The sequence below is a fragment of the Pteropus medius genome, unplaced genomic scaffold (genome assembly GCF_902729225.1).
Source record: "Pteropus medius unplaced genomic scaffold, Ma_sr-lr_union100, whole genome shotgun sequence".
Lineage (NCBI taxonomy): Eukaryota > Metazoa > Chordata > Mammalia > Chiroptera > Pteropodidae > Pteropus > Pteropus medius.
In genome coordinates, this window is record NW_024342470.1 from 325336 (window position 1) to 397424 (window position 72089).

Consider the following 72089-nt stretch of genomic DNA (forward strand, 5'->3'; position numbering starts at 1 on the left):
GCCACTCTTTTTTCTGCCACTCCTCCTTCAGCTACAGCTCTCCTCACCCTTGTCCGCTTCTGGCTGGGTGCTCCCGAGGGTCCGTGTCACTTACAGAGCCTCTAAGGTGGACGGAGACACCAAATCACTCCGTGTACACAAACAATGGCCGCAGCCCAGCTAGACCAAAAGAGCCTCAGGCCTTGGAGTAGACACTTCGTTTGTTTCCATGGAGACGTGAGGGGGCGGGAAAAGCGCAGGAAAACGTAGCTCCTGATTGGCCAGAAAGATCGAGAGGCCGTCCGGCGCTGCGCCACCAGCGCTCTAGGGCGGGAGAGTTGTGCACTCGCGCGCTCTGAGCCGAGGTTGGGGCGGTACCTCCGCATACTAAAGAAATAAGATTATTCTAGGTGCTTTACAGCCCTTAAGAAGCGGGCAGAGCTGGGGGTTCAGGAAAATGAGCGGCCGACCTCGGAGAATTCTGGGACCCTCACAACCCGCGAGTGCGGAACCCCTCAATAGGAAGGTGATGAAACCCTTGGTGTCGAGTCCGCTTTGTGGACAAGAGGTGGTTGTTCATGCCGTTTGGCGCCTTGGACAGAATGGGCACCCCATTAACTCTTGCACTACTATCGTCCCTAAACTCGAGATTGGAATCAGAAGAAACCTTTCAAGTTCCAGTTTACGGTTGCGGGGGCCCGCTTTGCTCCTGCTGACTCACTAGTCAGGTCAGGCTTTTCTCCCTCCTCTCTTCCTGCCAATTTCTGGGCTTCTCGGGTGACTCCAAGCAGAGAGGAAACGCAAGGTGGGACTGAGGTGGAGCCAAGAGAAGGAGCCCCTTCTTGGTATCCTGGGAGCAACAGAAAGCCATCCAAACACTTGCTCTTCTCTTAGTCGTTGAGTGTTATCTTGGGAAACTTCATTTCCTTAAGCACTTTCCCTCAAACTCGGGCTGAATCCGTAGTATTCAACAATTTAGTATGCAAGGAGCCTTTCTTAGGGTAGTCTTTAAAAGCAAGGGACTCCTTGGGTTCTAATCTGACTTACTGGTGATGTGGCCTTAGCTAAACGACAACTTTTTGTGTGTGTGTCAGCATCCCAACCTATAATGCTTAGTAGCCATATCACAGGCTTGTTAGAATTAACTGAACTAGTGTAGTCAAACTGCTTAATCTAGTCCCTGGCGCATAGGGAGTGCTCTAAAAATGTTAACTATGTATTTACAGTTCAATGTTTAGCATGAGTGGGTGGTCCAGGGCCTTCCTCCCTCCACCCCTACCGGGAAATGAGCCTCTGAATTTCTTATGACTCCCAAGGCTACATTTTGAAAATCATTGTGTATGGACCCGTCTCGGGTGTAACCGATCAACGATAATATGGCATAGCGTTTTGGGACAGAACTGACTTGAAAACCTGTCATTGTTACTCAGTAGGTGATGTTGGGCAAGTTTTTAAAATTTTTTGCCCTCCGTTTTCTCATCTGTAAGACGATGATTTTAATGTAGTTAAAGTTATAGTTGACAAAATCCTGAATGCATAGGCATTGACCAGTAAGAACAAGCACTGGAGGTGGGCTGCTCTGCCACGTTTCTACCAACTGTAGAATATCAGTCTTGATTGTTAAAGAATAAGAGGGATAATAAATGTAATTTGCTTTTTCAGCATTCCTGGCACAGAAAAACATCAAATGTTAGCTATTGAGGTCATTATTTAACTTATAATCTCATTTTTAAAGTGTGCTTTGAGACTAAACTATTGTGTATCTCAGAGGTGTAACTGAGGCTCTGGGACTTTTGAGATTTTGTGAACTTGGGATGAAAGTGGACTCCAAGGTTTTATTTCAAACAACTGATTGTTTGCTAATTAAGAACATTAATCCTAAAGTCTTTTACCTCAGACACACTATAATGTCCTTTTCGTGCCAAGGTTAGGGTATACTGGGAAAAATTGGGGCTTTTTCATATAAAAGAAAGTAAATGAGTCTCCCATTTCACATGGTCATTCACAGAACAGGGCAGTAGCTCTCTGTTAGATACGGATCATGGGGGAAATTCTCAGAAAAGACTGCCTAAAGAGCTCTTCTATTTCCTGATCCAGCTGTCTGCTTCTCCAGCTGTCTGCTTCTCCTAAACAGAAAACCTGGGGCTTATGGAGAGAAACCTTGACCTTATAGCACTGGTTTAGAGACTTAATTTTGGACCTCTTTCCTTCCCTCTGGGCTGGATAAGAACATGGAGAACAGCATCAGAGCTTGGGTGTAAGGATTTGAAAAGAGCCTGGACCTCAGGTCTGTGGATCTCATAGGAGACCTGTATAAATTTACTGGGATTCTTTGACTCCCAAGAGGCCAAAAAGATGATGAACATGTAGGTTGACAGTCCCCTGTGCTGAGTCTTCCTGTGAGATTATAAGGAGACCTGGAAGCAAGAGGATTTTATTCAGGCGCCTCAGTAGGAATTTGGCAGGTTTTATGCTTCTATTCAATAGCCAGCAGCGGTAAAGACCCCTTGCCTCTTTGTCTTCCCCTAACTGCGGGTCTGCTGCCACTTTAAATATTCCATTAAATAGACCTGAACCTCAACGAACTGACAAAAACAAAACAGAATGAAACAAAACAAAATGAAACAAAACAACTAAGGGATCCGGTTGTCAGACACTGAATGAGTAGATACAAACAATGTGCATTTAGGGATATATAACTGCTAGAATGGCAGATGACAGCATTAATAACAAAAGAGCATCAAATATAACTTATTTAAAGATATATACTTCTGAAAATAAAATTAAAAACTTTTTAAAGATACCTATATTTATATCTATCTATATGTATCTTCCTAAGCAATTTAGCGATGGTATTGGAGATGGTCTTTTGAGACCCAGAACTAGGTGATTTAAAGAATACTCCAAAACACAGAGGAAAAAAGATAGAGATGGAAATCATGAAGGAAAAAAGATAATATACTTAAAGGATAGATCTACAAGACTTAATATGCAGGCACAAAAGTTGCAGAAGGAAAAAACGAAGTGGATAGAAGTGAATAAATAGATTAATAACAAAAAACGGAAAATTTCTTGAGGCTGAAAAATTTTTTAAAGGCCTCAATCTGCAGATCTAAAGAACTCACTACATTTCGGTTTGGATTAATGAGTAAAGACTCACACTATGCATATACAGATATAATTCCTACATATTAAGGACGAAGGAAAACTCATAAGCTTTCAGGCAGAAAGGGCAAGTAATCTAAAAAGAAAAATGACATTATACTTCTCATTTGTAACATTGGAAGCTAGAAAACTGTTAGATTGCAGCTGCAGACCGGTAAAATAAAGGACTGACAATCCATCAACCAAAATATAGTTACTTTCCCTGGTGAAATAAATATTTGAGAATTTTCAAGAATTCAGTCTGTATCACTTAGGTCTCCCCCATCTGAAGAAACAATTCAAGGAAGGACTCTAAACAAATAGCAAATAAACTAAAAACAGAAATAACTCAGAAAAATTATAGAAAAGGAATTAGAGGAAACTATGGTATAAAATAAATAATAAACAAAATAATACGTAAAGAATGCAATTATCAGTCGTGCTAAACGTGAATGGACTGGATGTCCTTATACAAAGGCAGAGACAACTGCCATTTTCAACAACATGGATGAACCTCGAGATAATCATGCTAAGTGAAATAAGCCAGGCTGAAAAAGTTAAAAACCACGTGATATGACTTATAAGTGGTATATAAACCTAAAAGCAACAAATGAACAGGATAAATAAACAGAAACTCGTGGACATGTTCAATAGACTCGTGGTTACCAGAGGGGAAGAGGGAGATAGGGTAAGAGGGGTCAAATGTGTGGTGACATTAAAGAATTAAAATTTAATTTAAAAAATAAAATAAATTTTTTAAAAAGGCATAGACAGGGTCAAGCAGCCAAATCCATCTATATGCTGTTTACAAGAAACACCTGTGAGATTGGTCAAATGGCTACCAGGCAAACAAAAGGAGCAGAAACTTCAATATTGAAGTAAACAAGTTGAAAGTTAAGAAGAATCGAAGAAAGAGATGGACTTTACATATTGATAAAAGACAATTTATGAAATATAATAGTTTCAAACCTGCTAAATACATAGAGTAAAAATGTATAAATCTGAGAATTTGATTAAAAAATACAGTTCTGTAGGAAAATTCAGTACTTTTGAGTCAGAATTAGATCTAGAAGACAAAAAATAAAGCCATACAGAAATCAAATAGTACAATTAAAAATCTTGACTTAAAAGGTTCATAGAAATTTATGTCCTGAGAATAGAGAACATATTTTTGTGTCCATAGACTAGCAACAAAAAAAATAATTAGGAGCTTTGCGTTCCTTGTCTTCATCTGAAGAATGTGCTTCAATTGCTCCCATTAATTTTGCACCCTATTACTTTAGTTTTATGAGGAGACATCTTTAAATTTTTTCTGATGCCTTTTTTGCTAGTAACTTAATTTGAAAGACTTGCATATTCAATTTTATTATATAGCATTTTGAGAAAAAGAAGGCCTGAAAATTTAACGTTTAGCTAAAGTAATAAAGAAGAGACAAAACAATGTTAACAATAATGCAGTTAAGGGGCAAGCAGTCCTCCCATGCTTTCCATGAGAGAGCTAAATAAAAACAGAAAAGAAAAAAAAATTGCAGTAAAATGTATGATATTGTAAAACTTAAATGTCTATGTAAAATTAAATATGGTCAAGTATATGTAAATTGAAATGCAAAGTGTCTAATTCATTTTCATTAAGGTGGTTTGGTATTTTGTGCTTCTAAAATTTAAGTCTTAGTTTTTATTTTTTATGGAGTAAATATGTTCTATTTCATGGTTTTATAAGCATGTTAGAAATGGTTTTAGAACCCAAACCTATAACAGACATAGCTTTCTTAAGATGTATGTATTTGAGAATATAATATTCAGCATATTACTTGAATGGCTATTTAACAATTAACATAGTAGACAGAAGCCCAAACCAAGGGAGTTTACTTGTTTTTCTCTCACCTTTATACCATTGGTTATTCTTTTGAGTTAGTTTTTATATGGATCCTATAATATAGGGCTCCAATTTTCTTATTGTGATTGAGGTTGTTGGCTCCATCTTGCTAACTAGCATGCCTGAGCCCTTAGTATCAGTTGCCTAGAGGGTAGTTGTTTAATGCCAATGGATACTGGCTCCTACTTTGCCAATGAGGTTTAAAGCTCTCCATGAAGCTTCCAGCTGAAGAAATGCTACTTTACACAAGATTATGGACAACTCTGAAATCTCCCAAATCTTGCAGCTATGTCAACTGGAAAAAGTTTTAGAATGGATAATCCTGGGGGTGGGGGAGGGGGGAAGAAGCTATCCTATGAGAACACACATTTGCCCATTTTATCTAGAGTCTGCTCATCTGAGAGACAATGCTAATTCCTGAAGTTGCTGGACCTATTAGGGTCTAAGCCAACTTTGAGACCCCTGTCTTCAAGGGCCAAGACCATAAATTTACAAAAGAGCAGTTCTAGTCATGTCACATTTGGATGAAATTGCACTATTCATATATCACCACAGAGTCATGGTAACCATGATGCTTGATTTACTCAAATGGTCCTCAAGCATAGCAATCAGGCCTTGTCTGAGGGCCCTTGCACTTGCTATTTCCTTCTGGAATGCTCCATTTCCCAGATATCTGCATGGTTCATGCTCTTGCTTCCTGCAAATGTCACCTTAGCACAGTGTCTTCCCTTTCCACTCTAAGTAGGGTCCACCCCCTAGTCCCCAGCCCCGACACGAGGTGTCTTACCCCACTGTTTTTCTTCATAGCAATGATGACTATTTGATACAATTCATTTTTTGCGCGCCTTCAATAAAATGTAAGCTCCATGGGAGGTGGGCAGGGGAAAGGGGAAGCGAAACTTTGGATGTTTTGTTTACTACTAGAGAGGGCCCAGAATATTACCAGGCACGAAGTAGGTGCTCAATAATTATATGGATTGTTGAATGGATGAATAAAGAAATGCTGCTTATCGGGAGTCAGCCAGTCTGGGAAAGGTCATCCAAAGCAAGGGGCCAACTCCCAAACACCCCGCTTCCTCACATTTTATTGGTTATCAGGAAAGGAAGGAGGTTGCGCACCCCCAGGTGTGTTGCACACAGAAGGTCCTATATTTAACAATGTATCTTCTTCCAGGAGCACTGCGCAGTAAGGGGAGTCCGCGATGCAGGTCTGGCGCCGGAGGGTGGGAGCAACCCCTTGTCTGCTCAGCCAATGGGAAGAGAGCCTCGTGGGGCGGGCGGAGAGTGTCCACTCCACTCGCGGCCCACGCAAGGCTCTTTGCGCATTTGTTCTGCCCGCAGCTGAATAGAGAGGCGGAAAGAGTTAAAGAGAGAGTTCCTCTTTGGTATCAACAGGCAGGTGCCTGTTGAGCCGTTCTATTTTACTTTTTACTTTCTTGGGTTCTTGGCTTTCATCGCTGAGATTTAACCTTCCCCACCGACGCCCACTGTGACCCCAGGTATGGAATGACTCTCCTCTGGGTATGTTTTGCGCGTCTCCAAATGGGAAGTTAGATTCCGTTAGCGTCTTTGCAGCGCCCACATTGTGTGTGGAAGGCAAGGAAGTCGGGATGCCTACTCCGGGCGGAGGCCCAAGAGAAGGAGCTGCCAGGACCCCCGGGGTGGAGAAAGCAGCGGGCTTGCGGGCGCGGGCGGAGACCTGGCGGTAAAGACCACTTTCCCGGGGCGAGGCCGCGATCACCTCGTGTGGCGGAGAGCCGGGTACTTGGATGCGCACGTGCGTACGTGCGAGTAAGGAGTCCTTCGAGTGGGGACTTTGTGTGGCCTGAGTTGTAGTGTGATTATCCCCCTTCACCAGTCCTGATGAATTCAGGCATACCTTTTGCTTCTCAGCGGGAAGCAGGTGTTGGTCATTCAGTCGGAGAATATTCCCTCCACCTGTGCTTCGCGGCGATTCCTTCACGCTGTGGCTCCTCCGAGCTCCGCTCCATTTGAAAACAAAACAAAACAGACTGAAACTTTACAGTCCGTGTGTTCCACATTACCAGTTTTTTTCCCCCTTCCTCTCCTCTTCCTAGCAAAGTTCTAGAAAGAATAGCGCTTGCTTGCTTGCTTCACGTACGGGGTCACCCTCTACCCATAGTAGTGAAGCTTTATTACTTCCTTTACCCTCTCCCCCTGCAGTGATCTAAAATTGTTCTTTCTACGGAGGGTACCATGGTTTCCCGCCAAAGTCGAGTGCAATTGGCAGGCATTCATTTCTGTATCTCCTTCGGGAATTTGACAACTTGGTATCGTCTTTCTTTTACCTTTTTATTGTTCCAATTATTTAAGGAATCTATTGTGATTTTTAAAAGTCAGAAATTGTTCTAAGCTTAAAACAACCATGGTTAGTATTTTGGTATATTTGTCCGTTTCGTTAAGAGGTTTCATTTTAATTCCGTGTTTGTAATCCGCATATTCCTACCATATGCTTTTTAACCCTACACATGTTGCATATTGCTGCATGAATAGGTAATTTAAATGATGGAAAAAAGCGTGTGCCATATTTTTAAGCATTTATTTCATTAATCATAATTGAATTTTAATTTGTCGATAGTTATTTACTATTCTAAATAAACACCCCTATTCACAAAACTTTTTTTCTGTATTTGGGATTCTTTCCATTGGATAATTTCCCAGAGAAGAGGTTATGGATTGAAAAGCCATGGATAGATTTAAAGCTCTCCATAGTTGGGGCCATGCAGCCTTCTAAAGGTGTAGCAGTTAACATTTATACTGACAATACCTGCTCCGTTCCATTCTCATTGTCATATGGTATTATTTCTTAAAGCTTATTTTTGCCATTTTGGTAATTGTGAATTGATATCACCTGGTGTGTATTAGTTTTTATAACTGCTTAAGTCTGAGCATTTTCTGAAATATTTGTTAGCTGTTTACCTTTTTTCCCCTATATAAATGAGTTTTTTTGCAATAATTTGCTTTTAGTGCTTTGCTTATCTATTTGTGTATTATGTCTTTCAAGTGATGTGAATCTTTAAAACCATTCAGATTTCACTAGTTTTATCCTAGTTCTTTTTCTATACAGGTATACCTTGTTTCGCACTTTGTTTTACTGTGCTTCACAGCGGTTGTGTTTTTACAAATGAAGGCAAGACCTTCCAACAGCAAAAAGATTGACTCCCTTTATTGTGCTACTAGCTTTGTTGCCATAGTATGGAACCAAACCTCCAATATCTCTAAGGTATGCCTGTACTTAGATCCTTTATAGGATACCATATTACATTTAGTCATCTCTTCTCCTTAGTTTCCCCTGGACTGTGACAGTCTCCTTTCTTTCCATGTTTTTGATGACCTTGATCTGAATACTCATTAGGTATTTTGTAGTATGTCACTTGGGTTTGTCTGATCTTTTCCTCATGGTTGGACTGGTGTTATGGGTTTTCGGAGAGGACTGCCCCAGTGGTGATAATGCTATTCTCAGCATATCTCATCAATGGCACATACTATCAACAATGACTATTGACTAATAATAACCTTGATCACCAGGGAGAGGCAGTGTTTATCAAGTTTCTCCACTTAGTAAATCATTAAGCACAGTCCCCACTTGTGGGTGGGAGTGAGTTAGGGTTATAAATCTTCCTCCTGAAGGAGAAATATCTGCATAAAGTATTTGTAATTCTTCTGTAAGAAATTTGTCTTCCCCCCTCTGTTTATTTATATTTGTTGTCATTTATCTATGTTAGTAAGGACCCATGGATATTTGCTTCATACTTTGGGTTATAATCCAATACTACGTTTTTTTAGCCATTGGGAGCTCTTTTGGGTTGGTGCCTGTCTCTTTTTGACATACTGCATCCTTTTCTTTTTCTTTCTGGCACTACAAGAAGCTCAAGGCTCAGCTTGTATGTTCTCTGCTCCACCCCTAAAATCAGTAATTTCTCCTATGAGCCCTGATTCTTCTTACTGGAGAATGGTATCAGAAACCAAGATCTGGGTCTGGGGTCCTAGCTCCAATTTTAGAAGTTACTGCCAACAGTTCTAAAGTGGTTTTACTTACACTTCAGCTCTTTGTCAAATTTCCAGTAAAAATTTTTGCTGGTCTTGGTTTACCTTTTGCATTAGACAAAAGAGGTTTAATTTCAATATAGTTAATAACATGCTTCCTAATATTCATCCTGATTCTTGATCATTTCTGTTACTGTGCTCAAGCTGGTAAGTCCCTCTTCTCCTAAGTTGTGATGAATTTTCTTGGCTATTTTTCCCTCTCTGCTTTGAGGTATTAACGTTTTACTGCTTTATTATATCTGAGATTTATTCTGTGAGGATACTAATTTTTATCTGAATGGTTTACAGATTGTCCAAATAATTTGTACTGTATCCTCCCCTTCCTAATTGTGGTATTTCTTCTATTATACATTAAAATCTCGTGGGATTGCCTTTTTAAAAGCTACCTACTTTTGTTATTTATTATGGTAATATCATAGAGAAGGAGTGACGAGTTGTGTATTCAACAATAGAGGGTAAGGCTTTGGAAGTGGTTTCAACTGAGGCGGTTTGCTGCCCTGGGGACATGAGGCAATGTCTGAAGACATTTTCTTTGTCACAACTATGGGAAATTGAGGGTTCTAATGGTGTTTCTAGATAGAGGCCAGGAATGCTGCTAAACAGTATGCAGCGAACTTATAGTGTCCCCCAAATAAAGAATTATCTGGACCAAAAAAAAAAATTTAGTAGTGGTGAGATTGAAAAATTCGTATAGGAGAGGCTATTAGACCCAGAAAAGAAATCAAGCAAGGGTATATGAAAGGTTGGGAATATCATGTTTCCTAGGTAAAATATCACTTCCCCAAAACCTTCTCATCTCTCTTCTCTATAGAAAAGAATCCCACCTTCGTGTTCTAGAATTACGAAAACTCAGACAATGGCCACTACATGTAGAGAGGCCTTCCTCTTCCCCTAACCCAGTGCTCAGTAGAGTCAGGCATCACAGAGCATGGCCACACAGATTTCATTTAACTCTGAATTCCCAGTGCCCAGGTACATAAAGCGACATTAAAAGCCAGTGTGAGTGGTACCTAGTAGAAAGAATGAGCTTTGTAGTTTGACAGGCTACTTATCAACTCTGTAACCTGGGCAAGTATCTTAATTTCCAAGTCCTTGTATCTGTAAAATGTAGATAAACTAAACTTTTGGGACTATTTTTAAGACTAGAGAAAATTTTTATAAAGACCTTTTCACAGTATAGCCTCAACGAATATGGTCATTAGTAACATGTGCTGAATGAATAAGTTATTTTGGACAAATAGGCTTTAATTATTACAAATGGTAAAAGTTCACATCAATAAATTTGCAAATTGAAATTGATCCTTTTAGACCATGGGTTCCCATTTGAGAACATTTTGGAATTTATGAATGTCTTCATATAGGAGGAATAACACCAGACATCCATCTGTTTTCCCCTTCCCAAAAATATAAACAAAGGAAGACCACAAAACAAAACAAATTCCTTCAAGTACAGCATAAAACCTTTGTAAAGGAGGCCAGAGTATACTGTACTCTCTATCAGAATTGTAGATACCATGTAGTAGAAACCCAGTAGGATTCAGAACCATGTAAATCTTGGCTCTAAGGGACACCCAGAAAGGCAGGAGAAAAATGAAAAATGCAGGGGATTATGGCAGTCAAGGGAAAAGAGAATATCAAGAATTAAGGCATTGTTAAAATAGTATTATACATGTAGACTCTGTAAATTAGGTGTGAGGATTAGTTTTTAATCCTTGCAGAGGTAGGTAACATTTTTTCTGCTTACAGATATGAAAATTGAATACGAAATGTCTTGGGTTTTGCAACAGGGTGGTAATTGGTATGAGTTATCAGTGGAAATGTGGTTGCAAAAGTTAGATTGCAGTGGATTGAGGAGATAAAATAGGTAAAGTATAAAAGACTGAAAAATTTTGACTATGATGAAGGGGATGCCAAGTAGAGGGAACATTTGTAAAAGATTAGGGTAGACTTGGGCATATTTAAATGGTAATAGGGACTTCGAGGACAGGGAGAGGTGGAAGATAAGAGACATCACTAATGGATTAAGTCCCTTAATAATTGGAACCTGATGAGATTCCGATCACAGGTGGAGGGATGAGCTATACAAAGGGGAATGAGCCCCCTTTTGTTGCAGGAAAGAAGAAAAAGAGGCTCCCACATGGTGATATCTGTAAATTTCTAGGCAGGAAGTTGAGGGTGTTGTGTTCTATGCCTCATTTTCCCTCACTTACCATAATCTGTGTATCTTGGAGAAATTTCAATGTTCCTTTGAAGTTTTCTCAAATTTATTCCTTTTGCTGCTTCTAAAAAAATTACTATGAAGCCTATTTTAGTAAGATCCTAATCTGTGATCTAGAATATTTTTGCAGTGCATTTAAAACACAAACTAACTCCCCCCCCAAAAAAAAAACAGTTGATAATTTACCAATTACTATAGGATATAATACTGATTTATATCTAATTTTGAGATAATCCACTTTGTTTTAGAACAAAAGTCTCCCTTCGGTACATCCAACTTTTCCAGTCTCATTGGCAAGAAGACGGGAGGCATTATGAAAGACTGGAAAGGAGGGAGGTTTAGAGAAAAATCTAAGTTGAGTTCCAGCTGTACCACCTACTAGCTCTGTCTTTTTAGGCAAGTCACTGACAAAGAGATGAGAAATTTGAAGAGATGGTTTAAGTGTTTAATTGGAGTGCCCATGCTGAATAAAAAATAGAAAAAGTCTCTTAAGATGGCTGATAAATAAGAGGAAAACACAGGGATCAAAAGACTAGGATTTGATGATGTTTGAAGAACTGTCACAGTGGGAGTGAGGGCATGAAACTGCTCAATTAACTGGAAAGTATTTGAGAATGAGTTATGAGACATTGGAGTTTGAGTTTGAATAGTCATTGATGATAAAGTGTGGATTGAGAGCATCACAGTGAAATGCTAGAGTGAAATAAGTCATTGGAGTTAAGGTCAAGGATGTGAGAGAGAGGTATTTTGGATGGACTTTAACTCTGAACTTACCCAGAATAATTGTAGTGATGGGGAGTGGATGTGAAAGGAGCTTGGGAGCTAAGAGTGCAGACCCTTAGGGACTACATATGGGTTTGTGGCCATAGGTGACATGACAAGAAGAGGTGGCATAGTCTAGTCGCATGTGCTTCAAGAGTAATATGTTTGGTTGGGGTACAATAACAATGTTTTATAGGTTGAGATATGTGTCGGGTGTTAATGGAAGAGAGACTAGATGAGGAAAGTTGCCAACCCTTAGTAGGAGCCTGTTCTGTGCCAGGTGAAACATGTAGTCTACTTCATTTAATCTATACCACAGTCCTCTGAGGTTGCCTCTGATATCCTTACTTTGCAGAAGAGTAAACTGAGTCTCAGAGAGATGAATTGTCTGTCTTTATTTCTTAAAGCTCATAAATGGTGAGACTGGGAGTAACTCTTAGGAAGGTGGAAGAAATATACCATGGTCTATATTAGAGGAATGTTTTTTATAACAAAGTGCATTACAGAGGACACTAGGTCAGCACTGAGCTGAATTTAGTGGGCTTCAACACATTTTTGTTGAATTAATTATATTTTTATAATTAATATAAATAATTAATATTTCATTTTCTAATCTTTTCCATAGGTCCTGTTTATTCCAATTATTTTTTCCCATTGACCTATGAACAAGATGGCAGATTCATCGTCGTCTTCCTTCTTTTCTGATTTTGGGCTGCTATTATATTTGGAGGAGCTAAACAAAGAGGAATTAAGTAAATTCAAATTACTCCTAAAGAATGAGGCAGTGGAACCTGGGTACTGTCTGATACCCTGGGCTGAAATGAAGAAGGCGAAACGGGAGGATCTGGCTAACTTGATGAACAAGCATTATCCAGGAGAACAGGCCTGGGATGTGGCTCTCAAAATCTTTGGCAAGATGAACCTGAAGGATCTGTGTGAGAGAGCAAAAGCAGAGATCAACTGTGAGTGAATCTAGGGGCACATCTGGGGTAGGGAGAAGGAAGTTCCTCCAGGAGCCCACTGGGATAATTCTATGAAAGGATTTAGAGATTAATTGATGCTGTGGGGCACAAGCTCTGTGATGGTCAAGTACATTGGGAGCTTGTTGGATCATTGGAGGAACACTGAAGAGGCAGGAGAGTTTTGAGTACTGTTACTCAGCCTGACTCCTTAATTGTTAAAACATCCATTTTGTACCAGTTAAAATGCTGAAAGGAACTGAGTGATAAGAATTGTCTCATCTAATATTCTTTTGCTTAAACTAAAAACAAAATCATAGGTTAGGCTAAATTTTAAGGAATCTCAAATATGATTTAAAATCTTTGCCAAAATAGGAAGAATGAGCAAAAAATTATTAAGGGACATGTCAGTAGTTTTAATCATTCCCAAATGTGAAATATTATAGACATCTAAAATTTCTTACTCATATACAAGTCTTTACAGCTTCAAAGTGTATATACATTTCCTTTGAGCCTCACCATATTACTATGAGATCAGTAGGAAGCTTAGGTTTGTATTAGACCACTTGCCTTGTTATAGGGTGAGGAGCATGGCGAGGGAGCCTCATAGTCCATGATGTTCATTCACACTACATCACTTCTCCCTCAGCTAAACTGGTGGAGTCTCTGTTGACTTTTCTTAATCCCGAATGGTCACATAGAAATAGACTACTGAGGAGAATTCTGGCCCCTGTTCTGGCCATTACCAAAGCTCTCCTTGTTTTTGGTAAATCTCATAATCCTTTTGGAACCTGTTGCAGGGGCAGCCCAGGCCATGAGACCAGAGGACACTGGGGCTGGAGAGGCACAAGGTGATCAGGAAGCAGTGCTGGGTGAGTAGATGGCCTTTTGTCAGATTTGGAAGGAGTTTGAACTTCTGAAGCAAGATGGGATTTATCTCCCAGGAAACTTTTTTCACCTCTTGTTAACTTTTTGTAATATCCTACCTGTTTGCTGATTATCATTTAGAAAGAGTCAACAAAACTGGCTTTCTGGCCAAAGTCAGAATCAGGGCCATGTTAATTCAGGGCCTCAAGAGAGCAGTATTTGGAAATGCCCAAAGATGACAATCTAATAAACAAAGGTATATTCATATCTGTGTTTTATGGACTAAAAAGTCCCTGAGTTGGCAAAGACTGTTTTGCTTATCATATCTGTTGCCTTCCTTTAGAAATGATGCTATAATTGAGTTACAGGGATGGTGACCAACTAGTCCATATAAAATGTAATTTTTAGAACCAGGTCTTCTCAGTCTTAGTTCAATACCATTTCCGCTCTCCCTACTTCATTTTGAATTCTATGCAATTAACTTCTAGTTTATACAAGTGGATTTACAGTACAAAGAAAACTGGACCAGATAAGAAACCTCTATTCTTAACTCACCTATGTTGCTTTCTAGCAGGCCTACTATTTCATTCAAGAAATAATTGAGAACCTAATTTATTCCAAGGACTAATAAATGAAAATTGGTTATTGTATTAAATGATCTCGACGACCTCCCACTTTGATTCAATATAAGGAAGCTTATTTTTGTGGTATAATTGGCCATAAATTTAAGAAACCAGGGTTCCATCTCCATAGAAATTTACTGTTAGAAAATTTGGAAGATAAAAGTATAACGAAGAAAGTAAAACTCATTTTTGTAATCTCAATTTTCTTTTAAGTACTGCACTGTACTAGATATAATACCATAAAAAAAGGGGATACCTGCCTTCTGATATCATAATTTCTGGGGAGAACTAAACATAATTTAGTGGGATATGAACTATGCTAGATGTTTGTATTGAAAGCCCTAGTAGAACAAAGAAAAGGCTTACATTTGTCCTTCAGTATCTGAGGGAGATTGGTTCCAGGAACCCCCATGAATAAATCCTTGAATGCTCAAGTTTCTTATATAAAATGGCATAGAACAGTGCCTACATTCAGCCCTCCTCTTCTGCAGATTCCAAACCACAGATCAAAAATAGTATTTCTGACCCTGGTTGGTTGAATCTGTGGATGTGAATCCCGGGCTATGGAGGGCCAACTCTTTATTTACTGAAAAAATCCACGTATAAGTGGACCTGTGCAGTTCAAACCTGTGTTGTTCAATGGTCAGCTGTATTTACTTTAAAAAATGAAATAGAGTAATTACAGCTTGTGATATGTGCTGTGAATGAAAAGTATACTATGTTTTGAGAGTATATGAAAGAACTGTTGAGCATTGGGTTTCAGGGAGGGCTTTCTTCCTGAGATATTAACATTTATATAGAGATCTAAAGCTGGAATCGGACTTACTAGATAACTATTTTCATTCTGCTTGGGCACTTGAGAATTTTTTTCTTCTCTTTCAAATAGTCTTCAGTTTATGCTTCAATATTCATTTCTATTGATGTTTTACCTGTATAAAGTGGATTATTTTGATATGTAGCTTCAGATCTATCTTCAGGTCCTCTCTGGCTATTGTTTATTGTTGCCTGTGTTTCATTTTAATCTGGATGATGACTCTTTTCGACACATCATGTTTTTTTCTCTGTAAAGGAAAAGTACAAAGAACAAAAAATATTTTTAGGACGGATTTAATTTTTATTTTCAATCACAAATTCATTTTTTCAGTTTCTAATGTAGGTATTAAACTAGAGGAATATTTTTGTTTTATTTACATTCCTTTCTTACCTAAACCAGCTGCACTTTGATTTCAGCCTACTTGACTTCTTGTTCCTCACTCCAAGTCCAGTATTCTTAATTTTGTAAATCATAGACTTTGTTTTGATCATGTGTATTTTTGCTTTTTCCCTGCTCCATTCTGACTTAGGCGATGGAACAGAATACAGAATTCAAATACAGGAAAAATTTTTCATAATGCAGGATAAGAAGTGTTTGCTTGGAGAATCTAAAGATTTCCATCATGAAATTGCTGAGGAAGGTCGAGAACTGTTGGAACATTTGTTTGATGTGGATGTCAAAACCGGCGAGCAGCCACAGACAGTGGTGCTTCAGGGGGCTGCTGGAGTTGGGAAAACCACTTTGGTGAGAAAGGCAATGTTAGATTGGGCCCAGGGCAATCTCTATCACCAGAAATTTACCTATATTTTTTATCTCAATGCAAGAGAAATTAACCAGTTGAGAGAAAGAAGCTTTATTCAAATGATATCAAAGGACTGGCCCAGCACAGAAGGCCCCATTGAAAGGATTATGTCCCAGCCAAATAGTCTCCTGTTTATAATTGATTCTTTTGATGAACTGAACTTCGCTTTTGAGGAACCTGAGTTTGCGCTGTGCGAAGACTGGACGCAGGTACACCCAGTGTCCTTCCTCATGAGTAGTTTGCTGAGGAAAGTGATGCTCCCTGAGTCATCCTTATTGGTGACAACAAGACTCACAGCTTGCAAGAAACTGAAGCCCTTGTTGAAGAGTCAGCGTTCTGTAGAGCTATTAGGTATGTCTGAGGATGCGAGAGAGGAGTATATTTACCAGTTTTTTGAAGACAAGAAGTGGGCCTTGAAAGTATTGAGTTTACTAAAAAACAATGAGATGCTTTTTAGCATGTGCAAAGTCCCCTTAGTGTGTTCAATCGTTTGTACTTGTCTGGAACAGCAAATGGAGAAGGGTGGCGATGTCACATTGACCTGCAAAACCACCACGGCTCTATTTACCTCCTATATCTCTAGCTTGTTCACACAGGTAGGTGGAAGCTGTTCTAGTCTACCCAACCAGACCCAACTGAGGAGTCTCTGCCACTTGGCTGCTAATGGTGTATGGACTATGACACATGTGTTTTATAGGGAAAATCTCAGAAAGCATGGGTTAACTAAATCTGATGTCTCAGTTTTCCTGGACATAAATATTCTTCAGAAGGACACAGAATATGAAAACTGCTATGAGTTCGCCCACCTCCACATTCAGGAGTTTTTTGCAGCTATGTTCTATATGTTGAAAGACAGTTGGGGAACCACAGACCGGTCAGCTCAGGCTTTTGAAGACTTGAAGCTGTTACTTGAAAGCAACAGTTATAAAGACCCCCATTTGATGCCCATGAAATGCTTTTTGTTTGGCCTTTTAAATGAAGATCTAGTAAAACAACTGGAGGAAACTTTTAACTGTACTTTGTCACTGGAGATAAAATGGAAGATACTTCAGTGGATGGAAATACTAGGAAACAGTGAATATTTTTCATCACAGCTGGGATGTCTGGAGTGGTTTCACTGTCTGTATGAGACTCAAGATGAAGCATTTATAAGCCAGGCAATGAGATATTTCCAAAAGATCGTCATTAATATTTGTGGGAAAATCCATTTGCTTGTGTCGTCATTCTGCCTTAAGTATTGCCAGTGTTTAAGGACCATTAAACTGTCTGTAACTGTGGTGTTTGAGAAGAAGATGTTAAACTCAAGTCCCCCAGCTGAAACTTGGTAAGTGCATTAGGTCAGTTCCCTGGAAGTGTTCGGGAGTGAAGGAAGTAGATTTTGTCGGAGGAAGGGGAGGATTTGTTTAGCTGAGGCCCCAGAGCCAGGTTAACCTTTCCGAGTTGTTCCACCTTGAGAAAAGGAGGCCAGGCCCTGAAACCCCTTATTGACCAGTCACAGTTACTGGTGAAGAATGGGTGAAAACTTGTCCAATATGGCTCTCTTGGCCTGAAGGTAGTCCCAAGAGAGGGGCTTGGCTGAGAGCTGTCAGCTATCAACACTCCTAGCAACTAGGGAATGAGTGCTTCAGTCCTCAAGGAGGGATGTGGCATAGCCCAAACTTACATCCACTGTTGTATATAATTTAACTTTAAAAAATAATGCCCTCTGGAAGAATAGGGACCAGGAGTTTCTTGCTGAACCTAGTGTACAGAGGTCATCTCTCTGGGCTCTACTGGCCTAGTTCACCTTCCCCACTGCGCAGGTCAGTCTTTGTATGAAAGGTTGCAGCCCTTTAACACTCAATTGGAGAGAGATATGGGCAAGAAATAATAGGTGCTGAATTAATGTTTTGAAAGAATTAAAGAATCTTCAGCATTTTATGCCTATTATTATACCCTCTCCCCTTCCTCAAGTTGCCTTTTCTGACTTTACCCATTTAAGCCTGGAGAGGAATTAAATTAGTTCCAGATTTAACTAAAATTAATTGAGGGCTTACTATGTGGTATACAGTTATAGAGTGCACAGGATATTTAACATATCCAGTGTAATGCTGGTCAAAACCATATCTCAATTTATTTTTAATATTATAAAACTGAGATTCAGAGAAGTTCACCTAGAAAGAAAGTACAGTCATCGATTCAAGCACACATCAAACAGTAGCTAACATTTGCTTTAACACATACCTGACAGCCTTCTAAGTCTCAACTCGTTTAGCCTCCTAAAAATCCTAGGTAGATGCTACTATTTCTGTTTTACTTATTAAAAAGCAGACACTAAGAAGGTGTGTAACTAGACTGAAGTCACATATCTGTTTATAAGACCATGGTTTTCCAAGTTTACTCCGGCTATCTCATGTCTGTTAACATACAATTACAGCAGCATTCCTCTTAACATCTCATTTCTCTCTGAACTGTGGGAGGAGGAATTGTAGCCTGGGATGCTGTGACATTCAATTTACTGTCCTTGAGGAGTTGTAAGTAATCTCCTTCAGTCAGTTTTCTTAATTCTTACATTATAGTTCCATTTAAAGAAGATGTAGTTGATCCTAGGGCATTCGAATATATTTTATGCCTAATAATATTAGGAAGGCATTCTGTCTACTATAAGGGCAGTCTTCATGCTACCTTCACCTCTCCTCTGTTGTAGTGTTATCTAATACTAGAGTTGGCATTGTTGCTAAACTAAAAAAAGACTCAGAACCCAGTGTTTTAAAAGGGATGTTATAGGTGACCTCAGTGTCTTCTACAGTCTAACTGCATTGTAAACTTAAGAGCAGGATTTCTATCTTGTTCACCATTTTATCCATGGTGTTTGTACATAGTAAGCACTTGAATATTTGAGTAATTTATTGCCTAATTTTCTCAAATTTAAGACCTCAGGTGATGTAGAGACTACCACTCTATAATGTCATTCATTCCAATTTAAGGTATGGGGGACCAATATTTATTGAATGGTGACGGGGATCAGGATATGCCACTCCAAACTATGCTGCTTTTACATAAGAATCATTTTGAGCCGAAGGCATTTGAGTCCTTGAAATCCCTTATCTGCCTAAAAGCAGAGCTTTCCAAAAGAACTTAACTGTCATAAATCTCCTCTTGGGGGCAACTGTGATTTCTTTTCGGAGGCAGAAATTGACACTATACCTAGACAGATGTCATAAACTATCGTGTCTCTCATCTATTCTTTTAAGTCCCATTCTTCCAAAAAAAAAAAATCATTTGTTTTTCCATAAGTGCCCTTTCTCTTCCTGCCTTTACCCTACATTAGGTATATAGACCCCAAATTCTAACCAATCCTTTGGTTACTAATAACTGAGTGTCCCCCATGTATATCTGCAATGCACAACTAATAAAATTTGTATGCTTTTCTCATTAATCTGTCTCTTGTTAACCTAATTTACAAATTAGATTGTACTTCCCTAGGGCCCTAGCCAGGGAACCTAGGAGGGCAGAAAGGAAAAAATATATTTTTTCCTGCCCTTCAGTAGCTATTATGTATAAGGCAACATGCTAGACTTCTATATATTTTAATGTAAATAATAGCAGCTACCAATTGTTAGAATTTAAAAGTGAAAAATTTGCAAAGCATTTTCTATAGATTGTCTTACTGAATCTTCACAGATATCCCGAAAAAGATACTATTAACTTAATTTTTTAAGTTGAAGAAGCTGAGGCTCATATAGGTTAGTCGTGTTGCCAGAATCACCCAGTTTAGTGAATGGCAGAGTTGGGACTCAAGACTGTTCCATTCTAGAGCTTACGCTTTTATAATTGCTAGACTGTTCATTATTACCTCTGTTTGTTTATAACGAGTCTATTGATAGTATGTCTAACAATTATATAGCATTTTAAAATTTACAAAGTGCTTTCGTGTACCCACTAAAATTAACTGTTAAATCCTCACAATCCTGTGAAGGGAGATGGCATTTCCATTTTATAGATGAAGATAACTCAGAGCTCAAGGAACTGGTGAGACTTGCCTAAAGTCTCACCAGTTCCTTGAGCTCTGAGTTAGCTAGTAAGTGGTAAAACTGGGGCTCAAACCTGTGGTTCCTAACCTATGCCACAGTCCCCTAATGTCTACAGTTTCTTTCCTAATCTTGCTCTTTGTGGTCATATGTTATTTTTCTTCTTGATATTCGCTCTTCAGGTATTTGAAGACTCCTTTCTTGTCCTTCCTGAGTCTCTTCCTCCCAAGTGAAGTCTCTCTAGTTTTTATTCTGTGTTTTGAAGGAATATGTTGGGGGTTGGTAGAGCTATTGGGCAAATAAAGCTTCTGGAGGGCCATGGACTGTGCCTACACAGAACCTGCACTGCTGCTCTTGGTGTTTTCAAAGTCCACTTACTTTCACCTTGTACCATTTTCTGACAGTGGTCTGGGCTGAAATATATTTATTGGTCTTGTCTTTTCCCAATTATTTAGGCAAAGGGATAGTGTTTGCATTACGCATTGCTGGCAAGATCTCTGTTCTCTGCTTCATACAAATGAACACTTGAGAGAATTGGACCTGCATCATAGCAACCTTGATGAGTTAGCAATGAAGACTTTTTATCAAGAACTAAGGCACCCAAACTGTAAACTACAAAAACTACTGTAAGTCTGGCATGAGAAAATTTAATGAAGTTATTGGAATTTCTTTGTCACACCTCCCATTCCTACTTATTAGGGGAAACCAACAGTAGACAAATACTTAAAATCTGTGTAAAATACTCTAAACACGAACAGCAGAAACCTCTGGGGACATGAAGGCATAACTAATTTATTTTGGGAAAGATTGCACAGAGCACAGTATCTGTCGACATGGGGTTTTGAGGCTTGATTAGGAATTTTCTAGATGAAAACATAGCCAAGGCATTCTAGGCAGGCCAACAAAGCATTTTCAAAAATAAGTTTCAGAACACACTTCTTTTTTATTTTCTTTCTATTGAGGAATAATTTATCACCAATAAAATGCACAGATATTAAGTGTTTGCTGAGTTTTGATAATTGTACATACCTATGTAACCAATATCCAAAACAAGACAAAATAATCAATGGTATGTTTCCTTATACCATTTTCTATTCAGTCTTCTCACCCTGTCCAGTCCCAAAGGCAACCACTTTCTAACCTCTGTCACTATAAATTAGCTTTTTCTGTTCTTGGAAATCATTTAAGTTAATTCATACGATATGTATTTTTTTTTGTTCATCTTTTGCTCAAAATGTTTTTAAAAAGTTATCCATGCTCTTGCATGTTTCAGTAGTTTATTTTTTTTATTACTGATTAGCCTTCCATTATATGATGTACCATAACTTGCTTATTCACTTTCTTGGGAATAGACCACTGGGTTGTTTCCAGTTTGGGGGTATTATGAATAAGGCTGCTATGAATATTCTTGTACAAATCTATTTTTTGTGACATATGTTTTCCTCTCTTGGGCAAATACCTAGCAATGGAATTGCTAGTTCATAGGTATGTGTTTAACTTTTTAAGAAATTGCCAACCAGTTCTCCAGAGTGGTTGTACCATTTTATTGTCCCACCAGCAATATGTAAAAGTTCCAGCTGCTTCTCATTCTTTGCCATTTCAGTCTTTATCTCCTAATTTGTTTCTAGATACCCTGTCACTTTTTTTACATTTGGTCGTTCACATGTCCCTTTCCCTCTTGTCCATTGGCTCTACTGGGAGCTGGAACTGATCCTACTTTCTTCTGTATTCAGTGCTCATCTATGTGCTCCAGGCCTAACTGGTGCTCAGTAATGTGCTAAGTGCTGAACAGATGATAGAGACAGGCTTCCACCTAAATATTTCTCTTAGAAAGTCAATGTTTTTAGTGAGAAATGACCTTAGATTTCAAATAACTACTAGATTATGTCTGGATTTGCATATAGATGTGGTAGGCAATTGCATATATGTTATGATTAAGAAGTTCCTGAAAGTTCTTTTCACTCACCCCCAGGTCTCTTCCCCCATATTGTCCCTTCACCGAATGTCACCAATACAAAAGCTAATGTCTTCTTTTGGATTAAATGGGTTCCTTTTTTAGAATGCAAGGGGTGACACCATGAAGATAGCTTTTGACCTTTCCCCACTTTAGTGTGGCCTTAACTTAAGTCTCATTTCCCTAACGAGAATGTATTTTTGATTTATGTTTAGTGAGTGCATTAGGCATTTTTACTAGATGATGATGGGTAATGCTCTAAATAGGTAAAAGTTTTATTTTCTTGTACTTGGCTGGAAGAGGGATGAAGGTAAAGGGTAAGTGGTGGGTGAAAGGGAGGGGAGACAGTATTGTAAGGGAGGTTTTGAACAGTGAGCCATGCAAATATGCTGGGCATTGGGCACTACAGAAGAATCAGATATAGCTAACAATGACTGAGTTAGGAGATGGGAAATCAGAAGAAAAATGGGTGGATTCAGCTTCCCTCATATTTTGCTTTAGGCTGTCTCTGTACACCTTAACAAAATCCCTGAAATGACAGGACATTTTTTGCAATAATGTGTTTTGCTAATGATACACCTCAGACAGTTTATATTAACCATGAACTCACCTTGGGTTATTTAATGAATTAAATAATGTCAATTAATGCTGTAATTGGAGTATTTGGAATAGTCCCAGTGATTTTTGGTAGTCATTTTTGGGATTAAGAATTTAAAAACTCTTTTTCTATTTTTCCTGTTGTTATCTCCTTTTCCTTTAAAGTCAGAAAAAGTTGAGAGTATCAGCTGTCAGTTGTTTTTCTAAGCAACATCCTGAGACAAATTTATGACCTGACCTGGAATATGAGAAACCCTGAGTAAGATAGATGGCAGGAGTATTTAGAAAATATCTAAGAGTTGGGATTTGAAAAGAAAGGTGTGCTGTAACAACGGACAGAGATGAGTTTGTAAATCTCTCCTGCATATTTTTCTTCTAAAGGTTGAGATTTCTTTCTTTCCCTGATGGTTGTCAGAATATCTCTAGTTCTTTGACTCACAACCAGAATCTCATGCATCTTGACCTGAAAGGGAGTGATATAGGGGACAATGGAGTAAAGTCATTATGTGAAGCCTTGAAACATCCAGACTGTAAACTACAGAATCTGAGGTAAGCTGTTTTTTATTACAATTGAGACTTCTATGTGTCCAAATAGACTCTTCCAGCTTGAGATTGCTGTTCATATGGCTATCTTATATCTGCTTTTATGATATGAAATAGTGGGGATCAGTAGATTCAGGCTGATTTCCTCCTGACAAGACTTCTAACTCCTCCCATTTCCCCACTGGAGATCCCTCATTGTACAGTTCTCTGTGTCTCCATCTCCTAAATCTGGGGGGCAAGAAGCAGATCCAGAATTCATAAAAGTTTAAGTTTTTCATATTTAAATGCAGGAATATGTATATTCATTGTATCTTTAAATTCTCATAGAGGAGAATGCACTAATGATAACTGGGGCAGGCTCACTTTTATTTAATTTTGATAGTGCCTCCCCCTTGCCTTATAACTGCAACTCAGTGACCAGTACAGAAAGTTGAGGAACAGTGTAACAACTCTCAAGGCACTCACTGGCTGTCACATGCTGTTGATTTCAGTGGTGGGCCTGATTTTCCTTATCTATGAAAGTGAGAGGATTAGTAATCATACTTGGTCTCCACATGTGTGACTGATTTCAAGAAAGATCTTATTTTCCAGTGGAAGATACGGTTTCTGATAAAACCAAAAACAAATAAAAGCAAAATAAAAAATCATCGCAATTTTACCTTGGAAGTTTTTTGTAATCCCTCAACTTGGGTGGGGGACAAGAATAAACTTTGATGAATGAAAGGCCAAGATAGTTTGTATTTGTGGGAAGCAAATGATAATCTGTGCAGAAAAAAAAAAAGTAAAATCTGAGACAAGACTTTTCTGATAATAGGCATATGAATTCTGTTACCACTGGGTATTTTTATTTTTTTTAAGTGTCATCAGTTTTCACAGGATGAAATTGACTTACAGCATGTCTGGAAAGTTGTTGGATAGTTCTTGAACATGTATTGAGTTCAGTTATCAGCAGGCCAGATGAGGGTGTTGGTTATACCATCTACGAAGTAGTTTTAGGACATATTGAGGCATCTTCTATAACCTGCAGCCCCTGGTCTGGAACCCAGGTGAGAAGTAGGTCATTGGCTTCTCTGTCTAAAAGTAAAATATATTAATAGCAAAAGACTTTTAAATGGAAGAAAAGATGTTTTCTTACAAGGGGAGCCATAGATCCAAGACAAAATGCTTTGGCACTTGACAGATCAGCAGGACTTGATAAGACCTCTTTCATCAGTTGAGGTTTAATAATCCTTGATTTAGACCCAGTTACTAGGCTTTCAGACAGGAAACCGTATCTCTGGGTCAGCTAGTAGGGCTCTTTGCACCAGCAAATAGAATATTTTGGTGGCAGAAGTCATTAGAGTTTTGTAATAATCATGTACTACATCATATAGAACTGGATGTTCTTCCATTGTGGGTGGCCACTGTAGAGTAATCAAGAGTCATGTAGAGCTCCTGTTGACATTTCATGTAGGAAAGTTTCCAGTTTTATGTTCATTTTAGACCTCAAGTTTTAAGACCTATGGACAGTTGACTGGCCATGTTACACATGTGCTTATTTTCTGTCCCCATTATGTTTTATGTTAAACTTTAATAATTTACCCATAGGTCCCATAATATTGGATCTTTTTATGTCTAGAAGAGCTCTATCAAAACACAAGGTGTAAGATTTCCTTCATTTTCCTTATCACCTGCTTGGCTGCTGATGTTAGTCTACTCAGGATGCCATAACAAAATACCACAGACAGAGTAGCTTAAACAACAGAAATTTATATCTCACAGTTCTGGAGGCTAGAAGTTCAAAATCAGGGTGCTGGCTGGATTGGTTTCTGGTGAGGTTTCTCTCCTTGGGTTGCAAATGGCCACCTCGCTGTGTCCTCATATGGCCATTTTTGCATGTGAGCATTCCTTTTAAGGACACCAGTCCTTTTGAACTATGGTCCACTCTTGTGACCTCATTTAACCTAGTTACCTCATTAAAGGCCCTGTCTCTAAATACAGTCACATGGGGAATTAGGGCTCCAACCTATGAATTCAGGAGAGTACTATTCAGTTCATAACACCTTTTCAGCTCAAGTTGAGTTTTCCATTGAGGTCTAATTCTGGACTAATGAGAGAGCACCTCCTGTTACTATCTCTGTGTACCCTGGTTTTGATAAAGAGAACCATTTCCTCGAGTTGATAAGTCCTTGATTAAAAGGAATAACTAGAACAACTCCATGCTCTAGGAACGCTGCTGCCACCGGCCTTTCCATACAAGTAGCTGGTGTCAGGCCCAACCACAACCAAAGTCCGAGTTGTCTCTAAATAAGTCTTTAAAAATAAGAGCTCAGCGTGCACTTCTTTTCCTACTTTCCTTATTTTACTTTATAAACTTATTTCTGATTTACTTCTTATTTTTACTCTTAAGAACTGAGTTCCTCAGAAAGCATGGGTTGACTCCCATAAATCAATGAGCTCTTGGCAAACAGTAGAGGGCGTGACAGCATTTGGCCCTGACTTCCTGCCCATCTGTTTCAGAAGTCAGGGAGTGCAAGGATGCAGCCATCTTTCAATCCACTTTCTTTCATGTTGTAGTTGGAGGATATTTCTCCCAGGTTAAAAAAACAAGTATTATTTTAGAATATTTTTTAATGTTTTCACAGGGAATTGGGGAGGTAGGGATGGAAAAGACAAACTTCTCACCACTCTCCCCTTCCTAACTCTCTATCAGAGCCTCGTGCTTGAGTTACATAACTTTCATTCTACGCAAGGGAGCTCGATTTTCAGAAAAGGTTCCAATGACCCAAATCCAAGCGACCACATGTTCTGGCGGGGCGAGTGGTGGTTATAATTCTTCTCTAAGTGGTCATTTCTATTTTTCTGTATTGTTTTCCAGCTTGGAATCCTGCGACCTAACTACACTTTGCTGTCTGAATATCTCCAAGGCTCTTGTCAAAAGCCAAAGCCTGGTATTTCTGAATCTGTCGACCAATAATCTTTTGGATGATGGAGTAGAGCTGCTGTGTGAGGCCTTAAGGCATCCAAAGTGTCACCTAGAGAGACTATCGTGAGTCTTTTTGCTTTGTTTTCTCTAGAGTCATTTTGTTCAGTCTTATGTAGCTTGGTTATGATCTGAATGAGCAAACCGTCTGGGTCTTGACACCAACTAGTTCATTTGTCAGTCCTGGTTGAGCTCTTCATTTACTTCCTCTATTGCCCTTCCTCTTTTACTTGACTTTTATACACTTCTCTTCACGACTGACTTTTTAATTTTTTTCCAGGATTCTCTTCTCCCATGTTTTGTTCCATCGTATTCTGTACATAACTGCAATGGAATTCATAATTTAAGTAGCTTTGATGAGGTTGAGTCTGTAATTGAGATGTAGGAGTTAAGTACCAGCCAACTTCCCTGTGAAGGAGAAGAGAAGCATGAACTTTGGGATTTGACTGACCCCTTACCATCTGTGTTTTTTTCAGCTTAGAAAGCTGTGGCCTCACAGTAGATGGTTGTGAGGATCTCTCTTTGGCTCTTATCAGCAATAAAAGGCTGACACATTTGTGTTTGGCGGATAATGTCCTGGGAGATGGTGGAGTAAAGCTTGTGAGCGATGCCTTGAAACATCCACAGTGCACTTTACAGAGCCTTGTGTAAGTGTCTACTAGATTTCAGCCACCCAATATAATATACATTTTGAACTACATTTAAAATGGGAAAATATTATGAACATATTCTGTTTCTTGTTTTTTCCCTGTCATCCTTAATCATAATGAAGATGATGCATATGATCATACTAATAACTGCCATTTATTGTGTTTTTATATTGTGTTTTTACTGTGTGCTGGGTCCTGTGCTAAATATGTTTAATCTGCACAAAAACGCTTGTTGATGTCAAATTAGACACTTGAGTTCTAAGTGTCTCATTGCACGGGTGAGGAATCTGAGGCTTAGATTATGCAACTTGCCTAATACAAGAAAATGATGGATTCGGGACTAAAGTCCACCTATGCAACTCCATATTCTGGGTCAGAACAGGTTAATAGGAATACCATTAAAAGGAAAGATAGCATTTCATGGTATGGCTGGATCACACTGTGATTATCTGTTAGTTGCTGTTAGATAATTTCCTTGACATGAAATTAATGAGCCAAATTTTTATTTTGTCAGATATGGTTAAATTGCCTCCAGATAGATTGTTATATTCCCTCAGCATTCTAGCATTTTAATATCCTCCCTGGTTATCTACAGTCTTTCTGATCAATATTAATTAAATATTTGAAAATAACTTTAAAAATGATTTGCTACCGAGTATCTTTTCAAATGCTTTTGGCCTTCTAGGAATTGCCTCTTCATGGCTCAGTTTTCTTCTGGATGGTTTATATGTCTTATGGTTATTAATATCACATATATGTTATTACTGTTATTTTTTATATATTGTAAATAATTTACTTAGCCTGTTGCTGTATTTCTTATTTTCTTTATGGTCATTTTTAGAATACAGATGTTTCAAATTTTTGTAAAGTCAAATTTTTCCTCATGACTTCTAGAAGTTTTGTCATAATTGGAAATAACTCTTTTAAAAAATCCCATTTATGTCATCTTTTTTATACTCTTTATGGTTTAGTTTTTAACATTTAAATGTTAAATTATTCCAAATTAATTTTGTTATAGGCTTAAACTTATTTCCCTCCACACGTCAGGTCTGTTGTCCCCAAATCATTTATGATGTAATATAATTCTTTTCTCTGCTGATAAGAATGCCAATTTTATTATGTACAAGAAGTACTTACTTATTATGATTATTCCCATTCTACTCCATATGCCTGCTTCTCTGCTCCATGTAGCTACTTCTGCAACGGGGTACTATATTTATATATGATGTAAAGAGGTCAACCTTTCATGTATAGTAATAAACATTCTGAAGGATAAGAATCAAGTTTGTAGCCCAGTTTGGTACAAACCTATGTTTTCCAAGTGAGACAGCCAAAGAAGCAATGGGGGAAGAGGATATTTGATCTGAGAGGGTGTGTTCGCAAGTGGATAAGGGATCATAACATGAAACCTTTTCAAAGGTAAGTCTCTGGGCTGTAGAGCAATGATTCCATCTTTCTTCACATTGTCCTTCGTGTAGGCTGAGACGCTGCCATTTCACTTCACTTAGCAGTGAACATCTCTCATCTTCTCTCCTGCACAACAAGAGCCTGATACATCTGGATCTGGGGTCTAACTGGCTACAAGATGATGGAGTAAAGCTTCTGTGTGATGTCTTTCGGCATCCAAGCTGTAATCTTCAGGACCTGGAGTAGGTATCCTTTGACCTTACTTTCGTGTAGCTTTAGCTACTACTGTGAGGGCAGGAGCGGTATAGAAGAAAAGGCTGAGAGCTGAGTATCTGTCAGAGAAAAGAATATACAGCTGATTTCCTCTCTTTCATTCTGCTGACACTAGTGGGGAAGTCTGTTCATCAAATTTTTCTTAAACAATTGGTACAGTAATTACAGTTAATTTCCCTCAGATAAGGAGGATCAGAGCCATCAGGCTGAACATTAGTCATTTTATTTTTCCCTTGGTCGTGTCCTGGTAACATTACTGTGTGTCCTCTACCTTACATCCATGAAGCTGAAATTGTGCTCTGCTAATTTTTCTTTCTTAAATTCAGGTTTTGTAATTAGGTCAGCTTTTAAAGAAACTGGGAGGAGAATTTTTAAAAATATCCAACAATGGACTAATTCTTAAACAACAGTTTTTATTCCTGCTATGTTCTCTCTTACTCTGTAAGTGGGTATACATACCTCTGTAGACCTGACTTTGAGGTTTCATTTTTACATGATAATATTTCAGAAATACATTTAAGTACTTATGTACAGTTATCGTTTATTTTAATGGCTGAATATTTAATATTTCATTATATAAATATTGTGGCTAAAGTGAAGCAAGATAGAGGTGTCACTTAGCAATCTCAGCTCACTTCACACTAGAGTCTCCCATGGGACTAGTAGCCTGGGTGAGTCATTAAGGGTCTAACCCCAGCATTGTTTTTTTTTTTTAGTACTATAAATTAAAAATTTTTGGTATATCCAGAGGTGTTTGGTTTGACTGGACTGACTCATGATAACCAGATTTCCAAATGAGTTTAATAGTTGATTGTCACATCTGTAAACACTGAAGTGACTGAACTCTTGGGTTCAGTAAGCACCTGTACTTTAGGAAAATATATATGAGCTACAATGTGGTTCTGTGATGTTTCCTTGATTATTATTCAATTGGAAGATAAAATTTTACTTAATGGAAATTATCATTAAATCCAATGCCTTCATTTCAACTACAGAGTTATAATTTCTCAGTGACCTACCTATACACACAAGATGTTTGCTTAGCCCAGTTTCTCTGCTGTAAACACATAGGCTAATTTATGTTTTTTTAGCTACCTTCATAGTCTCTACGCAGACCATGCCAACTGCTTAAACCAGTGTTTACAACAAATACGAGCTAGATGCTGATGGCATGAAATGTTTTTACTAAGTGATTTTCTTGTCCTCAGGTAACTCACAAAATGCTGACGGTAGAGAAATATAAAGCCAACTGTAATTTATTTCATATGTTATAAGGGTATGACAAAAGTTTGAAGGAGCAAGGAATGGGGCAGAGGAGACTGAGCGACTTTAGGCTTGAAAGATGAAGGTTTTGTTATTGCAGATATTCTAGGCAGAAGGAAGGAAGAGAAAAAAGAGTGGAATGAAGATAATGAGGATAGATGTGGTATATTTGGGGAAAAAAATAGATGTGTATGGTTGGTTGGAGAATTGGGTGGGGACAAAGTATGGAAAGTGAATGCTTGAGGCCAGATTGTGAATGCTCTCGAATGTTCTACAAAGGACATGAAAAATATCTTTTTGTATATAGCTTGCTTCATTTTTTTTGGAGATAACATTTTGAGATAGATTCCTAGAAAGCATTTTTTATTTCAAAAATATGTTAGAAACTGAAAGTATAGAGATCTGGGGGTTCCTTGGGAAAGCTTATAATATTTTTTTAGTATTGGTAGAAATAAGTATTTATACCCTTGATTTGGGGAGCTTGATAGATAATAACCTGTTTGTGGAAGAAAGCCATTTTACCCACTGTTTTTTCCTGCTCATTAAGAAATCCCGTCTGTTTGTACTGGTAATGTTAGATCTTCCTATATGCATCCTGGATTGTAGATAGAAAAGAATCAGAAAAAAGGCTCAAATGCCTAGGCATCTCTCCCAGGTTAAACTAATTAAGCCTCACAAATAAAGGTCTCACTTTTCTTTTGTATTTCTTGCAGATTGATGGGTTGTGTTCTGACTAGTGCGTGTTGTCTGGATCTGGCTTCTGCTATTTTGAACAACCCAAACCTGCGGAGCCTGGACCTTGGGAACAATGACTTGCAGGATGATGGAGTAAAAATTCTGTGTGAGGCTCTGAGACACCCAAACTGTAATATTCAAAGGCTCGGGTGAGTTCAGGTTTTCATTGGGAAAATGATACCTATTTGGTGGCTAGTACAGCTAGAAGAAATTTGGTATATGGAAAGAGGATGGAAAATAATGGAGCTCGATGGTAAGTTACTCTCAGAAATAGAATCTGAATGTCAAATATATGGATCAGTGTGAATTACATGTGGTTAGTATAAAAGCCATAGTTCACATTTCTTTGTGTCTTCCTTAGTGCCTTGGACAGGGTATATATTAAGTAAATGGTACTTGATTTAGGTCTTCCACAGTCTCATCCTTCAGATATCCCATCTGTCCTTGAATTAATTATTCTTATTAAATCAGAGAGTTTACCAATCATTTTCTATCTATAAAAATGCCATTGATGTTCTCAGGGAGCTCACAGTCTAATAAAATCTTATCCTATGTTCTGAGTACTTTTTATGTTTGATCACATATTTAGATTTTTTTTTTAAAAGTCTTGAACTGATATTGGATAGTACATTTTTACTTATACAGGTGAAAAATTTTGCTTCATGTGTAAGAAGCCCAGACGCTATATGTTTCCTTGAATATTCCAAGAAAGTGCTGCTTTTCCTATGTTTTCATTGACTGTTTATATGTTTTTATTACAGCAATGATGATGTTATAACTGTTGGGTCTGAAATTTAATTTTATCCTACTTATCACCTAATAAGTGATCCTATTACTGTCTCATGGATGCTAGCAGTAGACATAGCCCTGCCAGAGACAGAGGGCTTTGTTACTCATAGCATAGCTGCACAGCATTAGGCATGTTTGTGTCAGTTTTCTTTGTGCCCCAGTCCCACAAGGTTGATGTGGAGGGCCCGGGTAGATGGCCTGCACATGCAGTGGGTTGCATTCCAGGAAAGGAACGTTGAGTTTGGGGACCCACCATTTTATAGTAAGCAGTGAGCAAGGCTGCTCTTTGTCCTGGAGGCAGAGACAGTACCTCGTCCCTCAAGGTTGCTTATTGCACTTGCATTCTAGAAAACAGCCCAGATAAAAAGCTGTCAGAGCCTGGCATTTTTGTCAGCAAAAATGTACAATGGTGAAAGACCCATAGAGGGATATCTCCTAATAATATTAACCACTTTTTCTACACATTGTAGTCTTGGCTTCTCGTGAATTGTCACAGGACATGTCACTCCATTGGCCACTCTGATTAATCTGACCAACAGAGGCTGAGACCAAATTTGTTCAATTGATTTCATATACCATTTAATTAAGGCCACTATAACAGGACTCCAAGCACAGGATGAGGCCAAATTGTAGTATTGAGTTTAGAATGACTTGCTAATCTTGGTGCCATTGGCAGTAAATAAAGGGGACAAAAGATAGGTCACAGTGACACCATCCCCAATAAAGATAATCAGTGTGCCACACCTCCCCGCATGCAAACATATAACCCAAAGGAGCACAGGTCACCCCAATGTGGGATTTGTTGTTATATTTGATTTGGGTCCCGATTACATTGATTACTACAAAATGGTGGTCCCCAAACTCAATGTTTCTCTCCTGGAATGCAACCCAGGGCATGTGCAGGCATCTACCTGGGCCCTCCACATCAACCTTGTGGGATTTAGGGCACAAACTGACACAAACATACCTAATGCTGTGTGGCTATGCTAAGAGTAACACAGCTTTCTGTCTCTGGCAGGGCTCTCTATGTCTTCTGCTAGCATCCGTGAGACAATAATAGGATCACTTATTAGGTGTACCTTTTTAATCTGTAGATTGTGCTTTTTTTTTTTCTGTTCAATTTTTTTCAGGGTCACTATGCTTACGTTGGATGTCTTTTGTCAATCTTCCTTATCTATAATTTTCTTTAATCTTTTAAAACTTATTCTTCTTTTGCTTGATTTTTTTCTAGATCATCCTACATATTCCTAAGTGTATTTTTAGCAGTTGTGATCTCATTTTTGCTTCTTCTGTGACCCTCTATAATTTTTATTTTTCTCTTCTGTTATTTTTAAGCTCTGTCAAATTATATTTTAAACATTTTCATTATGAAATATAAAATACAAAAAAGTGAATAAAACTAATATTTAAAAAATAATGTATGTAACCACACTCAGGTCAGGAAGTTGGATTTTCTCAGTTAACTGAATTCCTCTCAGTCATCCATTCTAAATCACAATTCTTCCCTCCTCCTCAACAAGTAACCATTATCCTAACTTTATGGCAGTCATTTATTTGTTTTCCTAGACAATGAATGATGAGTATATATAATCGTAAACAGTATAGTTGAATTTTGCCTGATTTTGAACTTTATATATAGGGGATCATACTTTATGTATTTTGTGTTACAATTTTTTTGCTTAATATTATGATTGTAAGACTCACTCAGTTGCTTCATGTAGATGTAGTTAATTCATTTTTTTTAAATTTTATTATTTTTTAAAATTTTATTAGTTTCAAGTATAGAGTACATTGGTTAGACATTTATGTAGTTTATAAAATGATCTCATTAATTGCTCTTTTCTCTGGCTCTCCAGCTAGTCATTACATTAATGCTAACTGCATTCTCTATCCCTTATCCATTCAGCTACCCTGTGTCTTTTGATTGGAGCATTTAACCTTTTACATTTAAAGTGATTACTGATAGGTACATGGTTACTGACATTTTATTGTTTTTTCTTTTTTATCTCTTCTCTTTTAACAAAAGTCCCTTTAACATTTCTTGTAATACTGGCTTGTTGGTGATGAATTCCTTACACTTTTCTCTGTCTGGGAAGCTCTTCATCTTATCTTCCATTTTAATTGAAAGCCTTGCTGGGTATAGTATTCGTGGTTGTAGATTCTTGTTTTTCATAACTTTGACTATTTCTTGTCAGTCCTTTCTGGCCTGCAAGGTTTCCATTTAAAAATTAACAGACATATTTATGGGAGTACCCTTGTAAGTAACTGGCTGCCTTTCTCTTGCTGCTTTTAAGATTCTCTCTTTGTCTTTGACCTTTAATATTTTAATTATGATGTGTCTTGGCGTGGGTCTGTTTGAATTCCTCTTGTTTGGGACTCTTTGTGCTTCCTGAACTTGTATGACTAATTTCTTTTTCAGGTTAGGAAAGTTTTTGGCATTTCTTCAGACAGATTCTCAATCCCTTGCTCTCTCTCTTCTACTTTGGGTACTCCTATTATGCCTCATGTTGTCCCAGAGGTCTCAAACTATCCTCATTTTTTAAAATTATTATTTTTTTCTTTTTGTTGTTCTGTTTGGGTGTTTCTGCTACCTTGTCTTCCAGTTTGCTGATTCGATCTTCACCTTCGTCCAATCTACTGTTGAATCCTTCTAGTGTATTCTTCATTTCAATTATTATATTCTTCATTTCTGTCTGGTTCTTTTTATGGTTTCTATGTCCTTTTTTATGCTTACTGTCTTTCTGTTGAGGTTCTCATCGTGTTCATCCATTCTTCCCATAAGTTCATTGAGCATTCTTATAACCATTATTTTGAACTCTGTCTCTGGTAGGTTGCTTGCCTTCATTTCATTTAGCTTATTTTCTGGAGTTTTCTTCTGTTGTTTCATTTGTGGCACGTTTCCTTGTTTTCTCATTTTATTAGCCTCTCTGTGTTAGTTTCTAGGTGTTAAGAATATTTGCCTCGTCTCTCAGCCTTTGCCAGATGGTCTTATGTGGAAAGTGTCCTGTATGGCCCAGTGGCACATTCTCCTTGATCCCCTGTGCCAGGGGCTCTGGATGTGATCTTTGTATGGGTTGTGTGTGATTATCTGTTGTTGCTAAGCCTTTGTTGTTGTTAGTAGATCAATGGGTAGGATTAATGCTCAGGCTGACTAATTGTGGGAACTGACTGCACCCACAGGGTAAGAGCTGCTGTGTGGGAACTGACCTCACTGAGCGGGATTTGCCTTAGCAGGCTTGTGTACTTTTTGCAACCACCTTTTGTGTGTACCACTAATGGGAGTAGTCAGGAATTGCTCTGTTGTGGTCTGGTGCTAGCCTCTGGGTGCATTGATTTTGCGGCCAAAGTCAGCCGCTGCCTTTGATTGCTCAGGGCTACCTGATAGGAGCTACAGTGTGATCCACAGATGGTTGTTGCCTATGCTGGATCTATAGGTAAGTAGAAGAAACAATGCTATAGGCAGCTGTCCGGTTATCCCCGTTCCCTGACCTAGGGTGGTTTAGCAGAGGGACCAGTGCTCCTCAAGGCCTGATGCAGCTTGTCAGTTGCCCGTAAGTCTCTGAAACTGGAAGAGCTTCTGGGTGATATGCATGTTGGATGGTGCAGGGACCCTGGAGGTCTCCTGGATCTATTGAGCAAATTTCCTCCTGCCACTGCAGTGTCAGTTTACATACTAGCACTGTCTCTATGGTTCCCTGTACAAGTTTCCAATCGTAGCAAGGTCAGCTACTGCCACCTTAGGCCTAAATGCACCACCCCAAGGCAGGGGCAGCTGCCTATCAATGTATGGCGGGCATTTTGTATGGGGCAGGAGCTCAGAGAGTTGAGGGCCATCAGGCCATTAGCCTCAGTCTTCTGCAGTTTCTGTGTCTGCACAGATCACAGACTACAAGGAGAGAAGCTGCTGTCTGGGGCAGTCCCACAGACCCCTGAGATCCCCTCAAGAGATATTGCAGCTCGTACAGGTGGCAGTGGTCTGTCTACAACTGTTTTCCCCAAAATGTGTTCACTGTGCTAGCCAAGGTTTGTTGCCTGCACAGAATGCACAACCCCAGAGAAAAGCAGGGCAGAGGAGGCTGCCCGTCACTGGGCCGCAGGCACTTTGTGGCTTGGGTGAAGTGGGATTTCAGGGAGACAAGGACTGTCAGGCCAATACAACCTCAGTTTTGCCACAACTTCTGTTCTTGGGCATTCCCACTATAGTCACAGATCATAGTGAGACCAGCTGTCATGTGGGGTGGTCCTACAGACCCCTGCGAACCCCCATGTAACATCGCAGCTCTTGCAGGAAGCAGAGGTCTGCCTTCAACTGATTTCCATGCAGTGGCCACCCTGTGCTACCCAAAGTTTGGATTGGGATACCCAGGGTGAGGAGCAGGGCAGTAGTGGTTGACTGTCAATGGACTACTTGGGGCAATTTGTGGGTTGGGTGGGCGAGGTCTCAGGGAGACAATGGCCATCAAATCAATACAGCTTCAGTCTTGCTGCAACTTTGGTAACCTCGTGTTCCCACAAAAGTCCTAGATCACAGCAAGACCAGATGCCGTCTGGGACTGGCCTGCAGTTCCATGAGATCCACCCAAGTTTGTGCTGGCAGCAGTGATCTGCCTGAAATTCTCCGAAATGCATGCTCACAGCACTGGCTGCCAGCTGCGAGTATTTGGCTCTGATTGGGAGCAGAGCTTGGCATCCATCCAGCAATAAAAGCCCTGGACAATCTGCAGGTTGAGAGGGGCTGCTGATCTCGAGCCAGCGCTTCCTAATGGCCCTGTGGGAGGGATCTGTACTGTCCAGTTGAGCTGGTCTGGTCTATAGATTGCCCTGTAGAGGGGCCCAACTAAGGCACAGTAGTGGCTGCCCATCCAGCCCTCGTTCCGGCGCCAGGTAATGTAGTCTTTCCCTGTATGAATCTTGCTCGAGCCTCTGACCCACCCGCTGGTGTCCTGGATGAGTGTCCGCAAGTCAGAAATCCTGTGCGTGAGTCCTTCAAAAGGGTGTTTAGGGTTTCAGGCTTTTTCTGTCTCGCCCAGACAGAAGCTCCTCTGGTTTTTAGAGTCAGAGTTTTTGGAAACTCTTTTTCCCTGGGCTGTGGAGCCCTCAAATGAGGCCAGGACCCCCCCTCCCTTCAGGGGAGCCTTTGCAGCCTCACTCTCCTTCCCGGTGATCTACCAGTGCTGGTGTGGGTCCAGCCCAATTAGCGATTTTGCCCCTCCTCCTGGCTTCAATGTGGCTCTTTCTTTACATTATCAGATATACATATTATAATCAGCTGGACTTCAGGTGATTCTCCACATTGATTATTTTATAATTTGGTTGTACTTTCAATACAGACCTGGGAGGAGGTGAACCTTGCTTTTACCTAGTCACCATCTTCCTCGGAATCTCTTAATTCATTTTTATTGCTGTAAAAAGATTCTGGTGAAGGACCATACCAAAAACTATAATAACCATTCTATTGTAAGTAGACTTTTCGGTTGTTTTTCTTTCTTTTATGACTTAGTGATGCTATAAATATCTTAATATGTAAATTATGAGGTACCTGCATATACATTTATCTAGTGTAAATAGTTGGAAGTGGACTTGTTATGGGGAATATATGTCTTCAAATTTATCAGATCATGTCAAAAAGACTGCACTAATTTATTCTATCGCTGCCAGTGTGTAAGAGTTCCTATTATTCTTGCCACTTTTGTTAGACTTAATTTAAAAAATTTTAGCTGGTCAGTTGTGTGTTTTAGCATATGATTGCATAAGATTGGAATTATTTCTTTCTTGAGCTTTTTTGAAATTTCTGGTGAAGCTATATGATCTGAAGTTTCCTTTCTGTGACTTTTGATTTCTGATTCAATTTTTAAAATAACTATACATTTATGTAGATTTTATTAATTTTTAGTTAGTATTCTTAGGATTTTACCTCTAAAAACTTATTGGCAAGTGTCTATTAATATTTATCTGCTTAATTTCTGAATTATCTAGTGATTTAGATATCTAGTGATATTTTATTAATTATTGTTTATTTCTTTTCTATTTTTGTTGAGTTTATTTTACCACTCTTTCTAAATTCTTGAGTTGGATGCTTAGCTCATAAATATTTCTTCTTTTCCAAGACAGATTTAAAGTTATGATTTTCATTTAAATCATTGCATTAACTTCATACTACAAGTTTTGATATTATATGCAGTGTTTTTATTTTTAGTCTAAAATATTTAACTGTGCTTATAATTTTTTTCTTCAACCCATGGGTTATTTTAAAGTGTATCCTTTAATTTTCAAACATAAGAGGGGTTTCTTGTTATCTTTTTATTTTTATTATTTTATTTTATTTTTTAATCTTTTTAATTCTTTAATATCGCTACATATTTGATCTCTTCTATCCCATCTTCTTGTTATCTTTTTATATTTACTCTTTAGCTTTTTATATTTACTCTTTAGCATTATATTTACTCTTCAGCATACTGTGCATGATTTCAGTTCTTTTAAATATGTTGACATTTGCTTCACGGCACAGTATATAGTCAATTTTTATGTGTTTGATAGTGCACTTGAAAAGAATATGAAGAGCTGTTGGTTGCAGCATTTCATATCAGTTCAGATTGTTAATCCTGTTGTTCAAATCAGCTATATTTTTAGTGTTTTTTCCCTAGATAATTCAATTATTGTAAAAATGTTAAAAATCTTTATAACTGAAGATCTGTCTTTCATTTTGTGGTTCTGTTAGGTTTTTTGGTATTTTGAGACTTATTAGTGACTGGAAGTTTAGAATGATTGTGTTTCCTGATGAATTCTTGTTACTCTTTTCTTATAATTTTTTTATCCTAAGGTTTATTTAGTGTGATATTTATGTACTTTATGTCATAATTAATGGGATTATTGCTCTACTATGTTAATGTGTGTTCCATGTAGGCAGCAACTTTAAAAAAAGTTTTTTATATTCAGTACGTATATAGGCACTCAGTTGTTGAATGTACAGATAAACATAAGGTGAAAATTAAATTTAAATTAGTTTGTTGGGGGAATCATCAGGTGCAGAAGGTTGAGTTTAACACACTTCCTTAGTTCATGGTATGGTATTATCATTGGTTTATTCCAGAGCCTACAATTGATTGTCAGTTGGTTAGTTGGTTAATTTATCTCCATTAACCATTCTCCTTTCCACTTAGTAGGCAATTGACCTAATGCGTTTGAAATTTGCCATAGGATTATGTGTATCCTTGTAAAAGATGTAATGTTTTTTGGTGTATGCATTTTTATTTACATAAATGGCATGGTACTAAAGACCTCATTATATACCTTGCTATTTAAACACTTGATACCATACTTCTAAAACCTAATTTTGTTTCTGTATTTTTAATGCTGTTCAAGGATTCAACTGCTTTGTAATTTTCCTTAGTGTGCTTCCACATTTTATTCCCTGGACTATAATTACGAATTTGTAATTCATAATATCAGAAGGAATATATTCAGTCTATAAATATCTAGTAATAATGAACAAGTACTCATTCCTCGAATCTACCCTAATTGTGCTCATTTTTTAAGCTTCTGGAGTTACCCTACACACCTAGCTCAACGATCTCTTAAGTTTGCTTGCTTTCTGTCATGGAATAAAGTTAACTTTATCTGAAGTCTCTCTTCCCTGCAGGCTGGAATACTGTGGTTTGACCTCTCTCTGTTGTCAGGATCTCTCCTCTGCTCTTAGCAGCAACCAAAAACTGATAAAAATAAACCTGACACAGAATACCTTAGGTTGTGAAGGAATTATGAAGTTATGTGAAGTCTTGAGGTCTCCTGAATGTAAACTACAAGTTCTAGGGTAAGTCATCATTGGCTTCTTAGGAGGAAAGTTTTTTGGAATGAGAGATTTGGGGAGCCACTCATTTATTGCAGGTCTCAGGAGTAACCTGACTGTGGATCCTTGGGTATTTTCTAGGCTCTTATTTGTTTTCTCCCATAGAACATAGAATTTCAAGAGACATAATGTAGCATAGTGGTTAAGAGCCACAAATTCTAGAGCCAGACTACCTGAGCTTGAATTCTGACCTTGCCACTTACTAGATATTTGAACTTGCACTAGTCCCCAGTGTCTGTGTTTTGGTTTCTTATTGGAAAAATGGGTGAAATGACTTATTGTGAGGATCAATCACCTGAGTCAATACAGGCAGTCTTTAGAATAGTGCCTAACAATAAAATAAACAATGTATGTGTTAGCTGTTTGCATTGTCATCATTAGTAGTACTATTTGACCAGAACAAGGCTCTTGGAGAATCCTTTTAATTTTTAATCTATTATTTCTCTTTCTCTTTTATATTCCATTTTCCTTCAACTGCTGTATCCCCCTCAGTGTATCCCTCAGTTTCCTTTCCCACTCCCCAGCCATGTTAATATTCTCTCCCTACTTCAACAGAACAGTTTTTTAACCCTGAAGTAAATTCTCCAGAAAAAGTAAAGGGCTGTGGGAAAATTAAGTGCAAGAAGAGATGTTCCCTTGTTTTCTCAGGTTGTGCAAAGAGGCATTTGATGAGGAAGCCCAGAAGCTGCTGGAAGCTGTGCGAGTTAGCAATCCACACCTAGTCATTAAGCATGACTGTAATGATCATACTGAAGAAGATGGTTCCTGGTGGCAGTGTTTCTGATTTGAAGAACGTGATATTTAAAAAAGTAAAATAAAGACCTGAGAATGACAAGGCCTTGGGCTATTAGCTTAGCTACTCTATGCCAAGACATATTGCATTTGATATGTTAGAAATAAGTTAATCACTTCCCTGTAAAATGTCTATTCTATTTCACACAGGAGTTTAGAGGCAAAAATAAAATGAAAATCATAAAGCTCTGTGAAAAGTGTACCAAGATGTTTTTAACTGGATGCAGAGCTTAAGAATCCAGATGTGAGAAGCCTTGAAATAAGACCAGAGGATGTGGCCAGGGAAGATTATGTTAAAGCACTTTGTTTTCCTTTCTCTCCATTCTCACTGCCATGGCTTAGTTCACAGCCTTACCATCTCTGGTATGTCTTTGAATGCTTTTCCGTCTGTTCATGGGACCACCAGTGTTAAAATCACTCGGGTGTTACTTAAGATTCCTGAGCTTCATTCTAGACTTACTGAATTAGAATATCTGGGTGAGAGTCCCTAGGAACTGGCATTTTAAATAATTTCCTAGGCAATTCTTTGGTACAGTAATGTTTTAGAACAGCAGTCCCCAACCTTTTTGGCACCAGAGACCAGTGCTCCTATCAGAATGTAATGCCTGATGATCTGAGGTAGAGCTGAGGCAGTGACACTACATTGGGGAATAGCTGCAAATACAGATGAAGCTTCATTCCCTCATACACTGTTCACCTCCTGCTGTGTGGCTCAGTTCCTAACAGGCCACGGACCACTACCAGTCCATAGCTCGGGAGTTGGGGACCTCTGTTTTAGAACACTAGTCTTAATAGATATGGGAGTCCACTTCTGCAATGAACATTATCTATAGCCATTTGTGAAGATATAAGGAGATATAAAGATTATTTTTGGGTTTAAGGCTAGAAACAGGTTCCTTTGACAAACACGGCACAGTGAAATTTTCTGTAAAAGAATATTTTGGTTATTTATTGCTATGTAAGAATCATCCCAAAACTTAGTGGCTTAAAACAATAACCACTTTGCTATACGTCATGACCTGGTGGATTAAAATTCAGAAAGGGCTTAGCTAAGCACTTATGCTACATGTGACATTACCTGGAGTCCCTTGATGGTATTCAGTTGACAGCCAGGTTGCTCTGAAACCCCGAAGCTCACTTTAATCGCATACCTGGTGGCTTGGAGAAGATGGCTAGAAGGCTGGGCTGGGTTGGGCGTCTCTTTCCTCTAGTCTTAGAGCTTCTCCATGTGGTCTCTTTAGCAGAGAACATAAAAGTTCTTTGATGGGAGTTCAGTTTGAAGAGTCCAAGTAGAAGTTACCAGTTCTCTTAAAAGCTAGGCCCAGAACTGTCATAAAGTCACTTCTCTCTTACTCCATTGGTCAAAACATTATAGGCCAGATTCAAGGGCAATCACTTCTTGGAGTAGTGTCAAAAAATCTGTGGCACTGTTTAGTCCACTACAAACTCTTATCATTTATTTTTCTCCCTGTCTGTAGGGGATAAGAAGCCTTTTATCTGATATAATAATAGCGCCTGGGTCAATGTGGTGGGAATAGAAACAAGAGTGGACCATGGCAGGTAGAAGGGGTCAGATGACAATCATAAAAATTTATAGGGAATGTTACTGGAGCTGATATCTATACAGAACAAGGATATGGCTGGCATTTGGCATAGATGATACCTATAAGAGGAGTTGTTACTCAGTGATGATATGATAGTCATGCTGGCTAGAGAAAGCTAGCTTCATGCTGTCAGAACAAACTCAGAAAAGGAAGTACAGTAGTCCCCCCTTATCCTTGGAGGATACTTTCCAAGACCCCTCCAGTGGATGCCTGAAACTGCAGATAGTACCAAACCCTATAATACACTGTTTTTTTCCTATATATACATACCTTTTCACTTAAAGGAAGCACTTCATGGCTTCCCTTTGGCATATGTGAATTGCCAGCATCACAACTCTTGCACTTTGCAGCCATTATTAAGTAAAATAAGAGTTACTTGAACACAAGCACTGCGAAACTGCAACAGTTGATCTGATAACTGAGAGGGCTACTAAGTGACTAAGGGTGGGGAGCATAAACAGCAAAGACAAAGTGTGGACAAGGGGATGATTCATGTTCCGGGCAGGATGGAGCGGGATGGTGTAAGATTTTGTCACTCAGAACAGCGCACAATTTAAGGCTTATGAATTGTTTATTTCTGAAATTTTTTATGTAATATTTTGGGACATGGTTTACTTGAGTAACTGAAACTGCAGAATAAGAGACTGCAGACATGGGGGTGGTGCAGGGAGGCACTGCTAAATGCATCGCGGAAGTGGCATTCCTTTCACATGGCAGCCTTGGGCTGCGGTGAGCATTTTATCCTTCACAGACTACAGGATTTCCAAGCTGCCCAAGTAAAACTCCACGTTGTTGATAAATGCTTCTCATCAAGGTGATTTCTACCAAACTTTCAGAGGAAAATTCTTGTTTTTTTTTTTAAGCCATTTCAGAGCATAATAGAGGATGATAACTTTCCCATTTCATTTTACAAAGCTAGAAAAACTTTGATAATAGAACCTCACCAAGATAGTACTATAGAGAAATTGACAGTTGAATGTCACTTATGAAATGTGTATGCAAAGGCCAAATTGTTAATTCCAACAACTAAAATATGCCATGACTATTACGATTTATAACAAGCGCAAGAGAGGACAAGTATTAGGAGGAATGTTATGATTTATGACATCCGTTGGTTGATGGAGAAAGACCAAATAATCACTCTAATATATACTGAAATGGGTTTTAATACAATTTAGGGATTTTTTTGGTCAGATACTTCCATAACATGATATAGAATATTTACCCTAAATTAACAGTATACTAGAAGCATTACCATTTAAATTTTTGAGAACATGCCTGAGTCACTGCTATCAGGATTAAGGTGAGGCAAGTGAGGCACATATTCTTAGGGTTGTGCCAATTCAGGGTTAGTTACTGTCTTTAAATTTTTATATTTTGTTATCATGGATATTTTTGCATTAATTTTGATTTTAAAAAATATTCCACAAAAATATTTGATTACTGAGGGGTTTTTTTTCGCGGAGGGGGTGGTGCATCTCAAATGTGTGCATCAGGCAAATCCCTCATTCTAAACAGCCCTGGGTTAGGAGGTATTTGCAATTTTAAATAGTGAGTTAAGGAGTCAAATAGGGATAGTCAAAGAATTAAACAGGGTGGTCAAAACAAACTTTAGCTTTGTTGATTCTTTACGTTTTATGTTTTTTTAATATAAATTTATTTTGTAAATTATTTGTTTTCTTTGAATTTATTCTTAGTATGTTAACTTCTTAGATTAGATTCTTACATTGCTGATTTTTAACCTTTTCTCTCATCATAAACATTAAGGCTGTAAATTTCCCTTTGTATACATTTTAGGTGAATTCCCATACTTGAATGTGGAGTATTTTCATTAGCAATCATGTCCAAATATTTTCTAATTTATACTGGAATATTCTTTTTCCTGTGACCCATATGTCACAGGAAATAAGCTTGTAAATTTACACACTTAGGCATTTTTTAAAGTTACCTTTTGTTACCGATTTTAACCTAATTATCAGATATGTTCTGTATGAAAATATTTTTTGAAATTAGTTAAAATAGACTTTATGAAAAGAATGAACTCTCACTGGATTCTGACCCTAAATTTGAAATGCACAATTATAAAAATAACAGAAGGGAGTATAGGAGAATGTCTTTGTGATCTAGGGGTGGGGAAGGACTCTTTAGACAGATATCAAACTCGTAAATGGAAGATTTTTAGAAGCTTGGAAAAAAATTAGGCTTTATGGCCTATATATAATCAATTGCCTAATGTGTTCTTGATGCATTTTTTCATAACTAAAGTACTTACACACACACACATATGTATCGCCAGTAAATCTTTTAAATTATGCACTTCTAATCTTATACTAATTTTTGCTGCATAATTATCAGTTATTGAGAACATTTTCTTTGTTGGAGAGATTTTCTATCTTTTTCCTGTACTTTACATTTCTGCTTTAGATATTTTGAAGCTATGGTATTGGGGGTAAACATGGTAGAAATGTGTCACAAGCAGCTTTGAACTAGTATTCTTTCAGCTTAGCAACCAGAGAGAAAAGATGTCTTCTTTCCCCTGCTTTGGTTTAAAATGCCTTTCAAGACTCTAATTGGCCCATTGTGGATCCAGTGATGCAGTACAATATAATTTTCAAGGATTTTAAATCATGACTCTTAAACATATGCAGAATGAATACTTGTCAAAGATTGTCCTCAATTCATTACTAAGGGAACCAGTGAGATGCTGATTTAAAAATTTGAGAAGGGTTTATATATCCATCATAAAAACGTTAACCTAGAATTAAAAGCCAAGGTAAGAGGCAGCAAGCATTTATTTGAGATCAAAACAAAGAATAGCTATTTGGGAAGTACTGATTCAGGCAGAAGCTCCAGTGTTCTAATTTATGAGAAAGGGAAGAGGAACAATTATATCAATAGAAGCAAGGCATTTCAAATTAATACAGTGATGCTAATTCTAAACAGTGTTTTTAATTTTTAGTCCAGTAGTCATCAGTCCAGTAGTCATACTGTCTGCTTTCTTATTATCTTTACAAACAGTTCTTTGAGACATAATATTGCTTTAGGCCCAGTCCAAAGGTTATTTTTCCGTGTTTTAACATTCCAAAGATTTGAGGAGTAAGATGTCCAAGGTAGTTCTTCTGGGATGGCAGCTCTGACTATTTTAAAGTGGATCTATTTACATTTTCATATTTTCCCTCTTTTAATCAAGTTCTTTCCTTGAAAGCATCATTGATGAATTATCAGAAAGCAACACTGGGGCTATTGTGCTATTGTTAATCCCTCGTCACCAGGAAGCTCATTTGTGGTATGTCATGTCCCACGCAGGAGGAAAAGTGGTTTTCTTTTTCCTTAGGAGCTTTAGGCTATATTTGAGCAGCAAGAGCACCAGAACAGAGGAAGGCTTTATTATGTTTCTTTAAGAGCAAATATCTTCCATAGTTTCTTGAGGTTTTTCATGTGAAATCTCATAGGTCTTAGTGATTGTCTCAAAACGGTGAACAACCATTATCAAAGTGATGTCCTTATAACATCGAGCTATGCAAAACAAAGTTTTATAACAAAAAATTTCTATAATAATTGCTAAGTCCAATTTGAAGAATCTGAACCAAGAGGCAATAGTTGAGGGCAGTCAATGAAAATATTAAACACAGGTGTCAGTAGGCACTACTATATTTAATCATTTGATTTGAGCCTAAATTTTATCTAGTTTCATCTTTATTTCACCAGAGGTGCTTTATCCAAGAACAGGTATTAACAACAGAGCAGACTCCTCCTTGGTTAGTTAGGATGTGGTCAAGAGCAATTCTTTTGTCTAATATAACCTGTGCAAGGGAATTTAAAGATTTTTCTGGTTGGCTATTGCTATCGAAGTTGTAGTACCTGTTCAAGGAAAAGTATTCTTCCAAATCTGGTACCTTTACTAGGGTTGACATCGCCAGGCATTAGACATCCTTGCCTATGTGTGCAACCAGATGCACGTTCTAATCTGTGAAGTAGATTTAAAGATGATGCCCAATGTTGAGTTATCTTTCTAGTTAGAAATTAAGAGGAAAAAGGAAACAATAATAGTGAGTGCTTGGCCTCTCATTATTTGTGGGATAGGAACTGAAGTAAGGAAAAAAGGAAAAATAATGGTCTAGATTATATAGGCCTGGTCCAGAATCTTGGATTAGTAGTCCACAGCAGATGTCATCTGCTTCAATTTCTATTAATTTAAAATTTCAAATCCTCTGTTGGTTGAGCAGCCCAGTTAGGTACAAGACATTTTTTTAAATGGGAAACATGAATGCAAGACTTAACACCTTTAAATCTGGTCACATATGGATTACATAAGAGTACTTTAAATTTTGGAGGGATCAGGTAGGAAGAAAAAGATAAATGTTTTGTTTACAAAGGTATAATTTACCAAATTGCTGTAGGTTTTAGGTAGCTTAGGAGAGAACAGTGTTTTATATCTGGAAAACAAACACCAGTAACATTTTATATAAAAAGTCATAAAAATTATAATCATTTTTATCAATTCATTTAGTCCCATGTTCCTATTGATCTTGATCTTTTTGTTAGCAGTGTTTCCCAAGAATTCTGTAAATCTTTACCCAGTTTAGTGTTGTTTTTAAAGTGATGAGAAACCTGCATTATAGAGTACTTGACAGGGTTTTTTTTTTTTTTTAAATCTTTGAACATGAAATACATTTGTAAGAACGTTTTGTTTTGGTGTTTTTGTTTTTTGTTTTTTGTTTTTTTTTGCCAAAGTACGAGTAAAACAATAGTCTGTAAATGATAAAAAGCTTAAAAATATACATGGTTAATGATCTCGTGAGAGTTCACATACAAATAATGCAACTGACTTAGTTTTCCATTGAAATCTTAGCTTGACTTATTTAAAATTCTTAAGATCTCTCACCCACAAAACTTCTGCAACTTTCATATACCTTTCAGCTTTTGTCCTATCTTTTCCTTATTTTGAAACAATTATTTTACTTTAGGAGAAAATTACTTTTTTTTCCTTCCTTTACCAACCCTGCCCCCATGTTCTTTATCTTTCCTTATCCAGAAAACACATTGTTTTTCTTTCTTTCAATAAAAATGCTTCTCCGTGCTTCATACCTTCTACTGAAGATGTCCTGGCCTAAAAATAATCATTTCTTTTCTTTCGCTAATAGCTCTGTTGCCCCCCACCTTTCCTCCTGTAAATTTTGTGCAGCCCCACAGAGTGCACGTCTAGTTGCTAGGTGGGATGCTGCATGATTCGTGAATCATTTAATATAGACGAGCTCCAAATTTACTGGGTTAAATTTCATTTTTTAAATATCTAACAATAGAATCTTCAGTTACATGAAGTAAAAATGGACATAAAAACAAAGAAATTAACAAATCCATAATTTTAGGAAATTTCAAAACTTCTCATAGATAGGTTTACCTTAGAACTGATGTGATGCATGGTAAAACTTAAAACCTTAATGATGTCCCCATTGAAGTCAGAAACATAAAAATGCCTGCTTTTACTGCTTCTCAATATTATATAGCTATTGCAGTAAGCCAATGTTAACACACATATTTGTACATACCCACATATAGGCTTCTCATGACTATTTGATTTTTCACCACGGAAACGTTTGAAAATTTGTACTAAAAAAAAAGCCTAAACCACAGTAAATATATATTTTTAAGTGTTTTTAGACTTTGCAGTCTCAAAGATAATGTTCACCAAGTTACTCTTCCCATTCACTTCCATTCAAAGAATATTGTAAGGAACCATTTTGAATTGCACTTCTTTTACATGAACCCAAATATTTTGGTTTTCGGAGGAGTGCCTCCTCGTTCAAGATTGCTCAGGTGCTACTTCGATGAGTATCCAAAGTGTTCTCATGTTTTGCCTTTATTTTGTCGTAAGATAACTCCCTGAACAATAGCTTTATTTGAAAGGGCAGTTTCAATGCTACATAACTATGAGCCCTTTGAAGGCTGAAAAACCGAAGAAAATTGTGCATCCAAAGAACGGTTCCCTCTACTTCCCATCCCACCAACAATTCCCTATCAAATCTCTTCCCCTTTGGCAAATGCAAAAGAGCAAATATTTTATGTACAAACTTTTTAAACTTTTTGTTATCACATTTCATTTTTTCGATGAACTTTTTTTTGTTGTTTGAAAATGGTATGGTAACTTGGATAGTAATACATTACAATTCTCAGGAGGTAACCGGCGAGGCGGGGGGATCTTTTTTTTTTTGACCTAAAAGCTTTTCATTTCGCATCAGAGGTTTCAGGAAAGAAAGACTTTAAGCCAGGACCAGATTAGTCGAAGTTTAGAGACTGGAAAGAAAGTCACCAAACTGCCCACCTTCGCGAATGGCGCGACTGCCGTCCTGGGACAACCAACCAATCACAACTAGGAAGAGCCCTGCCAGGCCGCGGGAACCAGACCCAAGCGGCACAAACCGGAGCGTTCCGCCTGCGCAGCAGGGGGCGGTGACTGCGGTCCGCGACGACGCGCCGCCGGACCAGTAGGAGCCGCCCTCGGCGAGCGGGCTCAAAGGCCACGACGGACGCCGCGTCGTCGCCTCCCACCACCACTGACCGCTCGAGCTGCCGACATGGTTGAAGCGGATCGCCCGGGGAAGCTTTTCATCGGCGGGCTCAGCCCCGAAACCGACGAGAAAGCCCTCGACGCCGAGTTTGGCAAGTATGGCCGCATCATCGAGGTGCTCTTGATGAAAGACCGAGAAACCAGCAAGTCCAGGGGCTTCGCGTTCGTCACCTTCGAAAACCCCGCCGACGCCAAGGCCGCCGCCAGAGACATGAATGGCAAGTCCCTGGATGGTAAGGCCATCAAGGTGGCCCAGGCCACCAAGCCGGCGTTTGAGAGCGGCCGGCGCGGCCCACTGCCGCTGTCCCGCAGCCGCGGCCGCCTGAGGGGCCTGCGCGGGAACCGCGGGGGCGGCGGCGGCCCACGGCGATCCCCTTCCCGCGGCGGGACCGCCGACGGCGGCGGCTACTCCGGGGATTTCGACCCGCGCCCCATGAAGCGCGGGCCGCCGCCGCCGCCGCGCAGGGTGGGCCCGCCGCCCAAGAGGGCCGCGCCGTCGGTCCCGGCTCGCAGCGGCGGCGGAATGCGCGGGCGGGCCTCGGCCGCGCGTGGGCGAGACGGCTATGTGGGCCCGCCGCGCCGGGAGCCGCCGGCCCCGCGCCGGGACCCCTACCTGGGCCCCTGGGAGGAGGGCTACTCGCCCAGGGACAGCTACTCGAGCCGAAACTACCCAAGCGCCCGCGACCCTCGAGATTTCGCGCCGTCGCCCCGAGAGTACACCTACCGCGATTACGGCCACTCCAGTGCCCGGGACGACTGTCCATCGAGAGGCTACGGCGACCGAGACGGCTACGGCGGTCGCGACCGTGACTACGCGGATCATCCGAGCGGAGGCTCCTATCGAGACCCCTTTGAGAGCTACGGGGACCCGCGCAGCGTCGCTTCCGCGCGGGGTCCCCCGCCATCTTACGGCAGCGGAGGCCGCTACGACGAGTACCGTGGCTGCTCGCCCGACGCCTACGGCGGCGGCCGCTACAGTTACAGCAGCGGCCGGAGCGACCGCTACTCGAGGGGCCGCGACCGGGTCGACAGAGCCGATCGCGGGGTCCCCCCGTCCATGGAAAGGGGGTGCCCCCCAACTCGCGATTCTTACAGCCGGTCGGGCCGCAGGGTTCCCAGAGGCGGAGGCCGCCTAGGAAGCCGCTCAGAGAGAGGGGGAGGCCGGAGCAGATACTAAGTACCATCAGACTTGGGACCAAAATCTGTGTTCAAAGAAGCTAATGAAAAGAAGAACCTGTTCTGTGGTAACTGCCCAAGGACTAGTATAAGGAAGAGTTGATTTTACGTTTTGAAAATTATTTGTTAACTTCCTCTTCATAATTTTTGTGCTTTGGGAGGAAAAAGTTAAAACTCGTTCAGATTTCGTTTTGGAATTGTTAACGTTTCTTTCAACAAGCTCATGTTAAAAGTATGACTTGAATCTGCGTACTAGTCTTATATTTACAAGTAGAAATTATAAAGACTCCCATCCTCAAGTTTCTTGATAAATGAGACAAACAGTTTTAAGAACTTTTTACAAATATTTGCCTACCTAAGACGGAAAAAGGGATCATTCTGTCTATTCAAACCAACTAAATTTGGGGTGGGGGAGGAAGAGTGGGAGGATTTGGTCTGTGCTACTCTTAAGATTTCAGGGGTCTTTCAAACTGAATCCCAGTATTCCCAGTATTAAAAAACAAAAGACAAGCAACAAAAACCACTTATATCAGATTCATTTTGTAAATCCAAAAAAAAAAAAAAATGGATAATGCTTACCGTATTTTGCCTTTTTGCTTTTCCTTTGAGCCTCTGCAGAATCTCTTGTCCCCTTGCTCCCCAGAATACCATTCATATGTGCTGAGCAAGGATGGAATACTAAATTAAAGATCTGACCAAGCAACCACAAAGCTGCAGGAAAAAAAACGCAAAACAAACATCATTAATAGCGTTTTTTTCCACCACCAAATTATTAAGAAACGAGTAGAAAATATACCAATGGTGGATTTGGGGACCATAATGGCTTTAATTCCTAACTCCAAGCTACTTGTCCTTGGCACTAGAGCCAGCTGCTGGCTTCTGTGGAGAGAACTGGGCTGCTTCCTCTAAGGGTGGAGGAATTAAATGCGAGCAGCATGAGCTCAGAAGCTCAGAATCCCTGAGAGAGCTTGGCATTTCAACATCTGAGGATGAGGATCTCCACCTGGTATGAGGGACTTGGGTCTTCCTGTCCACAAAAGGCAAGGGAATGGCTTGAGTGTTCCATACTCTTAAGGTGAGGAAAGGGCTTGAGCAGACAAAGATCAGAGGTTTCCTCCAGGGTGCTTCAGGAGGGATGTAACAGTCTCCTCTTTGTACCCCAACCCTGGGGCAAGAAACACCTTTTCCATTCAACACCTGTGAATTTCCCTATTTATCTGAGAGAATGTACAGTCAAGGGACTCTAGCAACTAGACAAAGAAGGATCAGGTTAGGATATTAGCCATGTTCAGTGTAATAATTGCTGGAAGAACACCTGAACAACAACAAAGTACTTAAAGAGGTGTGAATGTAACACATACACAACTGTAAAAACATGGTTTTTCAACAAAATAATAGTAAAGTAGATGAATTACAGGAGAGGCCGCATTAGTGGCCCAGAAGACTAAATGTAAGAAATACCTAAAAAAAAAAAAGTCCAGGAATTAATCTAGCAAACATGGGTAAGACCTCTATGGGAAAGTTGTTAATCTTTATTAAAGGACATAAAAGAAGACTAAATAAATGGAGAGTCATATCGTGAAATGGTTGGGAAGACGTTTTATCATATCCTCCACCTCACCAAATTAATTTGGAAAATCAACTTCAAATGAAATTATAACTTTTTTTCCACACAGCTCCCCTCCTCTCTTTCCTCATAACACCATTTATGTGTGTTGATCAACGATGGAATACCAAAAAAAAAAAATTGGCCAACCAACCACAAAACTGAAAAAAAAAAAACTTCATTTCACTATCAACAAATTATTAAACACGTTAAAAAAAAGACACTTTTGGGAGATTTAGCTATTCCTAAAACTTATATGGTGGAATAAAGAGAAGAAATAAAGCAATTCTGAAAAAAATTAGAAAGGACACACCCTACCTGATAACAAGACTTAGTACAAAGATCTAGTAGTTTAAGCTGTATGTTATCAACAGACAAGGATAGACAGACCAAAACAGGCTAGAAACAGGGCCACTTGTATATGAAAACATGACAGATAGGCTTAATGTCATTGGTGAAAGGATGGACTTTTTAAAAAAATGGCAATTTCTTTGCCAAAAGATAAAATGAGATTTCCTAACTCACAGCATACACAAAAATACATTCTAGATGGTCCGAAGATAGAAATGTGAAGAGAAAAATTTTAAATACTTAGAAGAAAATGAAGAAATGTATTACACTGGGGTAGAGAATTCCTTTTTAAGACATAAACAGCACAAGCATAGAAGAAAAATGTTAATACCATTTTCTGCATTATTAAGATTTTTCATGATAAAGTACACAAAGTGAAAGATCAGACCATAGATGGGGAGAATTTATTTGCATTGAATTAACTTCCAAAAGAATGCTTAGAAATCAGTTTAAACCCACCAAGAAAAAAATGGGCAGAAGAACTCATACTTTTCTGATAGATGTATAAACTGACCCAGTCACTTTGAAAATAATTTTGACAATGCCTAGTAATGCTGAAGGGTGCGTACCTATAACCCAGAAATTTCACTTCAAGGAGAGGACCTAGAGAAATTTGTATGTGTACACAAGGAGATACACATGAAATTGGGCCTTACAGCACAATTTGTTTAAAAAGTAGAAACAGCCCAGTACCTGGAGTGGTGGATCAACTGAGGCGTACTGAAGTTCAAAGCAGACGCAAACGTGAATCAGCCAGACCCACATGCATCAACATAGGTAAATATTGAAATATTTTGGGAAATTGCATAAATATAGATATAACTAATAAAAGGACAAAAATGTGATGAGTGCTACACAGAAAGTCAGGATGCTTGGTGTAAGGAGGAAAGGAAAATGGGCTGAGTGGTGGGCTTTAGTTGAATCTGTAATGGTTTATTTCTTAAAGGATGGATTAGAAGCAAAAATGACGATGTTAACATCTTAAATTTCTGTGGTCTGCATTGGCATCTCATTCTATAACTTCAAAATACTTCATAATATAAATTTTAGTATGAAAAATAGAGCTTAGCACCAGAATGTAATGGTTACTCAAAAAATGTTATTATTCTGAAACACTTTTGGTTGCAGCACTTGACAGTGATTCCCCCAGCTTTATTCTCATTAATATGCGTGATGCCTTATTCTGTTTGACTCAGTTTATAAAAACTTCCTATTCTAGACTGCTTATAGCTAGCTCACCATAACCTCAAGGATAGAAATTGTAAATCTGAGAACCAAATCTTAGGGAAAAGTGCACTTTCCCCCCCTTGACATTCTTTTTGAAGCATAGTAATGAAAAACTTTTTCCAATTAACAGAATTCTATTGAGTAATTTCCTGAATATTGAAACTATTGTTAAAAAATGAGGTGTAATCATTTGGAAATAAAGACTTCACCCAGAGCTTAGACGAGTTCAAGAGATCATAACATAGAAAGGCTGTGGATTTCTCGTGTACATATGTAACAGCCCCAGTATTTCTTTACTGAATATTACTTTATTAAAGCTATCTTCGTAGGAAAATATGCAAGAGATCTACTCAGCTGAGAACTCTTATTTATAATTGCTTTTGTAATGTCAGGGGCAGGGAGGGAGCTTGCACGTGTGCAAATAAGGTGAAATGCGCATCTCATAACCAAAAAACCTTTATGTTCTCTATCTTGAGCTTGCCTTCTCAGCCTACTCCTGAGACCCCATCCACATTCCTTCTGTCTAAAACAGGAGTATCCAGACTGTCCATGTGGCAACAAACTGCATTACTAAATATTTTCTCACCAGGTGAAGCCTGAACATCTTTCATCTCTGATTGCAATCTGAATCCTACTGCAGGTCCTGAGGTTCTCTTAGAGTGCTAGAGGTAGACTTCTTTCCCCCTTTTCCTTTTTTTTAGCTTCCTTTTCCCTTGCCTCAGGCCAGGTAAGATGGGAACTTTTCTATGTTGCTCTAACCTGGGGGCCTCTTAAATTTCTCAGCCTTTAATTAGGTGGGGTCCATGTGGTGATGTGATTTTCCTTCTCTTCCTCCACAGAAACTTCCTTTTTGGGGACAGTTACTATGCCCTCTTTGGGGCATATTCAGGAACTCACCAGGCAGAATCAGACTGTTGCTTTTGCTGTGCATGGAATCCAGTGGTAGTGGGAATTCCTTTGAGTCCTTATGTTGTGTTTGTGGTGACATTCCTTCAAAAGCTAATTTCTGTTACACTGTAGCACTTTGAAAAACTCTTTAAAAATGATGGTGAATCTATTTTGTAGGTGACACTGAACATGAGTATCAAGTGTAAAAAATAAACTAACACTGGAGGAACTATAGAGCATTGATGACCCTATCAAATATATTCCACTATCATATTTATTAAAATGCTCAAGTAGAATGAAAAATCAGTATCGTGAAATTTTTAGGAAAAAATAATGAGGCTTCCCTATGTTTGGAGGCTGTTTGTTATAGAAGAAAGCTAATTTTTTGGTTATATGAATGAGTCCTCATTCTGTTATATGTGTGGCTTGGGCAGATATTTATGTAATACTAAATCAAGCACTGTGCTAATACCATGCCAACAAGGCAAATGGCAAAGCAGCACATATACTTGGCTGCTGAATTCATGTTCATTAAGAAAGAGTCACAGATATATAGCAGTAGCAGTTGGTGGCTACCCAGATGCTTTCTAGGGGAATGGACAGAGATGCGGGATGAGATATCAGTTTTGGGAGAGATCAACTATTTGGGCTCCGGAGCTTTTGAGTTACATAATACAGAAGTGGCAGCCCCACCCTGGAATAATTAGGGGTTAGGATATAATAGCAATATGTCATGGCAGAACTTTAGTTTTAACCCTCTTGTTACTTAGTGCTCATGGTTGGGATTTGAAGGAGTTAACGCCTTGATAATAAAATCTATCTGCCTTACTTTGGATTCATTGGAAATGGGACACTGAGACTCCTGGTGGAGGTTTTTGACCAGTTTGGCTGTCAAGACCTGGAGAAGGCAGACACAGTAGAATATAAATGGGAACCAGTCAAGATGTTACTGTGAATAACACCGTTTCTAAGGTATTGTAGGGATTAGGGTCAAGGTCTCGCTGCTGAACCTGTAATGACATAGCAAACTAGTGGCAAGATTTGCTGTGTAAGCATTCATGACTGGGGAAGCATTAGCCCTTTTCTGACATCATAGCTGTAGGAGCAAAAGTGGTCAAAGTTGTGCAACTGACCAGGATTGATTGACTTAAAAACGGCCTCAACCAGTTTATGTGGAACTCTGTGAAAGGCCAGTCTTTTTCTGGGAGGATACTCTGCTGGTGATTACTTTTGGACAAGTTAATCCTTACTGTGGTGAACAAAAGTAGACATTATTAATCCTCAAAGGGATCACAGTGTTCAAAATGGAAACTAGATTTTTGGTTAAAGATGTAACATTTTAACTATTACAGGCATGAAAAAGTTTCATAGTGCTATGGGATACTGTATTAATAAAGGTTTGGTGTAGTTTATGATATCAGAGAATGCATACTTAAGGAAGAGACGATTGAATTAAGATGTGAAGGATGAGTAAGAACTAGATTGCTATAAAAGTTAAATAACATATTAAAGCATGTAGCACATTAAACTCAGTAAATAGAGGCTGTGATTTTCTTATTGCTATTATTTGACATCGAGATAGTTTTTGCTGGAAGTTTAGGATATATAGGTAAAGGTGAAGCAACACAGATGAATCACTAACATTAATTTAAGAAGGCATATCTTGAGGTTGAATAACAAGAGGAGAAATGAGGAACACCAAAATGAATCAATAAATAAAAAAAGGCAGAAAATATGAGATCAGTTTGAGGTCAAACTAAGGAAAAAATGAACAGGTAAAATGTAGAAGCTGGGAAATAGGCATGGATTACCTGGATTAATTTCCTGGAATGAACTGCATATACATTGATACTCCTTTAAAGTCTTAGAGTCACCTTCACAGAGAAAGTCACTCTTCTTAAAGGTGTCAGGGCTATTTTAATCTGAGATGAACCAGATAAACTATCTAGTGTGAGTGACAAGTTGTCCTGCATCAGATTACCTAGAATGCAAAATGGAGTGATAAGTGCTGTGAGATAGGCATGGGCAGTGTGCTAAGGGGACGAATGAATTCTGTTTAAAGGAATGTTTTCCAAAGGATGTGAATTTCAGGTGTTCCCTGAAACAAAGAAGCTCCTCTTTAGTGTATGTGTGTGTTACTCAGTTTATGTACAGATAGGTCCTTTTTTTTATTATTATTATTTGTAGTTATTTTTAGGATTGTTATCTTTGTTGATTTTATTTCCTGTTCTGCTAATTTACATGTACTTTATTCCATTGCCATTTTGGAAGCCATTGAAACTTCTGAACACAGGAGTGGTGATTGAGCTGCATTTGACTGTTATATTCCTGGCATCTGAAAGATGGACTGCAGAGAAAGGATGGAGGGCAGAGAAAGGATGGAGGTAGAGGGCCATCCTATATATGAAAAGGCTTAAATGTTTTACATTTAAAATTGCCCTAGTGAATTAAGCTGGGTGGGGAAGTGTTTCCTGACTCTGAACAGAGGTTAACTCATGAAAATGTCCACTAGATGGCACCAAAAGCTTAAGGATTGCGGCTTGTGGACTGTGGTCGTCCGTTATACCTGCCACCTAGAATTTGGGCTCCAGGGCCAGCAGTTTATGGCTGGGTGGTGCTTATGTCATTTCTTCTGGATATAATGAAAATGAAATAAAGGTAACTGGAAATATTCATGTAATGAGATATTAAGCATTGTGTACAGTTGGAAAGACTAAAAGTATATACAAGTGTATTTAAGTCAAATTGGTAGGGAAAGCTGAATAATTCAATAAGTAATGCCGATTCAATTAGCTAAGTACTTTGAAAATTATATATATATATTCTTATAAAAGAAGTTACATATGGGTAAACTTTTTTTTAGGTAAGAGCTTATTTTTGTTTTAAATTATAAAATATACATAAAATTTACCATCTTGACTATTTGTAAGTGTACAGTTCAGTGGTCTTAAGTGCATTCACACTTGTGCTGCCATCATCACCGTCCACCCACAAAACTCTTTCATCTTTGAAAATGGTGGATTAACTTTTTAAATGTAAAAAATAGGAACTGCAAATACTTAAAAGATATAGGTATGTTTATATAAACTCTTGAGTTTGGGAATATTTTTATAGGCTCAGCAGCAGAAGAATAAAAAGTTATATATTGATTCATTTGCATAAATACCAAAACTTTGTTTCCATCTAACTAAACTTATTAATTTATCATATATGTTCGTACATACATATATTTTCTTGGCAGAATTCATCTTCATCTGGTTAGAGAACTGTAAGACTGAGGTTTCTGTTTCCTTGCTCGCTGTCAGCCAGGGATTGCTCTCAGCTCCTAGTGACCACCCTGAAATTTTTTGCTGTGTGACCCTCTCATAGGCCCTTTTATAACATGGCAGCTTATTTCTTCAAAGTCTGTAAGAGAGTGTCTCTCCAGTCCGCTAATGCAGTCTCTTTTCTAATAAGCAAACAGAATAGAACATTAGTCTTATATATATCTGTAGCATCTTCATAATCATGGAAGTGACATCCTATCACCTTTGCTACATAGTGTAACCTAATAAATAGACTATCCTCCACGTAAGTTTATCACATGGAGGAAACGTGAAATATGAATTTTAAGGAGATACTAAAAATTGGATGAGAATAAGGACTTTATTAAGTAGATAATGTATAGACTACAGTTTTATTTTTTAATAAATATAAAGTCTAAATTTATATTGGAACTTAATTGTTATAAAGAAACTACAGTTAAAAAGAGGGGTTTTGTATACTTAGGATAAATATCAGACTATTAGTGGAAATTATGTAAACATTTAATCTGCCTCGCCTAATATTCTTCAAATTCAAAAATAAGAGCTCGATAGAGGTTGAGATAATTTTGACTTAGATGATCTCTAAGTTTCCCTTCTGGCTGTAAGGATATTAACAGAAATAACATTTTTGAGTGAAACCTCTGAGCAGGCATCAAGATAATTTACTACATTTGGTCTTCACCATGACCCTATGAAATAGATGCCTTTTTAATACCCATATGACAGATGAGGAAATTGAGGTCTAGAGTAGGTAAGTAATTTGCCAATGATTACAGCAATAGAAATTTAGTAGAGTTATAATTTTAATTCAATTAAGTACTTTCTAGAGCCCAATCTTTTACTTACTGGATTACACTGCCTGAAAAAAAAATCTTTTGCGTCAAGCAGGCCATAGCATAAGAGCCCAGGGCTCTGTAATGTCAATTCAAGGTGACTCAGTTCTCACCTTGAAGTTCTAGGAAAAATTACTAAATGGGGACTGTTCTATCTTCTATTTACTAAGCATATCTTTCAGAACTATATAAAATATTATGAGGAGAAATATATTTAAAATTATGTAGATTACTTAAAGTTAAGGATCCAGTCAATCCCTAGTTTCACCCACTGTATTAATTTCTTTTTATAACTCATACTTCACATTTCATAGAAAAAATATAAGAATTGAGCAAGAAGACATCTTGGGTGGCGGCTGTGGTATTCTGCAGGCTAGCATCTTACCCCTCAATCATGACAGCTATTTTGAACTAAGAAATCTCACAGTGAATCTTGAATTGGAATTGATAATGTATGTTTAAAAGAAAACCCTGTAGTGATTTTTGGTATCAAATTCAGAATCAAGTGTAGCTTTGTTGGAATCTTAGGACACACACTTTCTTCCTGTCTGCTGCTTTCTGATGACAGTTGTCTGGATGTAACTTGAGATATATCCTTCTCAATTTTTGATTCCTTAGTTCAGTCATGCCACCTCCCGAATTCTCCAGCTACCTTGCAGGCAGCAACTCATTGACCCTTGTCTGATTTGAGACTGTAAACTCATAGATGTCCTAATTTCTCCCATTACAACATGATACTGTCTGCTTTTATTTTTCTGATAACATCAAGTTACGTAACAAGATTCTATCTCCAGTCTTGAATTTGTGCCAGAGAACTCAATTATTACAATGTTCCTATTTTTATTTGTGTTTTATTTCATTATTGAGGCCACATGTAGCAGTGTGTGGTTTTAGCCTTCCTTTTAAGTCTGGAAATTTAATTTTTATAGGCCTTTCTCTTCAGACATCATTCTGTGTTTGGATGAGACTCTAAAAGTTCTGTAGTTGATATTATGATGAGAGTTTCCACCCAAATTTGAGGCTTGGGAAAATGAACCATTTATAGGATATTTAATTGGGGTAGGGGGTGGGGAGGAATGTTCCTGGAATAGTAATCACTCAGGGCATTTAGAAAGCCTGGAAATGCACTTCTACTTTTCAGATGCTCAGTGGTTTCCAAATAAATGTCCAGCCCACAAAAGGGGAATGAAGGACCATGGGGTGTGTGAAAGGGAACAGCTTCATGTATGCCATTGTCCTCAGCCTTCCATTCACTCATTTAGTAAAGATTAAGTCATTACTTACTACTGGCCAAGCATGGTTCTGGAAGGTGGAAATGTTCATATGTGACACCAATTACGGCCTCTATCTTTGAGTATTTATCTCTCCGTCCAGTGGAGAAGAAAAACAAGCTAGCAGTCGCAACTTAATTGACTATACAGAGTACAAATGAAAACACTTCACACTAGCAATGGAAAACAACCTTTTGCTTTGGAATAGAAGGAAAATCAAAGACCAGGAATGAACCTAAATAAAAAGGCCGGAGCGGGGTCTGGATAATGCCATTATTTATTTCCTCTTATGTCCAGTGAAATATTTTTGACAGCAGAACTCCAAAAATACATCATACCAGTGAATTGAAAAATTGCTTTGAAGAAATACCATTTCTCTGATATAAGGAAGTCATAAATATTATGAACATTTGATAGTACTAAAATAGCAAACTAAGAAGATTAGTTTTCACCAAATGGGTTTTATAGCCTCAATAATAACAGTGCTTTATTTATTTTCATTATTTCCAGTGGAGTAAACATTCCACATATAGCTAATATATTTGGATTAACTTCTCTGCTTCATTTGTTCTGGGAAGGATTAGTAACAAAGCTAGATTTATGAATTTTGGGGGAGGGATGTGGTTTTTTTTAAACACTCATCTGATTTTTATAAATGCTTCTAAACAACCGTGTTCATAGACCCAAAATGATACCCCGGAGAGATGAAATTAACCAGACCTCAGCTCTTTAAGGGAGTAACTGCTAGCTAACCAGAACAATTACTACAAAATTAAGAGTAGCAATAGAGTAGTCCTCAGTCAAGGTCTAAGCCTCTGCCGTGGCAACAGATACTATTCCTGGTGTGAGGGCCAGAGACTGTTCCCACTCCTTTTGGATTGTGCTTTCCCCAGCCTCAGGTAGTTTCCTCACACACACTCATTAATCAGTACTTGGCTGGATACTCTAGGTAGATTCTCTGCAGGTGTCTGGAGTTCTCTGCTGCATTCTTTCTAGTACTCTGGCCTGCATGTAGTCGTGGCCTTGTTCCCCTCTGGACTCTCGTCTCTGTATCCTCAGATAAGGGATTCTTAGTTAAGGCCAGGCTCTGACCCTATTCTCTCTCCCTGCTCTCAGTAAAATAGCCATTTTAAGAGAAAAATATAAATTATGGAAATAGATTCAGAATGCATAGACTATACAAACAGGATAATAACTATGGAAGCGTTTAAAATTTGTGAAAGAATTTAACACTCAGAGTGTACTTGTTCTGTTCAGATTTTAAAGAAGTAATTTCCATGCTATATAAATTATTGAAGAGTATTTGAAAGATAGACAATGTCTTAAATTCATTTTACAAGCCAGTGTAAACTTGCTACCAAAATCTGACAAAAATACAAAAATAGGAAAATTATAGATACTTTTCACCCATAAATGTAGATAAAAATATATTCTCGATAATAGCAAATTGAGCCACACATTTAAAGAATACTACACCATGAACGGATAGGAATGTAGTTTTATAAAATCTATTATAACCTTTTATGCAGCGGACCAAAAGAAAAAAGGTCACAACCATCTCCATAGATTCCAGTGAAGCATTAATAAAAACTCAGTATCCATTTTTGATACAAACTCTTAGTAAACCAAAACTATAACATGATAAATTTATTGCAAGATATATCAGCTGACAGCATTCTTTAATACTAAAACAGAAGGAGTCTCATTGAAGTTAGAAGATAGGGATGTCGCCATCACAATCATTTAATATTGGTCTAGAATGTCAGCATATGAAAAAAAGGTAAGTTAAAAGGAAATAAGGAGATGAAACAGTATTTTTGACACGTCCCTGCCCCCCCACCCCACCCCCAGCCATTTTCAAGAAGAGAAAATTAGAATGTTTCTACTCCCTGGTTTCCTCCCATCATCTTTTGCAGTTTTGAATGAAATCTTTGGGAGTTCAGATTTTTTATAATATATTTTATGCAGCTGCTCTGTGAAAAATTGTGACAATTTCATTTAATTCCATTAATATATTTTAAAATTATGTAGTGTAAGTTTTGTTTTTAATAGTTACTACTAATGTTTTAAACCATCTTCCTTTTCATTAAGTTTTTAAAAAATTTAAATTCATTTTGTGGCCAGCTAAAGTAGAACCTGGAATAGCTTTTAAGGATGGAAATGTGGCTGGTAGATTTTCTGAGTTCTTTTATGGTTGGCAGTGTTTCGGTGGATGGTCGAATGAATACTTGCAAGACCAGAACAAAAAAGGTTGGTGTGTCTGTCGTTTTCAAGATTCTATAGCTAAAGCTAAATCGTTTTCTGGTGTTTATTATAGAGCAGAAATCAGAAGATAACAGGATTCTCTTTTTTCTTTGTGGTTCATCTTTTCATTTTATTTAAATGCTGGCTTGAATTTTTTAATCCTTAAAATTTACAAGTTTATATTTTTATATTTATATTTGCTTGTGAGTAAAGTGTAACATTTCAACCTGAAAATTGGAGCAGTTCAAGGCATGTTTTTCTTTTATTGATTTTGAACCACATAACACATTTAAAGAATAATATACCATGAACAAATAAGAATGTAGTTTTATCAGTAAACCAAAAGAAAAAGTCACATTATATCCATAGATTCCAATAAAGCATTAGAGAAAATTGAGTATCCATTTTTGATACAAACTCTTTCAAGAATGCTTTTTATATGCATATTTTATATGCAAATGTGCTTGATTTGTCCTACATGTCTCTAATATTTTCTCTCATCTGTCTACATTGGGCCATTTCTTTCGAGGTTTTAGAATTTTTTTTTTTTTGAGCATGGATTTACTTTGCTATCTCTGTTTTTTTCTCATGGCATATTTCTAGTTGCTGACTCAAAGATTTCATCATGGTTTTCAAACCTTGAAAATATCTCCTAGTCTCATATTGTGCTTTTCTCATAATTTTGTGTTCTGTTTTCATAAATCATAATGTACCCCCAAATCTGGTTGAATGTATGAATTGTAGATTTTCTAATGATTTTTCTTTTTTAGGGCAAAAAGTCAGTTTACTTGGGGTGCCAGTGGGTGAGACATTGGTCAGATTTGTCAGCTTGGTCCCTCTTTCTCGTTGCTGAGTTTTTTCTTTCTTTTTCTTTTTAGGCGAGGCAACCCTTGGTTGACCTCACAGATTGCAAGGACCTTGTCAGTTTACAATCCCTTATTTTTTATTTTTCATGCCTACAGCACCTAGTCTTCCTAGGTGGTCTCCCATCCGAGTACTAACCAGGCCCGAGCCTGCTTAGCTTCCGAGATCAGATGGCATGGCCATAGACAATTTTTTCATAGTCTAGTTTTCTTCATTTCTTTTCATTATATCTGCTGAGGGATGTCTCTTTTAGCAATGGGGAAGCATGGTGGCTTTTGTCTGAGATATGTTGGTTTCTTTCAGATGCTTGAAACACCAACAAACAGACATTCTAGATATTCTCAAGTTTTACTTTGCCATTTTAGAGATCCAGAAACCTATAAGGAAAATTAGAACTGTAGCACTAGGAGCAGCCAAAGCAAAGAGCATTGTCTTGGTGCTCAAAAGATAGGTTTCTGTGTTTACTGTGACAATTCAAGTTAGGGAGCTATGTGCCTTCATTTCAATCTCTCTCTCTCTCTCTCTCTTTTTTTTTTTTGACACCTTCTCTGGATTCTTTTTTAAATTTATTGATGTGATGTTGGTTAATAAAATTATATAGGTTTCAAGTGTACGGGTCAATAATCGTTTGTGTAACCATGTTCCTGACCTTTGTATAATCATGTTCTTGCTTTTTTTATTTTAATAATTTAACTTTACTTTTAAATAAAATACTATAGTTTTGTTGGATTTTATTTTATATGAAAGAGATTAATACTTTATTTTCTTTTGTGACTTTCTTTTGCTCAATATTTGTAAAATTTATCTGTTTTCTTGAATGAGGTGTAGTAGTTTATTAATTTTCATTGCTGTGTTAATTTTCATTCCATTGTACAGGTATAGTATACTTTGTTCACACATTTTGTGGTTGTAAGTATTTCCAATTTGGGACAGTTTTGAGCAGTGCCACTCCCCACATCCTTGTATCTCTGTAACTAAAGTATTGACTAAATAATGGTAAACTGCCTTTCAAATGTTGTGGCCTCAATATCTAGTTCACCTAGTCATGTTTGTGAATACCTGTTGTTTTACCTCTTTCTACCTCTTGATATCATCACACATTCATTTACCAATCAATTTAATGGGTGCTCAGCTCAGTACCACAGCTGTCTCCTGGGTCTGTGGAGTCCAGGAGGCCTCTTTCTGTCTGTCTTGCCCATATACTGACAGTACAGCTCTTTGGAGGGAGGCTCTCCTCTTAGAATCCCTGAATGTGGTCTTGTCTCCCAAACCAAAAAATAGCCTTGGAAACAACTGTTAAAGTACAGAGGATTTGTTTGGCAAATGCTGTCCTAACAAAAGTTTCTTCACTTATATTTTGGCCTGATAATTTCTTACTATTTTGGCAGATCTTTGATGGATTTAGAAGATTTATTTTTGTTGTATATAATATGTACATACATAATATATGTATATAACACCAAAATTTTAGTGTTTTCTAAATGAAATCTTTAGAGAAGATTGGGTAGGTTCAAATATCCTTAAGCCTACACTTTTTTCCTTTCATAATCGGCATAATTACCTTTTTGAAATGAAATCTTTAGTAAAGCTTAGGTGGGTTCAAATATCCTTAAGCCTACACTTTTTTTCTTTCATAATTGGCATGATTGCCTTTTTTAAATGTCACTACAGCAGGACCCTCATCTTAATTATCTGGTGATCTGTGCTGTGGGGCTGGATTCTTTGTTTGGACAATGTCATTTCTCCTTAGGTTCCAGTAGGATTGAAATAAGCCGCCTCTCCTACAAATGCTCCAGTTTTCCCTCCTTTCAATATCAAATAAAGGCACAGTGAAGGTGACTAGGAGACTAGCTTTGATTAATTAAGAATTGCCTTGGCATTACTTTTCACTTATTCCCAGACAGGCTTTTCTGTCTCTTGCAGGAAATTGCAGCTTGGTAATTTTTTTCTTATATCTGTTATATCTTTCTATATATTCTCAATGTAAGAGGTAAAATGCAACCTTCCATAGTCCCTTCACAGATTGATTCTTTCCCTCTTCATTATATCTTTTTGGTCCTTTCAATGAGAATTCGAAAGGGATTGAAGATAGGACTTAAACTAATATGTTTATGATGCCACCTTGAACAAGAATTCTGGTTTGTATATTCTAAAATAGTGTTATCCAGTGTGTTAATGTTCATTGTTGTATAATGTTATTGAGAAGGTACCTTACTCCTCAGCTGTTTAGGAAGCTTGTGCTATGATTTCTTTCAATTTCAACTTCTCTACTTCTACTGGCTTTTCTCTATCAGCTTTTTATTTTTTAATTTTTATTCTTTTAATTAAAAAATTTTTTATGGTGACATTGGTTAATGAAATCCAATAAATTTCAGCTGTACACTTTAACAGTAAGGCATATATATATTTACACTCTGTTCACCTCCCATAATTAGATTGCTCTGTCACCACATATTTGACCCCCTTTACCCAGTCTACCTCGCCCCTCCTCTCCCACTCCCTACCCTTTGGTAACCACTAGTCTGTAGTCCATGTCTGTGAGTCTCTGTTTGTTTGTCCTGTTCCTTTGTTGCTTTTAGGTTTATATCCCACATATAAGTGATATCATATGATTTTCAACTTTTTCTGTCTGGCTTATTTCACTTAGCATGGTTTATCTTGAGGTTACCCATGTTGTCGCAAATGGCAGTATTTCATCTCTTCTTATGGCTGAGTAATATTCCACTGTATATATGTACCACAGCTTCTTTATCTAATCATCTATTGTAGGGCTCTTCGGTTGCTTCCATGACCTGGCCACCGTGAATAATACTGCTATGAATATTGGTGTGTAAATATCTTTTCGGATATGGGTTTTCAAGTCTTTGGGGTAAATACCCAGTAGAGGGATTGCTGGATCATATGGTAGATAAATTCTTAGGTTTTTGAGGAACCTCTATACTGTTTTCCATGGTGGCTGTACCAATTTGCAGTCCCACCAGCAGTGTATGAGGGTTCCTTTTTCTTCACTTGTCCTGTTGATTATAGTTATTATAACAGGTGTGAGATGGTATCTCATTGTGGTTTTGATTTGCATTTCCTAATAGCTAGTAATGTTGAGCATTTTTTCATATATTTGTTGGCCATTTGTATGTCCTCTAGGGAGAAGTGTCTGTTCAGGTCCTCTGCCCATTTTTTGATTGGATTGTTTGTTTGTTTGTTGTTGTTGTTATTGAGTTGTATGAGTTCTTTATATATTTTGGATATTAGGCCCTTATCGGAGGCGTTGCTTGTAAATATATTTTCCCATTCAGATGGTTGTCTCTTTACTTTGTTGATGGTTTCTTTTGCTGAGCAGAAGCTTTTTAGTTTGATGTAGTCTCATTCATTTATTTTAGCTTTTACTCCCCTTGCCTTTGAGGTCAAATTCATAAAATCCTCTTCAAGTCCAAGGTCCTTGAGTTTAGTTCCTATGTTTTCTTCTATGCATTTTATTATTTCAGGTCTTATATTCAAGTCCTTAATCCATTTTGAGTAAATTTTGGTGTGTGGTGATAGACAACAGTCTAGTTTCACTCTTTTGCAGGTGGCTTTCCAGTTTTCTGAGCCCCATCAGCTTTTAAACATGCTTAAGTTTCTCAAAAAAATTCTTGATCACCAAATGCTTTCTAGCTGTCACCCTATGATTTCCTTCTCTTCACAGCCAAATTTGTCTTTTTTTATTTACTTAGTCTTGGGGGGGTGGTTCCTTGAATGATAAAATTGGAAATCAACTTGTCAAGTTTCTTAAAAGGTTATTTTCTGTTTTAATTGAGAATATACCAGAATTACGGATAAATTTGGTATGAACTGATATTTTTAAAATACTTGCAGGTAGTATGAATTTTCTCATCCAAGAATAGTGTGCTTTTCTGTTAAGTAAAGTTTCTTTCATATCCCTAGGTAAAGTAATTTTTTTTTCATATAGATTTTGTTAGGTTTATTCTAATGTATTTAACAATTAGCCTTCCTGCAGTGAATGTTTTTACTTCTCAGTCTTTTCTAATTATTATTGCTGGTTGGTATATAGAAGCTATTGATCTTTGTAGACGTCTCTCAGATACGGATAACTTCATCAGCACTCAACTTCTGTTTTTCAGTTGATCATGTTATATTCTATATAGTTCACAATATAGCACTTTTTGTCTCTTTTTCTAATATTTGTATCTCTATATTTTTCTTGTCTTATTGAAGTGGGTATATCTCTCAATGAAGTTTACTAGTAACAGTGATAATGAGAATCCTCATGAACTTTGCTGCAGTTGTTTAGTGGGCTTGCTTCTAATATTTAACGCGAAGCCTGGTATTTGCTGTGGGTTTGTTAAAGGAGCTTTACTTGATTCCTAGGTTGCTGAAAGTAGTAGGGTTTTATTTGTTTTAACCAGGAATAGTTGTTGAACATTAACAACTGCTTATGAGATATCCATCAATCAGCTCATGTTTTCCTTTAAACTGATAATATACAAATGACCTCAGATAAACCCTACATGGTCATGATATAGTATTTTTTAATGCACTGCTGGATTTGGTTTTCTAATATTGATTTATATTTTTTTCATCTATGTTTAAAAGTGAGTCTAGTCTGTAGTTTGTGTTTATGTTTGTTGGTTTGTTTTTCCCTAGATTAGATATCGGGGTTAGGTAAGCCTGGTATAATACTGCTATTCTCCTCTAAGTCTAGGCATTACTTGCAGATAATATGATAATTTCCATACAATTTGTTGACGACCTTAGGGCAATACATTTGACTGGGTACCCATGAAGGAAGCTAGAATGGGAAGCAGAATAGAAAACTAGGAAACAAAACAATAGAATACACTATAACAAGGGAAGGGCCTTGCACAAAGTGATAATAACCTGTAGAGCATGATTAAGGCACTTCCTTGCACCTGGTGGTTAATTTTTTATATTGACGAAAGAAACGAATGATCTATCCAGGAAGAGCAAAGACACCTAGTGTGGTCTGACACTTCAGAATGAAGTCCTCTGTATCTTACTATGTAAAGATTCTACAGTTGAAAGTCCTGCTCACTTTCAAGTAATTATTTTAAGTTCCAATGTGGATAGAAGCCAGATAGGTCACACACACACATGTGTAAGTGGGCTCCAAGCAGAATAGCCACCAACTCTTGGCCAATAGGTATTTGTGAATGTGGGCCTCGTGCTGCTAGGTAGTCTATTTTTGAAAAGAAGTTATAAGTATAATTTATGTGTAATACTCCAATTTAAAATTATTTACAAAATTTACAATCTGATTTATAAAAATTAAATCACTGTGTGCATCCTGATTTGGCTCGTGGACCAGTGATTTAATACTTGAACAAATGTGAAGCCTGCCAGTTGCTAAATTCCACCCACATCAGTAGCGCTTACAGTCAGTCTTATTCTCTTATTATTAAATATGGGCAACTGTGAGTCATCAGATATTTGAAGAATGCCTGCAGCATGACCAAGGTAAACATACCGAAAACTGATCCCTTGGGAAACAGAGATAATTCTGGTAACAGAAGACAAGTTTAACTGTATCACACTTAGTAACTTCCTTCCCAAGTCTATTAGCTCTTTCTGAGTTCTACAATGTAAGTTCCAGAAAGTGAGAAATCAGTGTCCTTATTGGCCTGCTGGGCTTAAGGGAAATTAAATACATATTCTAGAATGTCTAATTTGCAAAATTCTGTGTTGATGAATTGGTCATGTCTGACTCTCCACAATCTGCAGAATGAGAGAAATGTCACCACACCACCACAGAATGCTCAGGTGGCTGACAGAATTATGACAAATTTAATTCTTATGAGAAACAGCACCATGCCCCTGTTGTGCATTGTTCTTGAGAAACATCAAGCTCCACAGGCCTAAGACAGGATTTGATGACAGGACACTTTCTTTATTGCTTTTGAATTGTTATCCTGGGATATTTTTAGAAGTATGTAAAAAGAATGTCGATTCCTTCATATCTCTTTCCGTTTGTTTGTTTGTTTGTTTGTTTGTTTTTAGAGTAATATGACAGAATAAGGACAAGGGCAAATATTTTATTTTAATAGGCTATATGCTTTTAAGGAAAAATTAGCAAATCACAGACTTCCTTAGTTTGAACTCCAATCTTACTAGGGATTTGTGCTTTAAGATTGGTGAATTCTGAGCTTTTAATGGAAGAGTTGAACAGAAAAATTTGCTTCAATATCTTTTTTTAAAAATATTTGTTCTTTAAATAAAATTCTGTGCCTTTAATGATTTTTTTAGTGACCAAGGTCTATATTTTTCCATTCAAACTATTTGGCACTTACTGTGGAGTTCGTTTAACTATTTGTTTAACTAAAATATACTGATTGAACTATCAAAGCACAAGACTGGGGTTGGATGGAGAAGGGACACAAAGGTAAATCTGATGTAAACTCTGCCCTCAAGATGCTCATGCTTACCATGCTGAAAATCTCTGGTCATTTGCATTAGGTCCAAAAAGAATATTATACTTAGCCAGAAATAGAATAATATAGCAATTAAAACTTGCAGGTTCTACACTCAGACTGCCTGAGTTCAACTTAGCTCCACAAATCCAAGCTTTGTGTCCTTAAATAAATTCCTGAACCCATCTCTCTGTTTTGTCATCTATAAAATTATAGTAATAAATAGTACCTACCATAGAGATTATTGTAAAGATTTAACTAAAAACAACTTTTAAAGTGTTGGGCAGCTGATTCTGGATTCTCACATATGGAAAGTTGAGGATTTAATTTTTGTAATTACTCTTCGAAACATTTGTATGGTGATAAGAAAACTAAGGTTTAAGAAGATTGAATAACTTTTTAATGAATTGACAGGTAATACCAGAACTAGGTCTGGATCTTTATTCAATTTTCACATTGCAAACAGGGTTCTAGAATTTTCTGAGAGTCACATTTTCAGATGTTCTGTGTCACTATGACACTGTGTCCCATTTTTGAGTCTGTTAAAACCATAAGCTGCGTAATCCTCACTGCCTCTTATGAATGACTGGGATTTTCAAGGCTCAAGTTCCAGAAAGTGATTAGAGAAGGGGAAAATTGAGAAAAAGAGCAATGCCTTCCTATTTCAGGGAAAGTTCTGGGTTTTTGAAAGTCCATACTCTTGTATTTCCTTTCAGCCCACAAGCCTGGTCTTGCACACTGATTCTAGTCGGTGTGATTTAAGGAAAACCTCTCTGCACCAAACTTCTTTCCTGAGAGACTGAGTGAACAAACACCCCAGAAAGACGTAAATTGGTTCTCAGAAACTAACACCCTTGTGTGGCTTGATTTACTCAGCTTGCTTTTCTAATGTAAGGTTGAGCCCAACTGAAGGAGAGACTAGAAATTTTGGTTGGATAAGAATAAAGTGAGGAAGACAATGGCATTATTGAATGCCACTATAAAAGTAAGGATGCACAATGGGTCAGGAGAATGGAGAGAACATAATGAGGTTGAAAGAGGCAGCAACGGGGAAGTAAAAGGGACAAAGAGGCCCTTTCGCAATTCTTACTTCTGAGCATCCCTTGGATGTTTGTTTCCAGATTCTGTCATTGCCATCTTTTCTCTCTTTTCACAAAACAAATTTCTCTAGGTTATATCATCTGTTATTATGGATTCCGCTATCCCCAATACACTAGTAACTCTCAGAGATTTATCTTCAGTTTTGTTCAATCTTCAGAGCCACTATTGCTCAGTCTCTTATTGGATATCAGACTCAATAGATCACAGACTGAATTCATCACCTTCTCCCTAAAATGCTTTCCCTTTTCTCTAGTCTCAGTGAATATCACTACCATGAACTCAGTCTCTTGCGCCAGATCATAGATGTCCCTCTACATCCCAACCTTTTCCACACTCCCCACCTCTAACTATCAGTAAAGTATATTGATTTTATCTCCTTAACATTTCTTTTTTTTATTATTAAATTTATTGGGGCAACATTGGTTAATCAAATTATATAGGTTTCAAGTTTACAATTCAGTAATACATCATCTGAATATTGCATTGTGTGTTCACCACTCACAATCAAATCTCCTTTCATTGCCATCTGTTTGACCCCCTTTACCCTTATCTCCCTCCTCTGCACCCCTCTTTCCCGTTGGTAACCACTAAACTGCTGTCTGTGTCTATGAGTTTTTGTTTGTCTTGTTTGTTTGTTGTTTTCAATTTTATATCACCCATATAAATGAAATGATATGGTTCTCAGCTCTATCTGTCTGACTGGTATCACTGAGTATGATTATCTCAAGATCCATGTTGTCGCAAATGGCAATATTTCATCTCTTATGGCTAAGTAATATTCTATCATATATATGTACCACATCTTTAATCAGTCACCCACCCTGAACAAGCCCGATCTCATCTCCTTAACATTTCTTGCATCCATCTTTATGGTCTCTTCCCGGGAGTACTGCAAGTCTCTTAACTGTCTGCCATCTTCATTCTGGCCTCATTTAATGTAATCTCAATGATGCACATAGAATGACATTTCTAAAATGTTAAGGCATCCTCATTCTCCCATGTTAAAACTAGACAATAGCTCTCCACTCCACATTGAATAATTTTTAAACTTCTTTGTAGATCATGTAAAAAAAAAACAACTGTGCTCTGCCTACTTGTACAGCTTTATATGTCACTGCAACTATCTCTGCAGACATTGTCTTACAATTTCCTGAGTAAATCTTTTTTCTACCTTCATACCTTTGTTCATTCTGTGTACTCTACCTGCTCCCTCCCCTTCTCCCCTCTTTGCCACATACAATTTTGAAAAGGGGCTAAGCAGTGGTCACATTACACACAAAATCTTTCCTGACTACTTCTTCCATCTTTTGAGTGTTTATTGAACCTGTATAGTCATGGATGATAGCTCACAGGTTTCACCAACATGCAGTTCTAAGGCCCTGATCTGTTTACATTTTTATACTCACTCTTTCCATGCTTCATTGTAAAAATATCTACTCCTGTGGGGATTGCATAGTCTGGGCAGAGGAGGTGGCCTGGACTAATTAGTCCTGTGGAGTTGGTGCAGAAGAAGAATTGTTTGTAAACAGGGAAAATAAGCAATTAACTATGTAAATCAAGAGTAATGGGAGCCAGATTTTTCACTGTGAGGGAAAGGATATTCAAACGTTGAGAGAGTAAAAGTGGGAATGAACAGAATATTGTTAGATTGGAACTGAAATCTTTATAGATGTACATCTATCAATCAGTCATCTAGAGAGAAATAGACATAGCTTTGTGTATTTATGTGTGCGGATAGATAGATGTGTTTGTATATTGTATATGTATGTGTATGTTTTCTAGCTCTGTCTGCTTATAGAGTCTAAAAGTAATGGGACCCCAGTAGCAAAGAGCACATCTAATACCTAGATCTTAGTTTCTAAATATCTTTCTCTAATAAGAGAAAATGTCTTAGAGAAATAGTTAATTCCATGCCTTCTTAGAAAAATGCTTAATTCCAGAGCTGGGGCAGGGAAAGAACAAGGCGAGCTCACAATATCTTGATTTGTCATAAAGCAAGGAAGTAATAAAAAATTATGAGGACTTGTCAGAAGGACACAGTAGCCAGCTTAAAGGAAAATTGGAACACATTGAGCATCAAAATAAAAAATGACTGTAAAGAATCAATGTGTATAAATGAATGAATGACTAAATAAATTAAATATATGAAAAAGAAAAACTCTTCTAGTACAATATTAATGGATAAATATAGAAGGAATGATAAGAGTTAGGAAATCATCAGTAGCAGACATGGTAATTGTTTAGTCAAGGATCATCAATAGATTATAGAACTAAATAGGTATAAATTTGATGAGGAATAAAATAATAATGTAATCTCACAGGATCTCCCCACAAGATACTTATTAATTACAAAGAGAAAACTTACATTCTAATGAAGAAATTTGATAGGCACCACCTCAACCCAGTGGTGAAAGTTAACATTACTAGGAATATGACATAAATCAACATTGTGTTCTTGCTTAGATAACCTGAGAAGAACACAGCATCACTTCTGTGACATTCCTGCCTAAAATGTATAACCTGAATCTAATATTGAGGAAACATGAGTAAAATCAAACTGAAAATTCTACAAAATAAGTAACATGTACTTTTCAAAGACCACAAACCAAGAAAGACAGGAACTGTTACAGATTGAAAATAAAAAGAAGTGCCAATGAAATGTAACACTTGATTCCCATGTGGATCTTGAGCTAGAA

At 37.9% G+C, this 72089-nt stretch overlaps 3 protein-coding genes across 7 annotated transcripts in view; 2 read left to right on the forward strand and 1 right to left on the reverse strand.

The window, feature by feature from the left end:
- ZNF214 (zinc finger protein 214) overlaps positions 1 to 216 on the reverse strand; it is an 8077-nt gene extending 7861 nt beyond the window's left edge. For 3 of the 5 annotated variants that reach the window (XM_039863474.1, XM_039863470.1, XM_039863471.1), the window contains exon 1: positions 1 to 215. This exon is cut by the window's left edge and continues 56 nt beyond it. The gene's annotated coding sequence lies outside the window, so the exon portion shown is untranslated. The other 2 variants (XM_039863472.1, XM_039863473.1) reach the window with 2 other exon arrangements.
- Positions 217 to 12715: 12499 nt separating this feature from the next.
- On the forward strand, positions 12716 to 40126 carry NLRP14 (NLR family pyrin domain containing 14). Its single transcript, XM_039863440.1, has 11 exons — positions 12716 to 13009; positions 13807 to 13878; positions 15840 to 17436; positions 20584 to 20748; positions 23055 to 23222; positions 26074 to 26244; positions 26655 to 26825; positions 28307 to 28477; positions 30485 to 30655; positions 38935 to 39105; positions 39790 to 40126. Exons 1-11 carry the CDS (start codon positions 12718 to 12720, stop codon positions 39923 to 39925), a joined length of 3285 nt encoding a protein of 1094 aa, XP_039719374.1. The 5' UTR covers positions 12716 to 12717; the 3' UTR covers positions 39926 to 40126.
- A 7764-nt stretch (positions 40127 to 47890) lies between these two features.
- On the forward strand, positions 47891 to 49332 carry RBMXL2 (RBMX like 2). The gene has a single exon (XM_039863441.1). It carries the CDS (start codon positions 48113 to 48115, stop codon positions 49280 to 49282), a length of 1170 nt encoding a protein of 389 aa, XP_039719375.1. The 5' UTR covers positions 47891 to 48112; the 3' UTR covers positions 49283 to 49332.
- The last annotated feature ends 22757 nt before the right edge of the window (positions 49333 to 72089 follow it).

Coding starts and splice junctions, on each gene's coding strand:
- NLRP14 (XM_039863440.1), top strand. CDS start 12,718: ATGGCAGATTCATCGTCGTCTTCCTTCTTTTCTGATTTTGGGCTGCTA. Junction 26,245..26,654: donor TGTCACCTAGAGAGACTATC/GTGAGTCTTTTT, acceptor TGTTTTTTTCAG/CTTAGAAAGCTGTGGCCTCA. Junction 28,478..30,484: donor TGTAATCTTCAGGACCTGGA/GTAGGTATCCTT, acceptor TATTTCTTGCAG/ATTGATGGGTTGTGTTCTGA.
- RBMXL2 (XM_039863441.1), top strand. CDS start 48,113: ATGGTTGAAGCGGATCGCCCGGGGAAGCTTTTCATCGGCGGGCTCAGC.